Source organism: Cavia porcellus, unplaced genomic scaffold, assembly GCF_034190915.1.
Source record: "Cavia porcellus strain 051 isolate PalLab524CR breed Dunkin Hartley unplaced genomic scaffold, mCavPor4.1 scaffold_7, whole genome shotgun sequence".
Lineage (NCBI taxonomy): Eukaryota > Metazoa > Chordata > Mammalia > Rodentia > Caviidae > Cavia > Cavia porcellus.
Window position 1 is genome coordinate 30,033,401 of NW_026947490.1, and position 72,089 is coordinate 30,105,489.

Here is a 72,089-nt window from a genome sequence, read left to right on the forward strand (position 1 = left end):
AAAGGCATCTTTATTACCTTATATGCTACTCTGTCAAGTGACTACCTTTTTATAATGGCCCTGTCTTCACATTTGTAATAACCTGGATACGCCTAAGGCAATTGATCGTCAGTTAGTTTCAAGAAATTAACTCTGAGACAGTTTTAACATTATTTGTTTGCAGTGCTGGGGATTGAACCCAGGGCCTCCATCATTCGAGGCAAATGCTCTTCTACTGAGCAATACTCCCGGCTGGTATTTATACATTTTTAAATAACTGCAGTGGTATCAACATAGGTTGGTAAACCACGGTATGGTGTCTCAAATCAAATATGTTCAAACTAATGTGGGTAGCATTAACATAAAATATTCAGAATTATTCAGTTATAGTTTCAGTAACAGATTTTCCCACTCGTTTAAAAGATTTATTGTGAGTTGTTTTATTTGGGAGGATATAGGATGTTCCAGACATTTTTGCATCCATTTATTCCTAGATAAGCTTTTTCCTTGACACATTTTTTTGCAGTTATGTAATTATAGGGGTGCACCTTACATATACTAAGTATATGCTCTAGTGTTGAGCTACATTCCCATGCCCATATGATATACCTCTTTCTTTCACTACTGTAGAAAAAGTAAAGGATTTTTAGTTTTACTGTGATTCAATAAAGTAACATTTAGCAAGTATAAATACACATTTTAGTGATTTTTAACTGTTTCTAGAGTTGTGCAGTCATTACCACAGTTTCAATTTTAAAACATGTCCATTGCCCCCCACAAATTTCCCTGGGCCTCTATGCACTCATTCTTCTTATGACAAACCACACAGAAACCACTGATCTTTCACATTAAATTGGTGATTTTTGGACATTTAATATAAACAAAGTTATAAAATATGTAGTCTTTTGTGGTTATCTTTTTCATTTAGCGTAATATTTTTGATGTATATCCACTTTATAATTATCACTAAGTTTTTCTTTTTTTCTGATGGAGGCATTGACATAGAGTAAATATATTTAAAGCACACAGATTGGTAAGTTTGATGTGGATTTCTGTCTTAGATCTGTAGCTTTCCTTATTCTGTTGATTTTGAGCATTATCCTATCCCTTGTATTATTTTAGACAAAGTGCCACTAAATTGCCCAGACTGGGCTTGTATTTGGAATCCTGCATCGGGCTCCCAAGTGACTGGGATTACAGGTGTGTAGACATGTGTATTTTTTAAAGACTTAATGTCCTGATCCTTGGAAATTTCCATGTATTCTACATCCAGGAATCAATCTGCCTGAGAAATGTACCTGCTTCTGAGGGATTATGCTTTCCTGGTTGTGCTTTTTTAGCTCTTCTGCAAATGTTGTGCCAGTTTCCAATCCACAGAAGAAAGATATACCTATCAGACATTCTTGTTATATTGCTCTAGGATGTGAAATTCTCTGAGGTACAAAATAATGGAAAAGATAGAAATCCTGGGGTCTTTTATTTAATACACAGAAAAAGTGGAAACATCTGGATCCATTGAAATGGACACTTAAAAGCTAAGTAGCCCGTAGGTCCTGGCTCCCCAGAATTTAGAAAGATCAAGAGAAGGAATGAAGGAAAAAGAAGGAGGTTCCTAGACTTTATCATTCTGAGGGCATTCTAACTGGACACCTAGGTATCAAATTCTGTAAAATATACACTTCATGTTATAGTACAGGAGAAAATAGGCCTCTGGTGATTTTGGTGTCATGTTTTTTCTTTGGTTTCTGATGGACTTGTGTTTTGAAAAAAAATCAGTTCAACTAAAGTAGTTGAAAATTTGGCTAATTGCATCTTGGACAGAAATTAGAATCTAATTTCAAAATTAGAGCAAAGTAGGATCAGGAATATATTATTCATAGCAGTCCTACTAAATGACTAATATTTGAAAATACCATTTGACTGTGGTAGATATCCAATATCGAATGCCTAATATCTGTGACAGCCACCACAGCTGGAGAAACACAGAAGCTTACATGATATGCTTTGACTGACAAGAGAAAACAGTAGTTTCCAGTGACAGTTTATATTGCTTGGGTCTTGAAAAAATTCTTCAGTGGGGTTTCAGAAGTGATCAGGGGACAGTATGCTTACCCACACCCTTCTTTAATGCAAATCTTTCTCATCAACTTTGATGATCTTTTGTGCTTTAGACATATCTCTTATTCTTTTACATGTATTTAAGAAGCACTATCTTCTCTGGGAGGCTCATGTAGGACAATTATAAGTTCAAGTGCGGCCTGGGGACTTCCTGACAGACATTGCCTCAAAGAAAAACAAAATAGAAAGATCTGGGAACATAGTTCAGTGCAAAGGCCCTGAGTTCAATCACTATTACCACAAAAGCAAACATATCTCTAAACAAAAAGAAATATGAAAGTAGAATAATCTCTCCAGCTCTGAAAATGAGTTGCTGTGACCCATTTGGCTCTTTAGGTTCTTGGGGTGAAGGACCACAAAAGGATGAAAAAATAAAGAAGAGACAAAGCTGGGGTCAGGTGGAGCCCTCTCTCCTGATAAGAGGAAAGGAACTGCTCAACAAATGTAGCACATTTATTTATACAATCAGAAGGATGATGTCAATTTCAAGCCAGCTATCTAGCAGCTTGTTTGCCTGGCTGACCTGGGCCACTTGCCTTCTTGGAGCTGGAATAGATTATGTGGCTTGTTTTGAGCTCCCTGTGTTTTTAGATCTGGCCTTGCTTTAGCCCCACATATATGATCAATCTCCAGTTTTAATGACTCCCTACAATGAAGTTTTACCATGCACATGAGAAATTATTTTGTCCTTCAAATGTATTATTTTTCCATCTGACAACTGTACCTAAAATTGGTGGGTTTAAATTATCTATATTTGCTCATAAAAAAGGTATCAAGCTATCAGTTCCAGTGCATTCTCTAAGTTGAAGCAAAGAAAGGAACTGTGGATGACAGAAAATAAAATCCATAATAGAATTTTTCCAGGTGAATATCTCAGTTCCTTTTGTGCTGTTATAAAAGAATACCTGTGGCTGGGTAATTTATAAAGAAGAGAGATGTGCTTTTTATTCTTCTGGGGGCTGAAAAGACACAGATCGAAGGCACTGTACCTGCCATGGCATTTATACTGCGTTATCCCACGGCAGAAGGCAGAAGAGCAACAAAGCCTGCATGGCAGACAGTAAGAAACTGAAATGGTAGCATCAGGGCCTTTTGTACCAGCATTCATTCATTCATCAACCCAGTTCTTATGGCCTATTTATCTTTCAATGGTCCAGTTTCTTAATACTATTGCATTGGATATAATTTCACAATCAAAAACAAACTGCTTTTGTGGGAGCATGTTCAAATCAAAGCAGTTAATGAAAATCAGCAAGGGAACTGATTATAGATTTCATCTGCTGTTCATTAAGGGGTAGTAATCTGAGGATCTGCGCATCTGAGGATACCTAAGCAGCTTCTCCAGTTCAGGCTGGCCTTGAGCTCACTTTGTAGCCCAGGATGGTCTCAGACTTGCAACGATCCTCCTACCTCAGGCTCAGCATGTGCCACTTTTTTTTTTAGGTATTTATTTTTAAACATACTGTTGTCTCTCCTTGGACCTATTCCTAGTTTATTTCATGTTGTATTTTTATTACTTTATTTCATACTGGCATCATTCACTTTTTAAAAAGGGCCTGCACCTACCAAATCATCTTCTAAGCATTTTTATTCCATATCTTTCTCAGAGAACAACTTATTCTTTCCTTTTGTAGGAATCAAGAAAGTTGACAGTCATCTTCAAAAATACTCTCAAAAGCAAAAATTTCTCAAGAGCATGTTCCAATGCAACAAACAGACTGCATTTAGAAATATTGTTCATGTGAACAAAACACATTTTCTTATGATACAAAATCATGTGTTTGACTTGTGTAGAAAAGTCTTAAAATCAATATTGAATTTTGTTGACCACAAGAAAACTCATGAACTGAAAAACTATTGAGATTAATAGAGGTAATAAAACTCTCCCTTATGAAGAGCATATGTAAGCTGAAATGAATTTCTCTAAAAATGCAGAATGCAAAAATACTGAGTTCCAAATCTTGAAGCATCAAAAGACTACAAAAATTGAGAAATCCTAAGCATACACTGAAGGTGAAAAAACTTTCATCAGAAAGTGTCAGCTTGTTGACCAAGACTACCAGTCCAGGGAAGAAAACCATGGAAGTGGTCAATATGATACACTGATTAGAAGTATCATGTTCCATAAGCTTCAGAAAGCTGTATATACTCAGTGATTGTAAAAAAGGGCTGCACTCTATAGTATGTCCCAGTGTAAATCAGCAAACTCAAATGGGAGAAAATATACAGTGAGCATGGAAAGGGCTTTTCATGAAGCACTATTTAGTTGCTCATCAGCAAACTCATCTTTATGTATGCAGTGAGTGCAAAAAGCTTCACTGTGAAGAGCAACCTTATTCATGGGCAGACTCATACAGGGGAGTAATCTTATCTTTGTGAATGTGGAAAAAGCTTCATTGTGAAGTGCCATCTTGTACATCAGCAAACCCATACCAGAGAGAAACCATATGTTTGTAATAAATGTGGTTTTCTCACAACTGCTGCATCTATATGTGAAAAGCTTTACTGTCAAGAGCAATCTTCTTGTATATCAGAGATCTCATATAGGGGGAAAATCCTATATATGCAGTGAATGTGGAGAAAGCTTCAGTGTAAAGCACACTGTCATTGTATGCTAGTGAACTCATACAGGAGAGAAATCCCACATGTGCAATGAATGTGGAAAAGCTCTCACCACAAAGCATGCTCTTGTTATACATCAGTGAACTCATGTGGGAGAAAAATCCTGTGAATGTAGTGAATGTGGTAAAGCCTCTAGCCAGACCATATGCCTAATACAACATGAGAGGTGTCATAAATGAAAAACTCCCTTCCTAGGTACTGAGTGTGGAAAATCCTGTTCGCATAAATATGGTCTTGTTATGCATCAGAGAATTCACACAGAGATGTCTTATGAGTGTAGTGAATATGGAAAAGCCTTCACTACCAAGTCTGTACATCAAATAACTCATATAGGAGAGAGATCATATGCATGCAGCAGTTGTGAGAAAGCCTTTTTCCACTTGTCAAACCTTGTTAAATGTAAGAAAAAGCACACAAGAGAAATGGGTAGATTCAGTAAAGTTGAAAATTCCTTTAACAGAGAGTCACGGCTTATTATATAGAACTGAGTTCATGTAGAACAAAAACTCTTCATGCAGACTGGAAATGATTTCTTTGACAACTCTGACTATTAAACAGTGTGATTCTAGCAGATTGGAATGTGATTGTGGTACTACTTGACTGTCAAATGTGTGCCCTCAGGAAAGTAAAGAATTTGCCCAGGAGATACACCTAGTTTCACATTAACATCACTTCCTTCATTGCTGATGTTTTATTAAATATACTGGCAACAGTCTTTATTAATTTGTGGATTGGACTTTGATGGCAATCCTACAAGCATAAAATGATGTTTACACTTGGAGTTAAATTTTTTTGAGATAGGATCTCCTTACATTACAGAGGGTAGGCTCAAACTTCTGGATTCAAGATATCCACTCTGGCTTCTCAGGTAGCCAGTGGAAATACAGGTGCATACCACTGCACATGGTCACAAAAATCTAGAGTGACCCCTCTTGCAGAAGGGAATAAATTTTGCTACAGTTTAAAGGAAAAGGTGATGAACAGCAGAATATGTTCCAGAGATTTGGAAATAGCAATAATGTTCTTCTCACGACTGCAGTTGGAATCCTAAGGAATTTCTCTCTTCTCTACTACTATCTTGACAACAACAGATGCACCCTGAAGTGTTTGGAGCTGGAAATTTACCACCCCTGTGGGAGCCAGTCAGTCAAGTCAGAGAGCAAAGATTGCCCAGGGTGAATGGCAGAAGCAAGTGACTCAGGACCCCAAAATTTAGGCCCTTAGGTTGCCATACTTGCAGATTTCTAGGCAACAGGGTATCATATCAACTTAAGTGGTTAAATGTTATGTAAAGGGGCAGTTCTTTCCTCCCATCAGGAGAGAGAGGTCTCCAACTGGCCCCAGCTTTTATCTCTTCTTTATTTTCTCATCCTCTCACCATCCTTCCCCCAGGAACATCTACATCTATGGAGGTGAAGTCCACACATCTGAATCTCAAGCACTTGATTGTAGCCAACTCCATGATCGTTCTGTTTAAGTCATTTCCTCAGACAACGACAGCTTTTGGCCTGAAACATTTCCTCAAGGATTTTGGCTGTAAAATTCTTTTATGTATTCAGAGGGTGGGCAGAGGTGTGTCAGTTGGTACCATCTGCCTCTTGAGTGTTTTCCAGACCATCATGATTAGCCGCATGAGCTCCTGTTGGATGGATTTTAAAGTAAAAGCCCCAGTACACACTGGTGTCTCCACTGCCTTCTGCTGGTTGTAAATTCATTTTTCCCAAGTATGTGTTTGCCAAACAGAATAGCCAAAACATGACAAAGAAAAGAAATTTGAGATACTATTCTATTGTAGGTGGTGACAAAGTCATGGAATCATTGTATGTAGTATTATTTATATTCCCTGAAGTTTTATTTTCTGTGCTCATAATCGAAGGTAGCAGTTCTATGATTTTCATTCTCTGAGGGATAAACAATGAGTTCAGTATAGTCACAGCAATGTTCCTCCTAGGTCCTCCCCTGAGCCCAGAGCCACTCAAAACATCTTAGTTCTAGTATGTAACTGAATTTTTATACCCTCTCTTGCATATTAAATATTTGTGTTGCTTTCTTATATAATCCCAGTTGGTGCTTGGTGAATATCACTGTCCTTTCTATGTTTGCCCAGTGACAGCCCCTTTATTATGAGCCCAGGACCCCTCTGTACCCAGGTTCTGCTTTGTTTGAGTAAGGAATACAAAAATCCCATAATGTTATCATGAGTATATAAATTTTATATTTTCCAAAATGTGGAGTTATTTAATTGCTTGTCACCCTGAAAACATCAGCACTGAGACTTATAGAAGAGCCATTTGTGAGTTAAAACAATGTATGCTGGTATTTTTCTAACCAGTTTGAAAGTGGGCTCTACATGGGCACACTAAGGGTGAATAAAGAAAGATTTTCTTAGTCAGATATGTAGCATCTTGTTAATAGTAATCTTAATACACTTTAATTGAGACAAATTAAATAAATTGAATCCCATGCCTTCAAAGTCTGTTTTAATCAGAGTGACTGACAAAGTAGGGTATGTGGGGAAAGTTTACCAGAAGTAAATAGAATGAAGAAATGAATGGTGAGTATTGTTCAAAGAGTTCTCTGTCGGTTTCTCAAACACATTTATGTCAAATGGAAAGACTGTTCTTGACCATCTTTTTTGTGTATTTGAAATTAACAATAAAAGCTTTGGAAAATAGAGATAGTGTCAACTTCTGAAACAATGGAGAGAATTGGTTACTGAGTGGGGAATATAGATACCTCCCTCTTGGTTGAAGGGTATGGCAGCTTTGTTAGCAATTCTCTTTAAAATATTGATTTTGTTATGCTCAGAGATCCTCAGATAGGATGCAATCTCAGTGCACATACAGCATTCACTTTGGCCACAACACACCGTCCAGATTGGAACAGTTGTAGGAAAGGGAATCTGGTACAATCACAGTGTTCATTCTATCTGCTTTGCCATGAATTAAAAAGTCCTATTTTCTAATCTAGGCACTCTACATCTTTTGCCATGATCTATAGCAGGGCATCTGAATAACCTGACTTTCACAGATCCTGAAGATAACCTAAACTATATCTCAAAAGAAAACATGTAGATAGGTCCTTGTCTAACATATTAAAGAGATGAATTTAGAACTCTCCTAATCAGAATAAAGTTAAGTATTAAAACAAGGTTGTATTCTTAGGAGAACAAGTGGGTCTCCATGACAGTGGAGAAGAATGTAAGTTTCTAGGCAGGAGGGGACATGGGAAATATCAGAGCATGGCCAGCAGGTCAACACTGTAGAGGCAGAGGGGGTCAGATGAGAGCCCCATGGGCTCAGCATCTTAGAGAAACTTTGCAAAGAAAACTGTTAGGATATTAATTTGTTTGTCCCACACTGTCCTATTACCTGTCTCTTTCTGCCTCTTTTACAATGTCTTGTCTTATACAGTTAACAAATGTCACAGAGGGTTTACTGTGGACATGGATTCTTTTGGAAATATTTAAGGTAGTTTCAGTTTTATATCTTTGTTTATTTTAGCCAAAGCCTAATTTTATGCACAGTACTCAATTTTATGAATGAGTACAATGGAGATCTGAAATAATAAAGTTCTACTGGCCTGTGAAAGTGATAGGGGTAAGAGAAAGTTTTTCATGGTTAAAAACTAGACCCTACTACTAGTTATACTATGTGTGGAATAAATAGGCCTACCAAAGAATATCTTTCATGCAAAGAGTAGATGGAGATGAAATAAAGCAAGGTCCCAAAGGAGCAGAATGTTGGGGTTCATCCTATAGCATTGGAACCTGCCACACTGAGTAGTGCATGTGTGTTCATGCATGTGTGCGTGCGTGCATGTAATATGGTAACCCTTCCTCATCCATGGTCCCGTTTTAAGAACCCTAGCTGACGCCTGTAACTGTCCAGTACCAATCCCTAGATATACTATTTTATCTAAAAAATATGTACATACCTAAGATAGAGTTTAACTTATAAGTTAGGCACAAGAATATTACCAGAATTAATAGTAAAACACAACAATGTTAATGATATACCATAATAAAAGTGATAAAGGACTAGGAGTCAAATTTCCCATGGAGTCTACTGTTGACTACAGGTAACTAGGATAATGAAATTGTGGTTTGTGAGTATTCAGGCTACTGTACAATTTGGATTTTTGTTGGTTTGTTCTCTGTAGTTCTGAGGCCTAACTTGAAGCTGGTAATTTTCTCTTTTGAAGTGCCAATTAAATCCACACCGCCAGCCTTAAGAGCTTTGGGACACTGTATCCTGCTCTAATCCTGCTTCTAACTCCTCAGCTGTCTGGTAGCCATGAAAGCAACTACTGAAGCTTCACTATCAGTGAAATAAGCACTGTGGCAGCCTTGGAAGGGCTCAGTTAGCTATGGATCACCCCAAAGGCTTCATCACCTCCAGAGAACTGTTACACTTTAACCTGATGGTTTACTAAAAAGCTCAGTTCTCTTGGTTTTCTCATTTGGACATGCCTGAGAACGTGATCTGAGTCCTGATGGATACGGATTACAAGGTGCCACAGGAACAAAGGGAGTGACGGCAATGCATGGTAACAGGCAGAAGCAGGTGAAGGGTCAGTGGCAGGTAGGAGATTAAAAAGCATGGCATGGAAAAGGGATACAAATGATGCAGGCTAACGTCGGATGATGATGGATCTCAACAGATACAGAATACAGGTGAAGGAGACAGAGCCTGGAAGGAGACAGACAAGGGCAGGAAGAAAAGAATGAATAGAGGAAAATGTAAAGAGATGAGGATATTAAAAGTAAAGGACTACCCAGAGATACAGCTCAGAGGCACAGCACGTCTGGCAAGGGCAAGGTTCTGAGTTCGATTACCAATACCGGGAAAAAAAAAATAGAAAAATGGGTTAAAGAGCCAGCAAGGACACTACAGTGCTATGATTGTAACTGAGAAAAGTTCAACTTCTCCTGCTGCTTGGTAAGGCCAATGGCTGGAGACCAGAGTGACGGTGGAAGAAAATTATTCTGTAGCTGAGGAATGGAGGAGCAGAATCTTTGCTCAAAAACAAGTTCCTAACTCTGGAGATTTGTGGAGTTATAAATATTATGCAGGAAAAATGAGGGGTTAGATGAATAGAGAGGAAGAATATTCATGTCTTTTCTGGGAATAGAAGGAAACCAGGCAGCAACTCAGGTTCCAGATCTTTTACCTCTTTTTATGGTCTGATGTTTCCCCTCAAGACTGTTGGTCAGCATCTTTAGCCCCAAAACTAAGGCTGCAAAACAGATGCACTGTGAATACAGAGATGCCATATTTTTCCTTGTTCCAGCCATCCTATCGGACAATTTCAAGCCAGAGAGAAGAGTTGGTGTTTTCAGCAAAAGTGGATCTCAAGTGCCTGAAAAGTAACCTGGGCAATCAACATCATTATAACATAGCAGAAGTATTATTTTCAGCAATACCAGAGGGAGGATGGCAATGCATTGCCATGATGTGTGACCCCAAGTAAGTGATTTTCAAGTCCAATGAAGCTAGAGGGTTTATTTACCCCTTAGTAACTCATGGGAAAATGTGTGGGGCATACATTTGGTTCATGAAGAACTTGAGCATGCCTATAGTTTCAGCATTGTAGTGTTTAAGTGTTGGGGACCATGGGATACAGGATAATATTTTACTGTAACAAGGGACCTAACTGAGCACACCAGACATCACCTTTGGAAAGCAGCATGAGCATCCCTGCCCATTATCTGACTCCCTATCCCATCTCCATATAGGTACAGAAGCAGTAGCAGGTGATGAGTGATAGTACTCTTTTCCATATGCTAGGCTCTTGCTGGACATAGCCTTTCTGGTACAATGGTCCTGCTCTGCTCACTCTATCTCTTTGTCTTGAAAATGTAAATAGCTCCCTCTGCCTTCTCCATCATCTAATTCAGGGTGCAGCTACAGACAGCTGCCAATGTACACTACCACAATGGGAAGCTTTTTTGTAGCAGTCACTGTGGCCTGGACTTTGGTAACTTTGAAGATCAGTAGCAGTGCGATGGCCCAGGCACAGATTTGCAAATTGTAGCAATGTGCTTTTGCTTGGAGAAGGGGAAGGGAAGGAGGAGCACAGAGGTGATGGTAGTTGCAAGTGCCCATTATCAGGTTTAGAAAATCGCAATTTATAGTTGAAAGTCGTTTTTTTCTTGCATGAATAAAGGTTGAATGTTATCAAATATGTTCATTTATTGACACAATAGTGTGATTTTCTTTATTTTATGTGGTCATATTGTGAATTACAGTGAAGTAACCAAGAGAGTCCCTCTGGCCTTTTATCTGTTTATACCCTTGAAGTCACTGACTGCCCAGCTGCCCATAACTAAAGCCACAATTGTCCAACGACCGAACCCAAAGAAACTCCCAAACATCTCTCATAAAGGACCTTCACCCAGATCTGTGCTCAGAATCAGGCTCATCACATTATGAGCTTCTGGAGACCCTATCAGCTACCACTTCCACTTCCAAAATGGTGTCACTTCCAGTACTCCACGTGGGGGGCTCTCTTCCTGTGGCTATAATCACTGAGCATAAGGGCAGGACTCATTCCTGTTTCTGTTATTTGCAGGCAGGTCCTAGGCACTAACCCTTCAGGGTGTGACCGAATCAAGCAGCCTTAAAGCCTGCTATAAGGCTCTGCACAAGGAGAGCCTTCCTGTACAAGAGAAGGCTCTGTCCTTCCCTTGTACTGCTTTAAAGTCATGAACTTATCCAGGGTCAACATGAAATGGCAAACTTTCTATTCAGTCTAAAGGGCCATGTGGTCCTACCCTCCAGTCCCAGAGGTTTGGGCCTTGGAGGCTGGAGTGTGACTCAGGAATCTACATCCTTTGAAATATTGCATCTTTGAGGTAGAAGCCCAGTCAACCTTTAGAAACCCTACTGAGGTGTTCTATGCTTATGAATATTGATAGCTGCTTAGCACAGCTGGGTGTTACAGTCGGATGACTGCATCTATCTAGAAAACCTCTAGGGGAACAAGGGCACCATCCCTACCTACACACCAGTACCTATTTAGATATACTTCCTGGTATTATACAACCTATTTTACTGTGTCTCAGTCTCACTAAACAGTAAGGTTCATGAGAGATGTTCCTTTGCCTGCTCTCATCTACATATCCCCAGTGTGTAAAATGACTGTTTTATAGTTTTGCTCTATCTGAAAGAGTAAATTATCCAATGACTCAGTGTTCACTGAACTGAGCCAGTCACAGAATAGCAAAGTTTCCATTTATTTCTCTGTAACCAGAATGCCCTGTAATTTGGAAAATACACCGTTATGATACCTAATTAAAAAAATCTGGATAAAGGAAGGCTCATGGCTCCACTCCTGGGACAATGAGAAGGAATGAGGAGAAATTACATCGTGACTCAATAGATCACAGAAGAGCTGGGATATCTGAAAGGGCACGTCTGAAAGATAAGAATGCATCTTCCCCTCTGTTATATGCTCCTCCATTCTTAACACTAACGATCTTATTCTCCTTTGTATTTTTATCCTATAAACCTTCACACTTGCCAGGCAGGTGCATATGCTGCTGAGCTAAATTGCCAGCCCTTGCTCTGCCTCTTTTACATTAAGTCTAATCACACACAAAATGTTTGGGTGAGTTCTATTCTTTAGAAGTATTTCCCCTTCAATAATGAAAAAAAAAAAAGAAACCCATTCTGATTAGCCCCTTCGTTCATACATTCACTTTCCCAATCAATAGCATTTGATCTTCTGTGTGTTTGGAAATATAAAATCTTGCAATCTAGCACTCTTCAAACCTCATGAATGGACATGACAAATGCCCTGTTAACTCAGTGTTGCTGTGTGTGCTGTCCACTTTGGTAACCACTGCTCACATATAGCTACTGTGCACCTGGGATGTGGCTAGTGCAACTTAATAATTGCATTTCTCACTTTTTAGATAAAACTTTAAAAAATTAAGCTGTGAGCATTAAAAAAAAATAGCAACTTTGTGCTGTGAGGTGCTTAAATGTAACTGTAAGCAAATCTTCCTCATCCCTCAAAAATAATATGCTCCTTGAACAATATAAGCCAACAAAAATATCCCTTTGAACTAGTTAATCACATTCATTTCGCCGAATACAGATGTTTACATCCTCAAGTCAGACTGGCTGGAGTGTAATGAACCACTTAAACATGATCCAGCTAACTCAATGCTCTCTCCAAGAGATCTGGACTTTTCATTTTGTTCACCACTATAACCTAAGCTCCTTGAACAGGATTAGGTACAAAGAAAGCACTTGTCAAGTACCTGTTAGACGAACAACTGACCCAATGGAAAGTTTTCATAGGTGCCTTTACATAATGTAAAGTTTAAGTTTACCACACGTTCTGAATCCTTACCCTGGACTGCCAAAACAAAATTGACAAAGCCACGTTCCACATGATACAAGGCCAATCATCTTTTGCCAACCATCTTTCATGTCGTTTTTCATTCACAGCAATATTCCAGATACCAATTTAACCTTGGAATACTTATTTCCTACATTTAAATGAACTCAGACTTCCTTCAGACTCAGAACTCAGACTCACTTAACATGATAGCAATTCCGGTGTATGTATTTGGGGGTGAACATCGCCTGTGTAACAATGCAACATTCAGACAGCATGCATTTATCAGGCTTTCCTGGCCTCTGGATGGATACAGTTTCTCTTAGCATATACTTTGCAGCCATAAAAAGAACTAGAGATTTCTGCTCAATGCTTTTCCACACAGAAAGTATCTCAGCATTTTACTATGGGTTTTCTGGGACATAAAATAAGACATAATTGATGACTGAAGGCACAACCACATTCACTGCATTCATGAAGTTTCTCTCCTGTGTAAATTCTCTGCTGTCGCCTGCAGGCACACATCTGGCTACTGGCGGTCCCACAAGGACAACATTCCTATCTGCTAGAAGCTCACTGATGTTTACTGTAGTCTGTGAGGCCACTGAAGGCACTTGGGTAATCACTGTGCCAACAGGATTTATCTCCTGTATGACACCACCAGTACTTAACGAGCTGTCACTCTCAGGGGGTTTTTTCATGGAATCGCTCTGCTTTTCCCTTGTGTGTATTTTCTTGTGCTTCACCAGGCAAGACATGTATGCAAAAGCTTTCCCGCAGTCATTGCAGCCATAGGGTTTCTCCCCTGTGTGCGTTCTTTGATGAACAATGAGTTTTTGCTTTGTGGTGAAGGCTTTCTCACAATCACTGCACTCAAAGGGTTTCTCTCCTGTGTGAATCCTTTGATGTTTAATGAGACCAGACCTCTGTGAACAGGATTTCCCACATTCACTGCACACAAAGGGAGTCTTCCCGGTATGAAATCTCTGATGTGCTATGAGGCAGGTCTTCTGGATAAAGCCTTTCCCACATTCACTGCATATGTAAGGTTTCTCTCCTGTATGAATTCGCTGATGTACAATGAGATTTCCTTTCTGGATGAAACCCTTCCCACACTCACTGCATATATATTGTTTCTCTCCTGTATGGGTTTTCTGATGTATGTTGAGCCGTGATTTCTTAAGAAAGGCTTTGCCACATTCTGTGCATTCATAAGGTTTTTCTCCTGTATGAGTTCTGTGGTGTTCAGTGAGCATGAACTTTCGGGAGAAGGCTTTTCCACACAGATTACATCGATGTGGCTTCTCTCCAGTATGGATGACCTGGTGGTCAGTGAGCCAAGACTTCTTGATGAAGGCTTTCCCACACTCACTGCATACATGACGTTTCTCTGCTTTTTGAATTTTCTTATGCTTGGGGCTACTGAACTGAGATTTAATGCTGATGAGTTTTTGACTTGTAGGAAATGGAATTTTGGTATGAAATTTCTCACAGTTAGCAGAGACAAAGGAGTTCTCATTTCTAGGGAACTCTGCAAGATTCTTCACTTCATAGCTTTTGCTCTGGTTAACCAAAGTTAAATGTGATTTCATACTTTTTCCATCTATGTTAAATATGTCACAATTTTGTCTCAATAGATGGGTTTTGCTCTGTTGAACATTTTCATATGTATTATGTTCGTGCCACTTCTCCAACCTTTTCACTTTGCTTTCATTTTGTAAATACCTTGGCAAGTCATCGTCAGTTTTCCCGATGTCTACAAAAGAAAACAATATTCTCCATTACCTTTATTTGTAAGTGAGGCATTTTTTAAAAATGCCTTGATGACAGGTATCTCTTTAGTGACAATTCAGTGAGGGGGATATAAATATAATTCTACATTTAATGTTTCTCCCATAGGGGTAGAAAACAATTATATAACCATGAGTTAAGATAGAAACAAGGTTGGATAATTAATAATGAATACATACAGATTAGGGATGCTTTCAAAATAAAGTTTTTCAAAAATATGTAAAGATAATTCACAGTGAGCAGCAGAGCAGAGTTTGGGGAGCCACCTCACCCAAAGGGTTCCACCAATCCTCAGACTCACTAATGTGAACCAGGCCTGGTGCTAGTGTTGTGGATGCAAAAATATATTCCTCAAGTTCATGGAGCCTGCACATAGTTTGGTAAAACCCTTTACAATAGCAGACACAGGGACCAGCTGCAGATTCTAAATGGTGCTTTGAAGGAACACTGGAGGGAGTAATGCAGGAAATGAGCTGAAGACAGCTCACGGAGGGAGTTGCTGTTACAGTTAGCAGGGGGAGCGTGAAGAAAATGAGGAATCAGGGAATATTCTAAGGATCTGGCTTGAGTTACCAGGCAGCAGTGCTATTAAAAATGAAAGCCTATCTTCCTAACGGTTCATCTAACTAAATTCTAATTGCTCAAGGCTCTTCTATTCCTTATCTCTTTCCTTCATTCTGTGCGGCTCTTATCAGTCCAAATTTCTGCCTTTAAACCTGGCCTCTCCCTAATCAACTCGGGCACATCAGAACACAGGATAAAGTTATGCTGGGATGCTAAAAAGCACATCTAACTTAAAGTCCCTCAAAACTTCCCAATCCAGACCTCCTCTACATGTCATCTCCAACACCACAAACAGCAGTTCTACTTTTCTTGTTATTGTTGCCCAACGGGCCAGCATTAGTTTCATCCTGTTTCTTTTTCTCATACTATATTACCTCTATGGTGACTTCCATGTGTGCTCTAAAAATGGATCAGCACCCACTTTTCCCTTCGAATTAACAACCAATTAACTTCTGCATTTTGTAGCTCAAAAGTACCTTATACAAGAGTTCAAATCTTTCCTGACAGAGCAGCCCTGGTCCTGGCACATTCTGCTCTATGATGCTACCTATCTTTCCTCCTCTTAGAACAAAAGCTTTGAAAGCTTGGGGGTCTACTGTTCTACCTCACTGTTGTTGTCTTTCAACATATAGTAGGCTACCAAAAACTAATTTAAAGGAACAAATAAAAAAGTAATCTCATATTTGGAAAATAGTGGGGAGAATTTAGGAAACATGGAAATCTGTGTAAACATGATAAACTATCAAAGAAATATGAAACAATTTCAGTCTCCTAGTATGGATTAACAGAAATCAACATGATTAATAAAGTCAGGACAGGATAGGGAAAGTGACAATGCTAACACAATAGGGTTATCTACAGTGCACTAGAAAAAAGTTCAGAATTAGCAAAAACACAAACGAATCACACTGAAGTAGGTATGAGTTTTGACCTCGTTTAGACTGCACCTGAGAATGATGGGTATCCAAATTATGTTTTCTAGCTAAAAATTCAATAAGAACAGCTCGGTAAAAGAGGTGTGGAGAACATCTGAGTAATACAGTGAGTCCCTGACCTAAGAGTGAGTTCCATTCTGGGATAATTGCTTGTAAGTCAGATTCACTGGATAGCTTACAAAGTGAGTCTCACACAGTATACCTTGGAAAGTTCACTATGCAAATGTCTGTGAGTTGGAGACTTACTGTATTTAGATGTCTAGCACTTGGGACATTCAGAAATACAGGAACATCTAAACTTACAGGGATTTTCTTGGAGAGATGATAATTTTAGCTCCTTACAGATATTACAGACTCTATGATATTGCCTTATTTTAGGTGTCCTCAACTTAGAACAAAGGTTTTGTTGTTTCACTCACTGCTGTTATCATGCAGCACACACTCAACTACTACAAAAGAGTGTTTAAAGGAACAAAGCAAGGAAGTAATCACGTGTGTGGCACATATGTTAGAACATTTTTAATATGTTCCATATTAAGACAGCAAGGCAGACTTGGCATCAAGATCTGTAAGTCACAGAAAATGAAAGTCTGTATTAGGTAACATGAGAGAGGTCTTAGTGTGGGATGCTGCACCAGGAAACAAAGGCTCAACTTATTAGGCTGAAGAAAAGTTTGAAAGGGCACATTTGGGGAACAATGGAGTGAGGAGAGGAGATGCTCAGGAAGCCAAGGTACGCTGAGAGACCGAGCCATCTGGTGTATCATCAGAGCTTGAACCAGTTATATGGTGGAGCATCAAGACATAGCAGTCAGGACATAGGGAAGACTCAAAATTAATGAAAAAGAATCAGATCCCAGAATATAGAAAGTGGTGTATTTTTCTCTGAACTCCTTTAAAGTAAGAGTCTCCCTTAGAGAGAATCAGGTGAAGGCATTGTTTCCACATCCCCAAACCCTTCTCAGCCACCAGGCTCTCTCATTCCCACCTTCCCCAGCCCGTTCTCCCACTCACTGGAAGGGGTTCGGCAGTGGAGCTCATCCTCCACCATCCACGGTTCTCCACACAGCAACCTGGAGAGGGCATCCGGCTTGCTGGCTTGATACCCTGTCCAAGGGAAATGACAGATGTCTCAGTTAGGCTCATCAATCTGGCTGTGATCTGTCAACGTGGGAGAATGTTCTCTTTTAGGAACTACAGAATCTGCAAACTACAAGGATTCTCTCAGAAGAGAGCACATTACACTCTTCCTGGAGGCTGAAGAACAACCACGAATCTACTACTGAAGACACCACAGGTCCTCTAGGGCTTCTAGAAGCTGGGAAAGGAAAGGCCACTGTTGGGCACCCTCTGAGTGACATGGGAGAACTGTCCTCACCCACTGACACCAGGCTGCTGTAGTTCTCCAGCATCACGTCCCGGTACAGGTCCTTCTGAGCAGGGCCCAGGAGCTGCCACTCCTCCCGGGTGAAACTCACGGCCACGTCCTCCAGTGTCAGCAACACCTGAAACAATAATCTTGCTAATGAACTGATTTACTTGTGAGGGTAGGAAAGAAATGATTTATTTTTCTGTCCTTTCTACTCTATAGGTTGCATCTATAAACTTAGTCGCTGTTGTTTCATACCTTGTAGTCATAAAATCCTAAGAAAACATTCTGTAATTGTTCAATTACATTAACTATATTCACACATAAAATCATGAGTCATATAAAGATAGGGAATCTATTCTAAAATATCATTAATTAAACAGTTTCATGTTTGGGCAAGCATAATAACGTGTACTTACACAAACTAAGACAACTACAACCTCACTAAGCAGTATACCCTTACGGGACCACAATGGTATATGCAGTCTGCTGTTGACTGAAACAATGTTTTGCGTGTGTGTAAAGTCTAAGCCTTCCAAATGTCTGACTTATCAGCTTTGTATGAGAGGGGCCCCCAACTCCTTCTTTGAGCTTGATCATTTATTAGAACAGCCCACAGAACTCAGCAATGCTTCCCTTCCCAATGCCAACTCCCTTTATTAGGAACAGTATCATAGAAGAGAAGCTTAGGGTAAAAACTGGGGAAGTGAGGTGAGGATTCCATGTCATTCTCACAGTTTTTTTTTTTGTTTTGTTTTTGTTTTTAACCACTACTAATCCAGATGTTCATTTAGTGCTTTTATGGAGGCTTCCTTCCTTAGGCATGATTCACAAACTCAATTGGCCTTTGGTGATTAAGTCAGTCTCTGGCTCCTCTGTCTTCCTGGGGGTGAGGGTGGGGGTGAAGGCTGTAACTTTTTACTCACAGGGCTGGTTCCCCACACAACTAGCTTCTCTGCCTTAACAGCTTTCCAACAGTTTTTTCACTAAGATGAATTCAAGTTATAAATACCAAAGACCCTTCCATTCTTATGCCTCTGAGCAGTTTCAGAGCCAAGGACAAAAACACAAATATTATAGATATTTCTATTGTTCTTATCACAAAGGAAATTACTATGGTTTTAGGAGCTCTGGTTAGGAGTCTTATGTTGATTCATGTGTCAAGTTGAGAAGTCTGGAAGCTTAACTAAGTAACTTGTATACAGAGATAAGTTATTGTATACAGAATAAGTATAAAGTCTAGGGTATTCAGGACATGCCTTTATCGCTCTTGGATGTTGTTCACTGTGTCAACTTGAGAAGTTTAGAAGTTTAACTAAGCACCTCAGCAGGGGCCAGGGTCTTTGCCTTGTAAATCTCCTGACACTGTGCACAGGAGGGCACTGAGGTATTGTGAGTGTTACACTCACCCAGGGTGCGTGGCGTGCTTACACTATAAGGGAGGAAAAGAGGCTCACTCTCCTCCTCTCCTTTTTGATCTTCCTGCTTTTGCTGTCTTCTCCACTTTGAACTGTTACCCCTGTGCCATGCCACCCTGCCTTGGAGCTAGCTGATTATGGACTGACACCTCCACAAACTGAGCTAACTAAGCCTTTCCTGTCGTAACTGTGGGTGCTGGGTATTTTGTCTCAGCAACGAGAGAAACAGGAGCCACAGTCAAAGACCAAACTATTTCTTGTATCACAATATGGTACACCTGGGTGTGGTAATGCATGGCTGTAATCCGAACACTTGGAAGGTTGAGGCAAGAGGATCTCTGTGATTTCAAGGCCAGCCTGAACTACACAGTGAGATCCTGTCTCAAACAAACAAATCCTGATATGATTCAGTGGCCCAGCACTAATACTTTTAAACATTATTCTTCACACCCATAAAATGGTAGAGTTAATTACTCTGGACAGCAGTCAGAAATGTCCATTAAATATAAAATTAGTGCATTGATCGAGTGACTTCTCTGGAGCTACCTTCAAAAACACTGATACACCTTTGCCAAAAGCCATTAGCAAGGACATGCTCTGCTGCCCAGCGTGTAATAAGAAAGTCACCTAAATGCTCAACAAAAGGACAACAGTAAAACTATGGCATCCACACCATTTAGACAGCAGTTCAGCAGTTCAGCAGTTCAAAACAGCTCAAGATCAAGCTCAGAGGTAAAAAGGTTCAATACCACTCAGATAGAATGGGTTCCACCTTAATCTAAAAACTAAAGGAGCTAGAGGAATCCAAAATATACAAAGCATCCTGAGAAACGGAAAGGGGAGGAGGAATTGCCTAAAAAAGGAAGGCAGAGGACATTGTTAATAGTGTATCAGGATTTAAAAGCCACATTAGTGTTATCGCTCTGTTTAGTTTGATTTTATTTTGTTCCGGTCTGTCTACTCATATGAGATTTGAGGGCACAGACAGCTATTCCAAAAATAGCAGGATATACTACAGTAACTATCCTTAATTTCCTATTAACTTAAACTGAAGCCCTGTATTACATACATTGTCTCACTATGACTGATTTTACTTGAAGCTGGTTTGTTAGACTGCTGTTTTGTCTTGACTGATTTTATTTGAATTTGGTACGCTTGATAGTATCAAGTCTAAGAGTAGAGGCAACAACTCAAGATGACAAGATACCCATTCCGGTTTGATTATTAACTGCTTTTAAAGTACTACAATGTCTCCAGTGTTGTGTTTTTATTAAAATTGCTATGTAATGCTATGTTCAATTATATTATGTCTGATGATGTAGACAATTCTATTGAAAATAACAAGAGAAAGCATAGTAACTACTGTCGATCACATAATATTGTGGTTTTATATGTCTTTTTCGTTCATGTTTTTCTAGGACTTTGTTTTGTTGTCTTGTTTTGATCTGTTTTTCTCTATAATACAGAAAGGATAGATATACATGTACAGATTCACACATGGAGAATTTCTAAACAGTTTACGGGAACAGATTATATAATACACAATGTAATGAACAAATACTCTGAAGAAGCTTACACAGTAAGTTCAAAGTCAGCCTGAATTACATAGCAAGACTCTGTCTCAAACAAAATAAAGCAAAGCAAAGCAAAACGAAATGAAACCAAAAAAGAAATTAGGTGGGCATGTAATAACACCTAACAAAAATTCAGGCTCTTTAAAGGGAAAAAAAGCACAAAGATGTTAGTACGCTGATTCCTTTGAAAATAACAACAAAACAGTAATAAGAAATTATAGTTCCACTGAAAACACTGTAAAGCGTACCTAGTTCTTTCAAGGGAAGGATCATATATGAGTATATGGGTGTTCCACTTCATCCATGATGGTTAAGTTTTCCTATTTTTTTTATGTTAACTCTATGTTTTTGTTTATATATGTACCTTTTTCTTTTACAGTTAATGACAGATTAGCATATACCATCATAAGAAATAATACAGAGGGTAAGGAGTGTAGTTCTGTGATAAAAGTGTTTTCCTATCATGCATGAGGCCCTGGGTTCAATCCCTAGCACTGAAGAAAAAAAATAAGAAAAAATAAAGAAAGAAAATAAATAATTCAGGGACAATATATATGCCTTTCACCCAGTTTCTCACAAAGGCAATATCTTGCCTAATTAAAGGACAATAACATAATCAGGAAACTAGCCTTGATACAATCCTTACTCAGGTTTTCTACATTACACACTCATTTATATGCATTTTTGTGCAGCTTTATCCTACATGAAGCTCCATGTGGCTGTGAGCATAATCAGTACACAAAACAGTTCCAGCACAAGGGCCTTCTTTCATTATATTTAAAGCCATAGCCATATACCTCCAATCCTCCCTACCAAAATCCCTGGCCACCACTAATATGTGTAACTTTCAACAGTTTAAAACTGGGCATGCAGTGAATACCAATAATCCCGGCTACTTAGGAGGCTGAGGTATGAGGACTATAAGTTCCAGGCTAGGCTGGGCAACTTACTGAGATCTTGTCTCCAAATGAAAAAAGGGTTTGCAATATATAGTTCAGTGGTAGAATGCGTGCCCAGCATGTGTGAGGCCCTGAGACTCATCTCCAAAAAAAAAGTTACAGGATGCATGATGCCATTTAGGTACCATTCCTGAGAGGACAGGATTATAGATGGAGACTATACAAAAGTTACTGTCATTTCTCCAGAAAAAAAGAATATAGATGTATGATCCTTTTCATTTTTCAGATAAAATACTCAGATCTCTCCAAACCTCTAGTGGTGAAAAACCTATTTTAGTTTTTCAGGTAACACTATGAACTGATAGACATTTACAATTAATGTTTCCTAATAAACTGCAGTCATTGACTTTTGGATGCTCAAAAATACCATCTAAGGCCAATGTAGAGTTCCTTCAAACAGGCTTCTATTTTATTTTAATGCCTTTTTGAGACAAGGTCTCACAATGCAATTCAGATTGGCCTTGAGCTCACTTTGTAGCCCAGCCTGGTCTTGAACTTGCAACGATCCTCCTGCCTCAGCCTCCTGAGTGCTTGGATTAGGCTTCCAGTTTACGTTTCTCTGTTCTATGGAATGTGATTTTATTCATGCAAAAAAAAAGCCATATTGGATTTATGTCCATATATATATATATATATAGAGAGAGAGAGAGAGAGAGAGACAGAGACAGAGAGAGAGAGAGATCTAAATGTAGATAATGACAAAAAGTAGGGGTTACCAACCATTTCCAGAAGTGGGATAGGAAGGAAGTGTATGAATAAGAAAATTTATTTCTGCCATGTGTATTTTGTTATTTTACTGGGGCATAATCACAGACAGCCTACGTGGTTTCTAAGGTCCAGCTCCTGGAAATCAGTTTCAAAACTTTAACCTCCACTTGAAGAGATCAGAGCCATGGTTTACAGTCCAATTCCCCACTACAGATCATGGTTTTAGACTGCCCAATAGCTGAAGCTTGCAGGCTAACAAAGACTTTTCAATCAGACAGGACACTGACGGCCTAGAGGTCTCTCTGTAGTATCTTGAGGTAAAGGCTCTATATACTCTTCTTTACATAAGGTCAGCTCTTCACGACCCAACATAATAGGATGTTGAATTCTCTATCACGAAATGAAGGTTTAAAGCAAATCCTATGAATTCCAACAACCCAATCCCTTATCAAATGACAGCACAGCACCTTCATCTCCCTACATCCAAGTCCATATTCAAACACCAGCTCAGTTATCTGCTCACAGACAATCATTTCGCAATCCTTCCACTTTCCTGGGATGTTTAGGGTTTTTTCCCTGCATAAATCCAGATTGTGACAGGCTGAAGTCTATGTGCTTTAGCCCCTATATTTACTTGGTCTGCTCCACAGAGATGAAGGAGGAATCCACAAAGAAACAGCCACAGGAAACCTCCTGTATTTATAGAATGCTGCTCTTCAGGACTCCACTCACATTACCTCTAGGAAGATCAAGACAAGAAAGTTCGCAAGACCAAAGTGCCATGAAATACTGGCATCTCCTGCAGGAAATGACCTACAGTATTTTCTCAGAACCAGTGCATAGCATGTAGATTACAATTCTTTGGAGGGGTTGGCTGTCAGAGAAATCACATGCAAGCTGACAGCTCATATTACCAGTCATCTATGTCCCATTATTTGTAATTTACTGTAAATCCTATGAACAACCGTTCCTTATTCTACCATACCGGAAGACTGACTTAAAGACAGAAGTGACAGCATATATTTTTAGTCCCACCTGCTCTGGAGGCTGGAGATGGAGGATCACTTGAGCCCAGGAGTCCAAGGGCAGCCTGGGGAACATGGCAGGATTCCAGTCTCAAAATGCAACACAAAGCAAAAGCTAAAGATACAGTTTCTTTCTTTCTTTCTAGACCCTGCCTTTTTGAAATGCAAACTTTTCAGAATAATGGGAACAAAGAAAAGGAAAGACTGTAAAACAAATCCAAAGTTAAGTTACCTTGGCCTGGATCATTGTCTTCTTTTTTCAGAAAGTTGCTGACCACTTGGATGCTGTCTTGGTGTCTTCTGCTCGAATGCAGATACCCAAATCTTGTAAATTCCTCTTCCTTTATATGATGCTTGTGCTCCTGAGAAGTCAGGACCTGCGAGTTGGGAACAAAATTTAGTTTGGTATGTGTTTTCTGGGCCACGTACTGTCACTGTTCCTAAGCAGCATTCATTTGAACACAATGTTCTCAATACCACTAACTAGTGCTGGTTACAGTGCCCTAACGAATTATGTATCTCTTGCCAGTTAAGCCACAGGGCCTTCAAGGAGCAGATGTATGCCTTTTGCTCTGTAAAGTGTAGCTGGGATGACTACAAGGGAACATGGGAAATGAGTCCCAGCATAGTATCATGCCTAAGGCACAGGATACTTCAGATATATGAGTTGGGTTGGGGAAGAAAGTGGAACCCCAGTTAATGACATACACGAAAATCATTTGGGGCGCAATGGTCAACCTCAATTGGATAGGAAAAACAGTAAAACTTTAAGGAAATAGTATAAAAGGCTCTCTCAATGTTATTGGAATACAAAAAACTATTTTAAGCACTCTACGTAAAGCAAATGATATTGTACTAGAGAAACTATAGTAGTTTGGCATCATCTATTTTGACTTGAAATTATATACACCTATGATATAGTAATTTCTCTCTGAGATCTATATGTTAAATATGCTCCCCCCAATAATGGTATATTTGTACCAAACTAGGACATTTACAAAAATGTTCATAGCTGCATTATGTATAAAAATTCAGGCTGTAAGCAACAGAGATGTAATTAACAGGAAAAACTGCTATGTATCAAATAATGGAATGAGACAGAAAAACTTGACTAATTATAAAGAAACATCTAGGAGTACTTGATACAGATAGAAGAACAGTATTGTTGGAAAAAGTGAAGAGAACACTACTTGAATGATGGCAGTGGTCTATTTCTTTATGTGACAGGATTGCTTATATATATATATATATATATATATATATATATAATGTTTTCTCATTATTAAACTGTACATGTTTTTAAAATGTAAATTCAAAAGAAGTGAGATTTCAACAATACCCAATACTTGTTATCTTTAAGGAATCATAAAATATATAGATTTAGAGACAGATCAAATGAGAAATGATGCAAAAAAAAAAAAGAACATAAGGAATAAGAGATATGAGTCAGCTATTGTTTTTGTTTCGAAAGAACACTACCAACGTTTTACGTCATTAACTTTGAAATCCTGGTTGAACTCATAATTTTATGATCCTATCTTCAGGAGAGATGTTAACTCCAAGCAGTAAAGCTAGTGAATTTTATGGATGGGTAACAAAACAAGGAAGTTCTCTACCATTTTATTTTTTGTTTCAGATTGTTGAGCAAATGCATTACAAGAATAACTATAAATATTACAAATGAGACAGAAAATTAAGGTTATTTTCAGATATCATTGTTGACATAGAAAAAAGATTCAAGGAACAACCTACTTAAGAGAAAGTGCTCCCCAGAAACTCCCAGGTAAATTTCACATATTATATTGTTGGCTACATTTGCACCGTATATGCACCTAAGCTCAATTCTGTGCAAACGCTATCGCTGCCAATGGGAACTGGAATTGCTATCACTGGCTAAGACCCATCAACATCCGATTTGGATCCCCTGGCTAGAAGGATACATAAGCAAACGCAGCAAAATCTGTTAGCAAAGCAGAACGTGTCTATGTGTGCAGGGCGCCGCAGGAAAGCAAAGTTAAGAGGTGAGCGCAGCGGTTGGTAAACGTTTGCTGTAAGGAGACAAATGTTACATATTTTCAACTTTCCAGGATTCGGGGTTTCTGTTTCAAAGAAACAGAACTATGCCTCTGCAGCTCGAAAGCAACCTTAGACAATAAACAATCGGATGAGTCGGCTGAACTGCTCTCTGATCTGCAGTAATCCGCTCCCGGATTTAAAACTGTAGATACCCGATTTACAGTTCATACCGGTGCTGCACGGCCTTCAGTTTGAATCACTGAAGCTGCAGGCTCAAGCCAGCGATCAGTCAAGAGTGTTTGGTGTACCAGGGGTTGGCCCTCACAAGGCTTTATGGCCAGTCCCTGGCCTCATACCTCTTTATTAATCTTAAATGTGGACCCGATCCTCCCGCGTGGTGACAATGTTCCAGACCCAGCAACGCTGAGCCTCAAACTGAAGCCAAAACATGAAACACACACCGTTGTGCACCCTAGGAATCACCTCCACTCCTTATGAAGCACATCCCTAGAGGTCCTGAGAGTCAGGGCACTGTCGCTGGTCTCTGCAAACCCTTACACCCCGCCCGGACCCCACAGGGATCCCAACCACAGACCTGCGAGTCACTTACAGTATGGTACCTGCCGAACGCCCCTGCCATCTCCATGGATCCACGCTGCTCCGTTTCCACGGACCGCCCTCATCCTGCACTGAGACAAAAGTAACTTGCAGAAATAAAGCCACACACTGACCTGATTTCTCCCTAGACCCATAAGGATCTAGACGTTGCACTTCCGCGAAAGGCAGGTGTATAATCAGATCCCCTTTCCAAAACTAGAGTCGGCGTACGGCGGCCTAGAAGGGCCTAAATTACTTGAAAGCAGTTTCACAAGACTTCCGGTTACCACCCTATTAGCTAATATGGCTGTGGCCACAAGGGGGCGGCCATGTTTGACTAGTGAGGTCAGGTGTAGATTTCTGAGAATGTAGCCAAGGATGGAGAGGCCAATGAAACTGTCTCATGTGCTGGCCCCTCAACACTTGCAAATACCCGTTAGATTTTCAGAGACTCGAGCTTGCCAAGGTAAATATGAGGTGGCTACATTGAGAACCGAGAGAAGTAGTATTTCCACATATATTTATTATATACTTTGTTTAAAAAAAAAGTTTACCAAGTAGGAGCTCAGACATCTGCAAAGCAGAGTATCACACCTGGAAAGGGAAAAAGTCATATTTGGCAGTGAAATGCTGTCCAAAAACCAATAACAACAGCGAAGACCAAAAACAAACAAACCCTGAAAACTTAACAACATCCAATGTTTAAACTCACTAAATGGTGCCTGTGCAATTTCCAGCCTTCTCACATTCCAATACAAACAAGTCTTGGTATCTCCCAAAAAACATTGACTTCGACCTTTGCAGGGAAACTCCCTAGTGGTTGATCCTCTTCTCCCTAAACCAGACCATTCCACTTTGTGCATGCCATCTAAATCACAAACTTGACCTAGAAACAGCATTCACTGATACTCTTCTTCCTTTTGGTTTTCAATCACCTAGTTGCACAAAGACTGAATATACAGACCCTAAACCTTGATCATGACCCCTCAGTCAATCTGTACAGGTTGTGCATTGTCCATAGACAACCAAAGGCCCTGCCCACTCTTTAGTGACTGGCTCTGACTAAAGCTACATACTGTTTGCATGAGATTTGTATAATTACCTACTGATGTATATTCATGTCAGTGTTTATTGTATTACAAACCTTAAATGTCTAATACAATAAACTTAATGGCTATAGATAATGTCTAATACAATAAACTTAATGGCCTTTACTAATTCTCTCAGTTGTACAAGATGGTGAATTTCTGGGTCTGAGCTTGATTGGCCTGGGCTGGATGGCTGGTGTTTGATCAAATGTCTAGCCCTCAACAGAATGGAAAAGGCCACACTGTGTGGGATATTCATATGTGAATTCCCCTCCATGGGTCAAGCCTGCCCCTTCTTCAAGATCCACTCCTGGAATCATACTTGAAGGATTCTACAGGCTTCTGGATTCCACCAGCCCAAGGGGAGCCCACATTGGAAGCCCATCTGGTTTCAGGCTCCATTATTGCAGCCCATCCCTAGACATTGCCTGGAATGCCAAGAAAGGTACAAGGGTACCTAACACAGTCCCAGAGTGAGGTTCTGAAGTTGCCTCCTGGCTGTGGATGCCTAGGGTAAGATGGCCAGTCACTTCCTACAGTCACTGTGGTGTTGCTGAAGGAAGCCAACATGACAGCAAGGCATTAGGCAGCATTATGAAATGGAAATATCTTTTTTTTTTGGTCTTTTTCCTTTTTATTGGTACTGGGGATCAAACTCACGATTGCCTGCTTGCAAGGCAGGCGCTTAGGCCGCTGAGCTAAATCCCCAGCCCCGAAATGCAAATATCTTGGGGATGCTCCATTGCCTTCTGTGCTTCCTTGAAACAGATGACCATCCACACTACTCAGAGGCCAAAGCAAGGAGAGACAGCCATGCCCAGAGGCCATTGTATGAGAGAACCACGGCAGCTCAGGGACCAGAATTCTGCTATCTGCTACAGAAACCACTCATGGAACTGGAAAGACTTAGGAAAACTGAATGGGTGAGATTTCTAGATTCTCTTGTGTGGATAAAGACACCAACAGCTCAGAATCTTAGGCAGGTATGAGGATGGGGAAAAATGGACAGATCTGCTCTGGGTAGGATATGTGGCCAGTTCTAGGAATGCCGTCCTGTGTTATTACAGCCAGGCTGATCTCTTAGAGGATTACAGATTGTAATGGGTTGTGTAGTAAGTTCAGGGCCAGCCTGATCTAGATAGCAAGACCTTGTATCAAAAGCAAAACCAAAACAAAACAAACAAGAAGTATGAACAGGTTAATTTTAGCAGGGAACCCCAGAATATGGGAGGACAGTACACCTTAGGAGTTAAAGACATACCAGATAACAAAGGGCTACATTCATTTATGGATGTTTCTTGTTCCACAATCAAGTTTTATTCCTACAACTGGGTTACTAAATGAATTGATTGCTAAATGAGGAATCATAAATGGCTTGTACATTACAATGTTTAGAACTAAGAAATTGTCAAAGAAACTCCAACTTGATGACTTTTATTTGTGTCTTACATGAAGTACTGTAGTGTATAACATCATAAAACTATAGTAGTGTACACACAGTAAAACCAGCAAAAATTACAGTGCTGTATAAGCAAGGTGTATGTTACACACACACACACACACACACACACACACACACACACGCATAAAGTCTTTGAACCAGGCACAATGGCACATGCCTGTAATTTCAGCACTTGGAAGGCTGAGGTAGGAGGATTGCCATGAGACTACACTATAAAATGAGACCCTGCCTCAAAAAATAAATAAATAAGAAAGACAGAAAAGAAAATGACATTGAGGCTCTATAAAAAAGATACATAGAACTATTCAAAAACGATGGTTTATAAGTCCAAGTGGCAGACTGTTGATTTGAACAGCCCGCTTCGGTCATAAGTCTGAACAGTCATTAAACAAGTAGGTCATTAACCAAGGAATATCTGTATTTGATAAATATCTTTTGAATGATAGTTATATATATCTGTGCTCATGTCTAAAATATACCGATATAGTCATTTATTCATAGACATTTAGTTTTAGTTGTGAAAAAAAAGAATTAATAGGGAAGAAAATAAATAAAGGATGTAATTAGAGTTTGTGAAGTATGGTTAGAGGAGCAATGGAGATTTAGAAGGCGGAGGAAATCAGGACACAGGTAAAGAAAGAACTGAAGTTCACCAGTAGTTTCCATGGGGAGTGTAGAAAGAGGGTAAATGAAAATGAAGATTCAAAGATTATTCCAAAAATTGCATAGCTTTAGTCACGGATGAGGAAGAGAAGGGAAGGCTTATTGATGAAATAAATATGACTTAAGTCTCGAGTGAAGAGAAAATGGAGTATAAAACATAAAATGTGAAATTTCAGATGATTACTATGCATCCAAGTAAAAACATGAAGAAATTGTCTGGATATAAACATGTTGAAAAACATCATAACTGGTATTAGCACTGTGGATTTCATCCACATACGCACTTATTCTAAGGTTATAAAGTCATATTTAACAACATAGAACAAATGAAGGCATAGGCACAGGACCTAGAATTTATTCTTTCAACACGTAGAGTATTACAATCTGTTAAGCCCACCAAAAGAAACAGAACCATGACTAGGTGTTACATTTGGAGACCTGTACATGGTCCAAACACCCAGAGTGATGAGTGAGGATGTGAGATCCACTTGAAAATTGTGAACACCAGAGGTTAAATATTTTCATCATCACCATCATCCAAAAAGCACCAATCTCAAGTTTTTGGTTGTTTAGAATGCTAGGCATCAAATCTGGAGCCTTAAACATGCATTATACTGATCTATTCCCTCCCTGTACCTCTAACCCCAAGTTAGAAGAAAGATTCTATACTCAAGACTAAAACCAGTGACCTAGCTAGATCACACTCTTCTATATTCCTAGAGAAAGAAGGAATAATGTTGTGCAGTGAAGTATTTTCAGCTTGGGTTATTCCATCCTTGCATATTCCAGAGAAGGGACTGGCCTTGACTAGTTCTTGGAGACAAGCCCTGAGTCCCCAGAATACAAATTTTTATAGCAACACAATTTGTAATAGACAAATCTTGGAGGAAGCACATATGTCCATCAACAGATGAGTGTGCAAAGAATCTTTCCAAGGAGTCACAGCTAAATCCTCATAGTAAATAATCTAAAGAACCCACTGTGGTGGCCTCCTGTGGGTTCCACGGAGAGGCAGAAGACAGGAGACTGGCAGGGGCAGTGTGCTGGGATTCGTTGAAGGAGGGGCATGTTGTCCTCGGCTTTGGGGCAAAAATATCAGTCACTGGAAACTGTGTGGGGAGAAGCTAAATCTGGAGATTGATCACATGTGCAGGAATAAAGCAAGGGTAGCCCTAAGAACATGGAGCATCGAGGTGTGCCACTTGAACAAGTTGTTCTAGCTCTGAATCTTCAAGGAAGCCTGAGGCGAGCCCAGCAAACAGGTTGCTAGGCACAGGGATTTCAATTGACAGTAGCCTCCTGAGTGTATAAATAAACTCACTTCAGCCACTGGGCATCTTTTTCTCTCCTACCAATAGCGGGGCCCCACCTCACATCAGCTTTTGTATCTTGACTCTCATTTTCCTTTGTCCTCCACCATCTTGCCTCCAGGGTTTTAGGAGCTGTACCCTGTGCAGCATTTCTGTGCAAAGATTAAAGGTTAATATCAAATATGAATGAAAACATTCTGAGCTGTGAAAAATAGATGCACAAATACAGATGCACAAATCACAATTTAACCCTAAAAATTTAGCCATATGCAAGCTGATTTCCTCAGTACCAGACTGACTCACTGCTTGGAAGCACAAAGTTTCACAAACTAACATTACAAGGAGTAAAACATAGAGCTTTAATGAAATTACTGAGAAATACTACTCTGCTATTTTGTTATGCACAAAGCACCAAAGGTAATAATATAGTCAGATGGAAGATAAATTACTACTGCTTTCTAGTAACTTACTCAACAATTGTTAATACATGAATTAGTTCAATGCATCAGCAAGTAGGATGATTGGTGAAATATATTAAAACACAAGAGACATAAGTATAATAAATCTAGAGAATCTAAAATCTTGATTACTTTAATGATCATTGAAATCATAGGGAAATGAACATCTACAACTCAGCAGGAGTAAATGATAAGCATGTAAATAATATTACAATTAAACGTGTACAAGGGTTGAGTAGATTATTTTTAATAATAAAAACACAACTATTTTATGTTTGTGGGCTATTTTGGAGAACATTCCATGTATAGGTAATAAGAATATGTGCTCTGATGTTTTCAGGTGAAACACTCTGTAGACATCTATCAAGTCCATTTGTTGAGAAACTGGGTTTAAGCCTAATATTTCTTTGTTGATTTTTTTGTCTAGCTGATCTATCTGTTTGTGAGAGTGGGGTATTAAGATCCTCCACTACAATTGTGTTAGGGATTACTTGGTTTTTCATGTCCATTAGTATTTATTTTATGTGGTTTGGTGAATAAATATTGGTGATTGCTATCTCTTCTTGAAGTTTTCCCTTAACAAATACAAAACATGTTGAAGAAAATATAGAGGAATTGAAATCACTCCATGCCTGCTATCTGACCATAGCAAAATTAAATGGGAAATCAATGACAAAGGAAATCACAAAAACTACATAACACTTGAAAATTAAGCAACATTCTTCAAAACAACCAATGGGTCACTGAGGAAACTAAAGATGAAACTTAACACTATACACAATTAAATGCTAATGCTGATACAACATACCAAAGTTTATGCAATGCAATGCAAACAGTCCTACAAGGGAAATGTATAGCGACGGACTCAGCACCAGAAAAACAGAACCAACTCAAATAAACAACTTAATATTGAACCTCAAACTTCTGGAAAAACAAGAACAAATAAATTCAAATTTTGTACAAGGGAGCAAATTATAAAGGTAAGAGCAGAAATGAATGCAATTGAGAGTAAGAAAACAATACAATGAATTGATATCATGATTCTTTGAAAGAACAAATAAAAATGAGAAATCATTACTATCATCTTGTTTTGAAATCCTATATCACTATTGGTTTTTTGTTGCCTTTTTGCTTTGTTGTTGTATTTTTGTTTGTTTGCTTCTTGATAGTTTCTCTTTAAAATAAAAAAAAAAAACAAAAAAGAAGAAAGAAACAACACAAGTTCAAGCAATTAGGAATGAAGGGAAATCACGATAAATCCCACAGAAACCCAGGAGATCCTTAATACCTACTGTAAGAATGTGTATATTCTGATCCCGGCTGCACTTGGAGAACTGTGGAGCTTCCAACAAGTAGGCGGGAGCATGCTATCCCTGGAGCCCAGCCTATTTGGGACTCCTGCACCTCACCATCGGTGTGCAGAGGAGGGGCTGGGTGGATCTGGGGCACCTACATCCGCCTCCCTGTGTGTCTGGAGGACTGTGGGTATCTCAGCAAGCAGGGGAGTATCGCAGGTTCCAGAGGCCCTGCGGCCTGTGGTAAGTCCTCAGTGCACTCTGCCCAAAGCCCAGACTGTTCAGGACCCTCCAGGCTTCTGGGTGCAGTGAAGTGGATAAGTGGGTTTGAGGCATCTACATCCGCCTCCCCATCCCGGCTGCTCTTGGAGAAGTGTGGAGCTTCCAACAAGCAGGTGGGCTCACAGTGTCCCTGAAGCCTGGCCTATCTGGAACTATGGCGTTCTAAACAGGCAGAAGAGGGCCATTGGTTCTACAGGCCCAGTGGCTTGGGGTAACGGGGTGCCAGAGTCTCAGGAACTGTGAACATAGAAGGGGATTTCCAACAGGCCTTGAGGAAGCTTTCAAATGACACTTGAAACACAGAAATATAGGAAAATGACAAAATGAAAGACCAAATTACAACCTCAAACCTCCAGCCCATCTCTAGAAACCCTAGGAGCGATGTATATAGAAGAAAATATATGCCATTCACCTCAAATATCGGACACAATAGCTACTGAAATTAACAAGCAAATCCAGGAAGCTTTAAAGAAATTTAAACTTGAAATAATCTCCCAGGTAAAAGAAGAAATGATAAAAGAAATGAAAGCAATTCTGAATATATCTAAAGAAAACACAGTTAAAAAATTGGAGGAACTAAACAAAAAGATAGAATCCCTAGATGAGCAATATAAGAAACAAACAGAATACATAATGCAGATACACAGAGACATACAGGAAATAAAAAAACTCCACTGAAAGTTGTAAAAACTGCCTCAATGAAAGTGAAGATAGAATTTCAGACCTTGAAGACAGGATTGCAGCTAGTGAACAGGAAAGGAAAGATCTTTTAAAAATAACAAGGAATCAGGAAACAACAATTCAACAACTGCAAGACGATGCAAAGAAAAATAACATAAGAATGATAGGATTAATGAAAAAGAAGGAGACAACAAAAAGGATGTCAAGAGGATATTTAGAGAAGTAATAGCTGAAAATTTCCCAAGCATGAGATTAGAAACCGACATCAGGATCAGTGAGGCATATAGAACTCCAAATAATCATAAGCAAAAAAACTGCACCCAGACATATAATAATCACCATCCCAGAAATCCAACACAAGAATAGATTATTAAAAGCTGTCAGAGAGAAAAGACAGATCACTTATAAAGGAAAACCTATCAGGATCACAGCAGACTTCTCAGCACAAACAATAAAGTCAAGAAGAGCATGGAGTGAAGTATTCCAGATTCTAAAGCAAGATGATTTCCAGCCTAGACTGATGTATCCGGCAAAACTATCATTCAAAATTGATGGTGAAATACGATACTTCCATGACAAAGAACAGCTGAAGAACTTCATGAACACCAAACCAACCCTGCAAAAAATATTGAAAGACAGTTTAGATACACAAAGGAAAAAACCACTAAGCAAAGCAGATAATTAAACAGAACAGAAAGATAAAGATGCAACAGCAGAGAGATAACATGTCAACAATAAACCAGCATTTAACAGTAATAAACATTAATGTAAATGGTCTCAATGCACCAATCAAAAGAAACAGAAGAGCAGAATGGATCAAGAAACAAAATCCAACCATATGCTGTTTACAGGAAACCCACCTAACCCAAAAGGATACTCATAGACTGAAAGTCAAAGGATGGAAAACAATACTTCATGCAACAGGAATCCAAAAAAAGCAGGAGTAGCCATTCTGTTTGCAGACAATGTGAACTTTAAACCAACAATGACCATAAAGGACAAAGAAGGTCACTACATACTCGTTAGGGGAAAACTCCATGAAGAAGAGATAACTATCTTAAATGTATATGCACCAAACTCCAGAGCACCCAGTTATATAAAACAACTATTAACAGAAATGAAAACTCAAATTATCAGTAACACAATTGTAACAGGAGACCTTAATACGCCATTGACACCAAGGGACAGAGCCACCAGAAAGAAAATGAGCAAAGAAATAACAGAACTGAATCACACCTGCGAACAAAGGGATATGATAGACATATACAGAGTGTTCCACGAAACAACATCAGAATACACATTCTTCTCAGCAGTACATGGATCATTCTCTAAAAGAGACCATGTATTAGCTCACAGAACATATTTAAACAAATGCAAAAGAGTTGAAATCATCCCTTGCATGTTATCGGATCATAGCGCTCTGAAATTAGAAATTAATGATAAAAGATACTGCAAAAATCCCGCAAACACATGGAAACTGAATAACACACTCTTGAGTAATCAGTGGGTCACAGAAGAAATTACACAATACCTAAAAGACAATGAAAATGCAGATACAACTTACCGGAATTTGTGAAATGCTATGAAAGCCATCATCGGAGGACAATTTATTGCACTGAGTTCCCACATCAGGAAATCAGGACGAATACAAATAAATAACTTGATGCTACACCTCAAACAGCTAGAAAAAGAAAAGCAAGTCAAGCCCAAAGCTAGAACAAGAGAGGAAATTATAAAAATCAGAGCAGAAATCAATGCAATAGAGACTAAGAAAACAATCCAAAGAATCAACGAATCAAAGAGTTGGTTCTTTGAAAGAATAAATAAAACCGATAAGCCCCTAGCCAACCTTATTAAAAAAAAGGGAAGAAAAAGCTCAAATTCATGCAATAAGAAATGAAAAGGGGGAAATCACTACAGACCCAAAAGAAATACAGAAGATCATCAACACCTAGTTCGAAAACCTCTAGTCTCAAAGGTTTGATAACACAGAGGAAATAGACAGATTCTTAGAAACATATTAAGTACGAAAGATAGATCAAGAGGATGTAAAACTGCTGAATAACCCAATATCTGTTAATGAAATTGAAAATGTAATTAAGTCCTTACCTACAAAGAAGAGCCCAGGCCCAGATGGATTCACTGCAGAATTCTACAAGAAATACAAAGAAGACCTAATGCCAACACTCCTCAAACTATTCAATGAAATTAAAAGGGAAGCAGTCCTTCCTAAGTCATTCCTGGAAGCAAATATTACTCTAGTACCAAAACCTGAGAAAGACCCAACTTAAAAAGAGAACTATAGACCGACCTCCCTAATGAATCCAGATGCAAAAAATCCTCAATAAAATATTGGCAAATAGGATGCAGCAAATCATCAAGAAGATTATACATCATGGCCAACTGGGATTCATCCCAGGAATGCAAGGATGCTTCAACATACGTAAATCAATAAACGTAATCTACCATATCAATAAAGCCAAAAGTAAGAATCACATGATCATTTCTATAGAAGCAGAAAAAGCCTTCGATAAGGTCCAACATTCATTCATGATAAGAACTTTACAGAAAATTGGAATAGATTGTCTTTACCTCAATATAATAAAGGCCATTTATGACAAACCAACAGCCAGCATCATACTAAATGGCCAAAAATTGAAAGCCTTTACTTTAAAATCAGGCGTAAGACAAGGATGTCCTTTATCACCACTCCTATTTAATATAGTACTGGAAGTACTAGCCAGAGCAATTAGACAAGAGAGAGAAATAAAAGGCGTAAAGATAGGAAAAGAAGAATTTAAATTATCATTGTTTGCAGATGACATGATACTCTACATAGAAGACCCCCTAAACTCCATTGAATGACTCTCAGATACAATAAATAAATTCAGTAATGTGGCTGGATACAAAATCCATACTCAGAAATTAATAGCATTCCTATACACGAACAACCAAATCACAGAGAGGGAAATAAGAGAAACCATACTCTTCACATTAGCAAGCAAAAAAAAAAAAAAAAAAGAAATATTTAGGAATTACTCTTATGAAAGAAGTGAAAGACCTATAGAGGGAAAATTATAATACACTGAAAAAAGAAATTGAAGATGATCTCAGAAAATGGAATAACATCCCATGCTCATGGATAGGAAGAACAAACATTATGAAAATGGCCATTCTCCCAAAACTGTTATACAGATTCAATGCAATCCCAATAAAAATATCATTAACATACCTTATAGATCTAGAGAAATCATTCCCAAAATTCATCTGGAAGCAGAAGAGACCTAGAATAGCAAAGGCAATTCTAAGCAGCAAAGGCAAGGCAGGAGGCATCACAATTCCTGACTTGAAGTTATACTACAAAGCAACAGTAGTAAAATCAACATGGTATTGGAATCAAAACAGAGCTGAAGATCAATGGAATAGATTAGAAGATACAACCACAACTACAAACACACTCAACCACCTTATCTTTGATAAAGGAGCCAAGCAGGTTCACTGGAAGAATGACAGTCTCTTTAATAAATGGTGCTGGAAAAACTGGCTCTCCATGTGCCGAAAACTAAAGCTAGACCCATGTCTATCACCATGTATTAAATTAAAATGTAAATGGGTCAAAGATCTGAATATTTAAACAGAAACACTAAATCTATTGGAAGACAAATTGGGTAGAAACCTTGACGACATAGGAGTAGGTAGAGAATTCACGAACAGGTTTCAAACCGCACGGGAAATACTTCCCAGAATCAATAACTTGGACCACTTCTTATTAAACAGTTCCTGAATATCAAAAGAAATCTGCAGCATAGTGAAAAGAAAACCCACAAATTGGAAAAGATTTTCATGACCTCTCTCTCAGACTAGGGACTCTTGTCTAAAACATATAAAGAATTAAAAAAACTCAGATCCCCCAAATTCAAAGATTCAATCCAAAAATGGGCATCTGAGCTGAATACGCACTTCTCAGATGAAGAAATACAAATGGCAAATAAATACATGAAAAAATGTTCATCATCATTGGTCATTAGAGAAATGCAAATTATAACCACACTGAGATACCATCTCACTCCTGAAAGAATGGCCAGGATCAAAAAAACCAACAACAACAAATGCTGGAGAGGCTGTGGGGAAAAAGGAACTCTCCTACACTATTGGTGGGAGTGTAGACTGGTACAACCTTTGTGGAGGTCAGTCTGGAGATTTCTCAAAAAGCTGGGATTGGAAGTCCCATTTATTCCAGCTATTCCACTTCTAGGCATATTCCCAGAAGAACTGAAAGCATCATACCACAGTGATATATGTGCACCTATGTTTATAGCAGCACAATTTGTAATCGCCAGATCTTAGAAACAACCCCAGTATGCATCAACTGAGGAATGGATAAAAAATATGGTATTTCTATACAATGGAGTATTACTCAGCTATAAAGAAGGATCACATTGAGATATTTATCAATAAATGGGCTCAACTTGAGACCATACTCATAAGTGAAATAAATCAATCTCACATGTGTGAATACCGAATAGTTTCCCTAATGTAAGTAATGATTCAAATATATAAAAATATGTGGTAATCATGATTCCCCATTATGTGGCCTTGAAGCCTTATAAAGTTTTCACTTATTAATTGGAAAGGCTTTATTCTGGTCTTTTTGTTATGGAAATATTTGAAGCTATATTATATGAAGTTTTATTCAAATATTTCAAGGAAAAAGACAGACACTATGGTAAATACTATTAAGTCGGGTTATTTGGTGGTGAAGCACTAGCTTGCTGAAGCAGTCATGCTTTGACCTGTATTGTTATATTGTTATGTCCTATTTTATCTCAATCTCTCCCTTATTCATTAAAAAATTATTTAGTTATTTTTTATGGTTTTTTAAATTAAGGGTAAAAATTTTAAAAATTAGCAGAATATATAATAGTAACTTTTTTTGATTTCCTATTAACTTGTTTTGAAGTCCTGTAATACTCCCATTATCTTGTTTTGACTGATTAGACTCTGTTGTATTCTGTGTGATAGTATCAAGTTTGAGGGCATAGGCACCTACTTTGAAGGCAATAAGATTCACTAAGATGCCCATTCTGGTTTGACTATTGTCTCCTTTGGAAGTCCTGTAATGTTTACAATGCTTACGTTTTATTGGTCTTGTTCTCTTCTGTTTTGTTCAACTTTATAATATCTAGTGAGATAGACAATTCTTTTCAAGGAAACAAGAGACATTTTTGATAACCATTGTTGTTAACCTTGTACTCTGTTTTACATCATGTGCTATGTCTATCCTTGGTTTTGACTGACAGCTTTGTTTTGCCATATTTGACTTTATTCTCTCCCCCCCAAAAAGTAATAAGAACTAAGGAGTAATAAAACCCAAAATGTGTAAATTTTGTTGTAAAAAAGAGAGGAAAAAAAGTGCTCTAAAGTATACAACTGCAAGTGTGTTTAGGGGTGTTAAATAGATGCCCATATTAATGTTTTTGGTTGGATCATTGAACACAACCGTTTGTGCTTGAATGTCCACTTTGTATGCTTTGATACTGTGACTTGAGCAACTATCTCTAAGATGATAATATGTAATCTATTAACTGGTGATTTCTTACTGTTTTTTTTTGTAGTTTTGTATTACTTGTACCCTTACACCACTTTGTTTTGTTTAGTTTTTTCTCTTTTTACTTTTAAATAAAATTAGAAAAAAAGAACCTGTATTCTAATAAGATGGAAAACCCAGATGAAATAGAAAAATTCCTAGGCACAATGGATTTTTAAAAACTAAATCAGAAAGATATAAAAATTCTAAATAATGATATTAGCTAATGAAATTGAAATTGTAATTAAAAATTTGCCGATGAAGAAAACTCAAGTACCTGACAGATTCACTGTTGAATTCTACAAGAAATTTAGAGAAAAAATAATGCCACTGTCGCTGAAACACTTTAAAGAAATTGAAAAGGAGGCAGTATCTCCAAAATAATTTCTAGAAGCAAGTATTGTGCTGATTTCAAAGCCAGAGATGAATGCCATGAAAAAGAAAACTACAGGAAATCTCCTGTAGTGAACATTGATGTAAAAATCCTTAATAAGATGCTGACAACAGAATGCAGCAAATCGTCAAGAAGATTATACATCATGACCAAGTAGGATTCATCCCAGGAGTGCAGGGATGGTTCAACATTTGCAAATCAATAAATGTAATATGTCCTTACCAGAACCAAAGACAAAAATCATATGATCATCTCAATCAATGAACAAAAAGCATTTTACAACGTCCAAACCCATTTATGATAAAAAAATCATGTGGAAAATTGGAATAGATGTCTTTACCTCAATCTTATAAAAGCCACATATGACAAACCAACAGATACCATCATATGAAATGGTCAAAAACTGAAAACTCTCTCTTTAACATCAGGAACAACACAAGGTTGTCCATTATCACTACTTCTATTCAACACTGTTCTGGAAAGATTAGCTGGAGCAACTTTACACAAGAAACAAAAGGAATAAAAATAGGAAAGAAGAAGTTAAATTATTATTATTTGCAGATGACATGATACTCTACATAGTGGACCCCCGAACTCCACCATAAATCTTGTAGATTTAATACTCAAATTCAGACAAAGTCAGCACTCAAAAATCGATAACATATCTGTATACAGTAACAAATTCATAGACAAATTAAAGGAACCATACCCGTCACAACAGCATTCAAACAAATGAAATACTTAGGAGTCAATCTAACAAAGGGCACGAAAGACCTGTGCAATGAAAATTACAATGCTGTAAAGAAGGAGATTGAAAAGGATATCAGAAAATTGAAGGTATCTTTTGCTCTTGGATAGGAAGAACCAACAGTGAGAAAATGACCATACTCTAAAAACTATTATACAAATTTAATGCAATTCCAATCAAGATACCATTAGCATACCTCACAGATCTAGAGAAAATATTTCTAAAATTATATGCCACTTAGAAGAGAATAGACAATTATGGGCAACAAAGGCAAGGCAGGGGCCATTACAATTCCAGAACTGAAACTATACTATAAAGCTTCTGTGATAAAAATACAGCATTGCCAAAAAGCAGCCTGAAGACTGGTGGAGTGGAATAAAATATGTAGATACAACTCCAAACACACTCAGCTATCTTATCTTTTTTCCATTTTTTTATTTTAAAGAGAATAAAACAAAACAGCACAAAGATCAGAACAAAACAATGCAAACGACACAGGGTTTCAAAATAAGACAACAGGAAATCAACAGTCACTATTATAATGTCCCTTGTTTCCTTTGAAATAGTTGTCCATATCTTCACACACAATAAATTCAAACAAAACACAAGGAGCGAAACATATTCATTGGAAGAAACAGGGTCTTTTTTCTAATGATGCTGGAAAAAAATGGCTTAAGACATCCCACTGTTGATGGGAGTATAAACTCATGAAACCACTGGGGAAATCAGTGTGGAGATTCCTTAATAAGCTAGGATTAGAAGTTTTGTTCATCTCAGCAATCCCCCTTCTGAGTATTTTCCAGAATAATTAAAACTATCATACTACAGTGACATATGCACAACCCATGTTTATAGCAGCACTATTTGTAACAGCTAAATTTTTGAAACAACCAAAACATCCATCATCTGAAGAATGGATAAAAAAGATGTGATTTAAAAAAATATAATGGACGGCTGGGGATTTAGCTCAGCGGCGTAAGTGCCTGCTTTGCAAGTGTGCAGTCATGAGTTTGATCCCTGGCACAAAAAAAAGCTGCAAAAAATATAATGGAGTATTACCTGCTAATATAGAAGGATAAACTGGAGACTTTAGATAAATAGATGCAACTCAGACCACACTCATAAGTGAAACAAGTCAGACCCATATGTGTACATAGGAACAAATAAATAAGACCCAAAATATACAGTGGATACTATGACTTGGAAGGAAACTCTCCAATAGAAAAGAAAAACTGATGATATAAAGGGGAAAGGTAGGAGAGGAAAAGGAAAAAATATATTTATAAGCAAGATAGTTAAGATAGTTATACTGCTAGGCTCTTTTAGCTCATTGAAAATAAAGTGTTGTGCTCACATTGCTTGGACAGGATATCATGACTATATCTTCCATTCTGAATACTATGAAGACAACAATATGCAATGTATTAATTATTGTAACTCTCCTTTTTATTTTTATTTTTTTCTCTTTAAAGTAAAAAACCACAAATGTCCTACAGATATATAAAGCTGTGCTTAGCATCATTAATGATGTGAGAAATACAAAGCAAAATCACAAAAAGTGATTTGTGTGCTATTAAATAAGTGGAATGTGTTCAGTGAGGATGTGATATGAACAATACTAATAATCTTAGTGTAGAAATAACAAACATGGTTGCAATATTATAGACAAAGTAGAACTTTGTGCAGCGTTGTGAGGGATAAAAATTACTCTAGAGTTGTTGGGAAAAAGAGTATGAAATTTTCATCAAGAGTCCTCCCTCCTGGTCCAGCAAACCCTCTTCTGGCTGTTTATACATATCAATTGAAATCAGTATCTCTGAACTTCCATGTCTACTGCAGCACAAGTCACAAGAGCTAAGATGAGGAAGCATCATATCTTCCCACTGAAGGATGAATGGATAAAGAAGATGTGGGGGATACACACGATATACTATTCAGCCTTTTAAAAAAGATAAGAAGAGAATTCTGCAATAGGTAATAGTATGCAATAGTATGAATTAGGTTTAATAATATTATGGTGAGTGAAATCAGGCAGTTAAAGAACAAACGGACATTTTATGAACTTACTTGTATGTGAAACCTAAATGGCACACAGAATGTCAAATGCTGGCCATCAGGGAGTGGTGGAGAGGACAACAGAGACTTGCTATATAAGAAACGTGAAGTCCTAGCTGAGTAAGATGAAAAGATCCTGGAGCTCTTTTCAGCAACATTTCATGTATAGTTAAAAAATTTATTCACCCTTAAAAATAGTTAGTGGGATAGATCTTATGAAACACTTTCTTATAATAAAATAACTGCAGATGATAGGGGTGTAGATCAGTGGTACAGTGCTTGCCTGTATATGGGAGTCTCTTGGAGTCTCACTGATGAAAAAAATCTATAATTTTATGGACTTTTTTCATTACTGGAGGTCAAAATCTGGGACTCATTTTGTTATAGGCAAATGCTCTACCACTAAGCCATATTCCTAACCTCTGCCCAAGATACAATATTTTTAAACCACAGAAAACAATGCAAAATATATTTGATCCTAACACCTATCTTCTATAACACACAATAATAAAATATTCTTTTCCATAAATTCTGCTTCCTAACTTCAGGTGAAAAGCAGTCTTGCCATAAACATAAGAGGACAAATGTCTTCAGTAGATGGCAGTTACTCTTTCTTTTAAGTGCATCACATACAATGGAGTTTGAGTTTTAAAATGACATTTTTATTTCAGAAATAATTTCAGCTACATGATTTCTGCACCAAAGCAGGAAAGACACATGATGCAATCCTACTCTTTCTCATAAGCATGAAGGCAAGCTATGCATGATAGCAATAATCCTGTGAATTTTCCTTTTCTCATGTAAGGTACTGTGGACAACGGATACGTTATCCCTAAGAATATAAAGCCTAGTTTTGTGATCTCTGAGATGGTTCACCTACAATTATCCTCAGCGACGAGTTCACTAAATTAAGTTAGGAGTCATCAGGAATTGTCATAGAGTCTGGGGCCATTATCTTTACAGACTCTGTCCATAACTAAGCAATATTCCTTTCTCTTCCAATGATTGTGTTTTTACCACAGAGTCTGTTTGCTGGGCATAAGCACTAGATGTCCATTCCTTCTTGACTGGTTCTCAGACTGTAAAATGAAATACTCACCTAGCTGCTTCAGCCTTCAGGAAAATGAGCCATATCTGAGTGTCATGACTACCAACACGGCAGGGGAAGGAGGCAGCTGGTCCCCGAGACAATGGTTTATGAGTCTGTGACCTCTCCTCCTCTGTGAGCTGTAATTATCTTTCCATCTGCATTGGCAAAGATGGTGGAGGCTTCGGGACACAGGGACATTTGTGAAGAACTTTTTGCTCAGTTGTTAATTACCAAAGAGAATTACAATTTTCTCATAAGCCTCCCCAAGAAACCACACAGATGTACTAAAGAGGTGGTGACATTTTCACAATCGCTGAAGCTGAGGAGAACAACAAACATGGAGGAGGCATCAGCTTGGGAACTGGCAGAGGCGTATGTGTGTAAATAGAATACCTGCCTCTGTGAGATACTCTCTGAAATCCAAGTTCTTCAGGTTCAAACCTCAACCTAAATTATTATTTAAATCATGGTTTATTTTGCAGTTGAGTTGCTTGACAAATCTTTGTTCATTGTCTCTTTAGGTATATAGTCAGAAAATACTTTCTACTACTCTATAGGCTGTCTCTTCATTATAATCACTGTTTTTTGCTATGCAGAAATTGTTGACTGTAATAAAATCACATTTTTGTATTTTTGCTTTTGATTGTTTGAGTTTGATGTCTTAGAAAAATAATCACTGAACATTCTAATGCCCCGAAGCAGTTTGCCTATTTTTCTACTAGCAATTGCATAATTGGACATCTTATATTTATTTACACATTTTGTCCATTTCACGTTGATTTATGTTTAGGGTGTCATGTAGAGTGTAGATTCAGTCTGCGGCATGAGGATATCCCTGTTTCCCCTTACCTTTATGGAACAGTGTCCTGCCTCCATTGTGTGTGCTTGGAACCTTGTAAGATCAGCTGTAGAGGTCTGGGTTTACCCCAGGCTCCCCATTCTGTACCACTGGTATGTGTCACTGGTATGACAATGCCATATAGCTTTTAAAAAACTTACTTTAGTTTTACAGTATATTTTGAAGTCATATGGTGTCATGTCTCTTGATTTTTTATTTTTGGTTGCAGATGGTTTTAATTATATGGATTTTTTGGATTCATGTGAATTTTAGATAAGTTTTCTCTAGTTGAGAATATCACTGGTATTGAATGCTGTCCTGACTCTATATTCAGATCAGTCTCTCTATTAAGCATCAACAAATTCTTATTCTGAAACTTTGAAGCCTGCAGCTTTGGAGCACATTGACCCAGATACACATATGTGATTCATTTGTTCTCTCTGTGGCACCCAGCACCCAGACACTGTCACATGTCTAACAAGCGCAGACTCCTCATTAGGAAGCAAAACATCAAAGGGAATGGTATCCCGTGAAAGGTCACTGTGGTGTGAAAAATTCATAAGAAGAATTATTTTAAAGAAATTAATTACACAAATCACAAAAAACCAGCATTAACAGTGGCGGGAGCATGGCATGATTACCTCAGTCCTTACATGTTGATCTTCTCAAACATTTGAAGGTTGTTTTACTCAAGTTTGGTAATTCTATTAATGTTGGATGAGGATCTGAAGATTTCTGAGGCATAGCATTTTCCACGGATCACAAAAACTCTTCTCTCACTGGGTACTGCTCTAACATTGCTGTGATCTTAATTCCCTACAGAGTGAGCAAACGTTTTCTGTGCTAAACTTTGACACTCTCTTCGATATCCAAATATCTTTATTACTGTAAACAATCATAAATATAAAGCACATGATAAAAAGAACATAAATCTGCCCATAACACACAGACAACGTGGAGAGAATTCTCACAGATGAGTGTTTACCACATATTTCCTCATCGTATTTACTCATGAAATGTTTCCTTCAGTGAGGAATTTAGCAAAAATATTTTGACTGTCAATAAAATTCCTAGGACAAAATTCATTTCATTTGTCTAAATCAGCACTCAATTCGAATGATGTGAATAGGACAGTCGAGGTGAATTGGACCAGTCTCATTTTCCCACTCCTCTAATCCCACACAAATCCTACATTCTGCGACCTAAAATAGTCATCAGTCTACCTCAGAGAGATATAAAGCTTCTCCTTACATCTCTATGTTGCCTCTTAGAGAGAAATAGAAAGGAACATAAAAAGTTGTACCCCAAAACACACAATTTATTCATTTCTTATAAGTGGGGAGGGCGTTCCTTATCCAAACAAAGCAGGGCCTGGATGTAAAAGAGTCCTGGCTCATTAGCAGAAAGGGGCTCATAGTTGGAAAACACAGAGAAATTATATCAGAAATGCTCATCAGCAACCAATATTCCTGAGGAAAAAGGGTGATAGAAATGTTAAAGAGGGAGGACAGGCTGTAAAAAGATACAAAAGTGCCCACCAGAAGGAGGATGCTTTTGGTGGCTCTGGACTCAGGGGTTCTGGACAAGACATTTGTCCTATGAATGTGTCGGACCCTCTGCTTGTGTTGGTACAGAGTAAAAATCGTGGAGCCACTTGCACAGATCATGAGCACAGAACAAGCAACTTCAGGGAATGCTACCAACGCTATATAGATTGAGCCTGGGATTGTCCCATGACCTACAAAGGAACAGAATCTCATTTTTATCTCCTTTGTGATGTTTTTGCTATACCATTTTCCAGACACAAACAATGTATAGAGAGGCAAAATGAAATTTACCACCACGTGCAGAAGCCAGCATAGGCAAATGGAAAAGCTGATATACTTTGAGGTTTTTATTTTAAGGTCTTTCCAGCAGGAGTTTATGGGGCTGATTGTGATCGTCTGGAAGATACTCAACAGACAGATGGTTCCAACAGACATGCCCCTGCCCACGCATTCAATATAAAAGATAAGTTTGCAGACAAAATCATTGACAGGACTTTTTAGTCCAAAGTCTACTATTATCTGAGGCAGTCCTTTAGAAAGAATAAGTAAGGAGTTGGCTATCAGTGTGTGCTTGAGAATCAAATCTATACATCTCAACTTGCTTTTAGTATGGTAAATGAAAAGATAATGATAAAGAAGAAAAAAATTTCCCATGACTCCAACCATAGTCTGTGAAAATAAGATCATTCTATTACCAAATAGATGGGTTCTATTTGTGTCATTTTCTCTAAAGTTTTCTTTAAATTTTCGTGACAGCTATTTTTCTGAGCTAGGTGTATTGTAGTAATTCAACACCAAAAAATAATTTTGAAGATGAGTTCTTATGGAATTGCAAAGGTTTCTTGAATTGAGGAGAATTCTCAGACTATTTCAGGATAAGTCATAGATGTGACAGTGTGAACCTGGTGGAGAAGTGATAAGTGAGAACATATACAAAGAAAATACAAAATTTTCCATAAAACCTGAAGTGTATCTTACTCATACTGTAAAACAATGCAACAATCATTATTGACCTCATACTATAAATCAATTCTTAATCAATTTCAACTGTAAGTATAATGAGAATCACATTCAGTAGCAATGGTTGTCTCTGTGGTCTAAGAACAAGAAATTATTGTTTATAAAGCATACCGGATTCATGGCAAAATAACAAATTATAATAAAACTAGGAACACATTTCATTAAAACTTGCATAGTTACATGGAAAGAGAAATAACAGAGGCAAAAAGAGAAAGACAGGCACAGATGGAAAAAAACACACAGAGAAAGACACACTCATCACAAAGTGATCTTAAGCATTACATCAGAGAATCAGAAATGTGAAATTTAGCAGGTGACATTTAGCAAAAAAGAAGCTATTTAACTGATAAAAAATGTAATGAACATACTATATGTTCTTATTAAACTGAAAAATTTGAATAAAACCAGTGACTTGTATCATCAAACACCATCCAGAAGACTAGGATGGTAATGACAGGAAATAACAAGTTTTGTGAAAACATGGGAAAACCAAGAACTTGTCCATTTTAAATGGAAGGGAGTGTTTTGGAAAACTTTTTGGGTAGAATCAATTTAAGCTATGAAATGTAAGTTTAATTTCCTCTTCAGTCTCTTTTTAAAGAATAAAATGCTTTGTATTCTAGAGGTCTTTCAAGTTCTTTGGTTACTTTAATTTCTAGGTTCAGTTTCTTTAGAAGCTCCCTTGACGGGACTTTTTTTCTAATTTCTTTCTCAGTAGGTTCATTGTGGAAATATATGAATGGTTTTAAATTTTTACGTTATTTTGTATCCTGTTGCTTTCCTGCAACTGTTTATCAGTTGTAAGAGTCTTCTGGTGGGGTTTTCAGAATCTGCTTTCTAACGGATCATGGCTTCTACAAATAAGGATGATTTGATTTCTTTCTTTCCTATTCATATCCCATTTATGTCTTTCTGTTGCCTGATTGCCCTGTCTAAATTTTGAGTCCTATATATAAAATAAGAGTGGTTAAAAATGCACACACTCTGCTTATTTCAGATTTTAGAGAAAATACTTTTTTCTCCATCTATTATATACTGGCAGTGATTGATGTAATTTTTTTGTCGGTTTGACAGAAGATTCTTTGATACGTAATTTTCATCAGGGTTTTTTATCATGAAGTGATATTGGATTGGGTCAAAGACTTTTTTCTGCACTTATTGAAATGAATATTTGATTCTTTAACCGTTACTTCTATTTACATGATATATTTCATTTATTAATTTATGTATATTGGTCCATCCTTTCATCTAAGGGATGAAGCCAACTTGCCATGATGTATGAACTTCTTAATGATTTTTTGAAATCCACTTACTCTTGCATCATTTTACATTTTTGCATCTGTGCTCTTTTTAAAATCTTCTTGTATCAGGTAACACTAGTTTCCAGAATGAGTCTACGGTGTTCTTTTCAATTTCATAGAACATTGTGAGTTGCATTCATGTTAGATTTTCCCTGAAATTCTGGTAGAATTCTATTGTGATGCCACTAATTTCAGAGTATTTTTTAGTTAATAGAGTTTTTATTGCTGTCTCTATTTTACTGTGTGTTTTTGGTATATTCAGTTTTCATACCTTCTTTGTTCAATTTTTTTATTCAAAGAACCAAATCAAGGATCAAGGATTCATTCATCATTTATAGTGTTTTTTAGTGTGAATTGGAATACTTTCCATTCTAACCTTTAAAATCTTCTTGTAGTTTTATATTTGGATTTTTATGTTTTAGGACCTTGAGATGTACCACTAAGTAACTTACTTGAGATCTGAATCTCATAATTTATGCATTCGGATCTATGTACTTGCTTCTTAGAATTGCTTTCATGACAGTCCATGTGTTTTGATATAATGTTTTCATTTTACTTTGATTGTAAGAACTTTATAGATTCTTCTGTGACTCCATTGGCTGTTGAATGATGTATTCTTAAATTCCATGTGCTTGCATAATTTCTGTGCTTTATTTTGGTGTTGATTTCTGGTTTCATTTTTTGTGCTCTCCTAGCATTCATCAAGTTATTTCAATTTTTTGTGTTTATATAAGTATTCTATATTACCTAAAATACAGACTATTTTGGAAAAAGTTTTGTGTGGGGTTGAGAAAAATGTATATTAGATGAAACACTGTATGGATAGATATCTGATAAATCCATTTGTTGAAAGATGCAGTTTGTCTCTCGTATTTCTTTGTTAAGTTTTTCCTTTGGTTGACCTGTTTGATTGTAATAATAGGATGTTGAAGTCCCTCACCATGACTGTATTCGGGTGAATCTGTCTTTTTGGGTCCAGTAGGTTTTTTTTTTTTTTGTGGTGTTGTACCAAAAGTTTTTATTGAGTTGTTTTCTTTACCTGTATGCAATGGCTATCTTTATTTCTTCTGATCAGATTTATTTTGAGTATAATGTGTCTATAAATAAGACACCTACTCTTCCTTGTTTTGAATATCTGGTTGCATTGTTTGTTTTCCATCTTTTATTGTTTAGTCTGTATACTTCTTTTGAATGACATTTGTCTGTTGTAGGTAATATATGGCTGTGATTTTGGGAACCAATATTTCATTATATATCTTTTAATTTGTGAGTTAAGGCCATGAACATTGAGAGTTATTATTGTGAGTGATTTGCTGAATGCAATAATTGCATTTTATTTTCTGCAGAACTGAGTTTTTGTTTGTTTGTTTGCTTATTTGCTATGATAGATGTATATTTTCTTTGTGCTTTGTGGGTTGGCAGCCTCTGTCACTGTGTATATATTTCTTTTAAATGTTTCTGTAATGCTGGTGTAGTGGTCATGTATTTCTATAGAATTTCTTTGTCATGAAAATCTTAACTTCTCTGTCATTTTGAAGGCTAGTTTTGCATTATATAGGAGTACATTTCTTTTTTATTGCTTGAGAAACTTTCTCTAAGCTCATGTAGCCTTTAAATTTCATTCTGAGAAATGTATATAATCCTGAGAAGTCAAATTTATAAGTTCATTTTTGTTTTTCTCTGTTTTTATTATTTTCTCTTTGTGTTCAATTTATAAAATTTCAATTACTATTTGTCATGGAAAGGTGCTTGTCCAGTTATGGTTATTTGGAGTTTTGAATGTCTCTTTTATTTCAATATTGAATTACTTCCTAAAGACTGGAAAATTTGTGTTATAATTTCAGTGAATAAATTTTTCACACATTTTGAGTCATTTTCCAAACTTTTGAAGTCTCTCTCTTTCTCTATGTCATTTTTTTTGTCACTGAGAAGCTACTGAATTCAACTTGTAGGTGTCATGTCATCTTTAGGGCAGTACTGAGTATGTAATCTACACCAATGTTATTTTCAAGAATAGAAAGAAATCCTGTGTTCCTGGAAAAGCAGTCAAAATGACCATACTACCACAGAAAATACCACTCACAGTCCCACCAACAGACTAAAAATTCAGATAATTAATATTCATGAAATAAAATGCAATAAAACTTTGCTATTTATGCCACTCATAATATTGCATAATAAAAATATCCCCAACACTCTCAAAATGCATATGAATGACAAATATGAAAGAATTTCCTAAGTTCATTTATACGACATCCCAAGAAGAAATTATGGATATAATATCTTAAATAATAACAGTGGATATAAGCCTATTTTCAAATGTTCCACTCCTAGTAATACATTCAAAAGAAAGGGAGCCTAAGGGATACAAAAGATAGAATAAATCCATAGATAAATGAAAACATTCCATTTCTCGATCAGTTGTATAAAGAGTTGAGTTCTCTTTATAACATTCTACTGAGCTCTGCCCTTGCAAGCTGTGATGCCTTTGTCATCTGCACACATACATGTCTCTGCAAGAAGTCAAAATATGCATTCTGGAGAAATATTGGCACTGAGAATGTGGGTGGCTTACCATTTGCATCTGTACAGGATTAAACTTACAGAGCAATAATGACATATGATGGTTCCCAACAAGAAATTTCCCAAAGCAGTGACAGTGCTGTGTAAGTAGAATGTTTAAGTTGTTCGCTGGATCCAGCACTGTATACCCTAGAGAATTTTTGATTTATGACATTTTTGCTGACTTTTTTCTAATCTTAAATATAAGAAAGATCATGCAAGCAATAGAGTTCAGTATTTGAAATGGGCAACCCACTGTATTTGGAGGAAATTACTTTAAATTCTACTCACCTGCAGTTCCTGGGGCTCTTCAAAATAGCTTGAGAGCCTCAACATGAAAGTGTTGCCAGTGCACACACTTGAACACTCTGTGAAGATGAGGAAAATTCGAATCCAAAATTTCATAATGAAGCCCTTGGGCCTAAGCTCTGCTAGTGTCATGGTGTTCATTACAGAGGTGCACTATGAAGACCCTAAACAGAATGGATGAGAAGTACTTATAATCAGGTTCTTGGGAATCAAATTGGCCCTCACACTGCACATCTATGTAAACGAAGGAGGAATGGTTAAAGGGAGGAAATTCCCCATATTTCAGCCACTGCCTTAGATCAGACCATTCCTATTGCAAAAGCCTGCATATGATTTGGCCCATTTCTGGAGGCTGACTTTCATCTTTAGTCCACAGTATTCCTCAAAACATGAGCTGTGTACTACATTGATTTGTCAAGTGAAATCCAACATTTCCAAGGAAAAAGTGAAATCCAAATGAAATATTTATGTAAATCGAGTTATTAGGAGAATTCCTATAGTTGAACGTGTAACCTTTAAGTAGCATTTACAGTACATGACTTACTACCATAATGCCACACACATGGTACTTTATCTGATATTCATAATTCTATGATATATTCACTGGCATCATAATCCTGAAAAGACAGAAAGAATTTAGATATAAAGAGGTGAGGAATTCCTCACCTACTTCTGAACAACTTCTAAAGAGTTAAAGTCATCACATTACAGTGATACATGCATGACCATGATTATAGTGACATAATTCAGAAGAAATAAATCATGGCAGCAGCCTGCATCCCACCAACAGATTAATGCACAACAGTCATGTAAATGGTTGAGCACTACTCAGTCATAAATAACAATAAATTTGAGTCATCTGTAGGCAAGCAGATGGATCATGAGCTGCTGAATGAAATAAATCAGGCACAAAGGCTTAATATCACATAGTTTCTTTTGTTGTGAGAGCTAAAATATAAATAATTTAGAGAATAAAATAGAAGAGATGGAAATAAGGAGACAGACTTGTTGGAGATGGAAAGGGGACCTGGAGAAATGGGAAGGAAAAGTCAGGGGAGCAAAGAGAAGTGAAAATGATCACGATGTATTATTTGCATTAACCAATTTCACAGGATTCATATAATTATCAAGCATCAGAAGTGTACACTGTTAATGAAAAACAAAAGATATATAAAAATCTATGTGCTATACAGAGGCAGATAGCAAACTTGAATGTGACGACTCATGGGAAAGCCTGAGTTTAACTTCTGGGCTACCGTGACAACACGTTATCTGTGTTTTCAAATTATTCAGACATGCTGTTGGTTTCAGTGCCATGTCATTTCATGTTACATCATTGGCATTTTAAAATAAATTTTATCCTAATAGAGTTCAATTTCAGTGTAGATATTGACTATATACTTGAATCTAATAAATCAATGCAGTAGTGAAAAGAAAACCCACAAACTCAGAAAAATCTTAGTGAACTGTCCCTCAGACAAAGGACTTCTGTCTAAAACATATAAAGAATTAAAAAAACCTCAAGGACCCAATCAAAAAATGGGCATCTGAGATGAATAAACAGTTCTCAGGTGAATAAATACAAATGACAAATAAATACATGAAAAAATGTTCATCATCATTAGTCATTAAAGAAATGCAAATTAAAAGCACACTGAGACTCCATCTCACTCCAGAAAGAATGGCCATGATCAAGAAAACTACCAACAACAAATGCTGGTAAGGCTGTGGGGAAAAAGGAACTATTCTGCACTGTTTGTGGGAGTGTAGACTGGTGCAACCACTGTGGAGGTCAGTCTGGAGAGTCTTCAAAAAGCTGGGAATGGAGATCCCATTCGACCCAGATATTCCACTCCTGGGCATATTCCCAGAAGAACTGAAAACATCATACCACTGTGATATATGTGCACCCATGTTTATAGCAGCACAAGTTGTAATAGCCAGATCTTGGAAACAACCTAAGTGTCTATCCATTGAGGAATGGATAAAAAAGCTGTGGTATTTTTATACAATGGAGTACTACTCAGCTATAAAGAATGATCACATTGAGATATTTACTAATAAACAGACCCAAATTGAGATCATACTCATAAGCAAAATAAATCAAATTCACATATATAAACACTGTATAATCTCCCTAGTGTGGGAAATAGTAAGCATACATAAGAGTTTATGGTAATCAAGATTTCCCATTACATTGTTTTGAAGTCTGATAATGATTGAATTTGTTAGTTGCAATGGGTTTGTTCTGTTTTTTTTTATTTTATTATCTGTGATGGTATGAACAGCTAATTTGAGGGAAACAAGTCATTATAATAGCCAGTACTGATATAATATCATCTTACTCTGAAGCCCTACCATGCTTACTTGGGACTTTACTCTTGTTAGTTAGGAATTCATAATGATATCTTTTGCCCATTTCCTGGTAACCATTATCCCAGTTCCTGGTTCTGTGCTTTAGATTATGTAGACAAATGAGATAATGCAGTATTTGTCCTTTTTTGATTGCCTCATTTCACTCAACATAGTACCACAAGCTGCCTAAATATTGTCACCTAATACAGACTTTCCTTCTTTTAAATAGCTGGTTGATATTCCACTGGTTACTTATATAAAATAACTGAAATCAGAATCTCAGAGTGACATTAGAACTCGCATGTTCATTGTAGGACTAGTCACAATAGCCAGCATGAGAATGCACCTAGCCTTCCCACTAAGACAAATGGATATAAATATGATATCACAAATTTAAGTCTGTGTAAACAACAGCTAAAACTCACTATGCCCATTCTTAAACTCAGAAAGCCTTATTTTATCATCACTGTGCTGATTTACCAGCAATCATCCTTGACGATGATTTCATTACATTTAGTTAGGAGCCATCAGGAATTGGCACTTGTTTTGAGCTCTCTCCTCCACTTGCTGAGCATACAGTTAGGGAACTATCCATCCCCTTTTCTTCCTTTGCACTGTCTTTCCCTACCCAACAAATTCTTCTCCAAACATAAGCACTTACTCAGATGGCTTTCCTTTTCTGAATATGTCTCTCAGATTGAAATACAAAATAATTTTCTTTAGTCTTTTTGAGACAAGGTTTCACTATATAATTTAGGCTGGCCTCAGTATCCTGAGTGATGGGTGGCACTCAACCACTACACCAGCCCTTGAAATACAAAGTACTTAACTTATTCCTTACTTTACATGATGCTGACCTCACTGTGAGGATCAGGACTTCCAATGTGCAGGAGAAGCAGGGAGCTGGACCTTAGATAAAGATTTGTGAGTCTGTGCCCACCCTCCCCCTCTGAACTGTAATTAACATTTCACATGTACTAGCAATGGCACTGCAGACTTGGGAATATAATGACATATCTGAAGCACTTTCTTGAAGTTGCTAATTTCCAAAGGCAGTTAAAACTTTGTTGTGATTATTTCCAAAGAGACCACTGAAAATTCTGGAAGGAGCTCTCACATTTTCATGATCCCTTGAAGGCTTCAAGTTGCAGGTAATGTGGTGGTCTCTTGTGTGAAGAACTGAAAGAGAGGCTCATGTGTCTACCTAGGCTCCCTGAATATCTCTGAGATATTCTTCTGAAAACCAAGTTCACTGTGTATGCTCAAACTCATAAACTTCATCATTATTTTAAGTACTCAGCAGTGAATGGAATGAGAGGAAGAATTACAAAAGCTTAATATTATAAAACTAAATGCACATCAATATACATCAATTAGAAAATGATGATTTGGAAGTTTTTAAATAAAACTTAGTTTACTAGGGCAATACTGCCACTATGAGTCTCTGTAGAAATATATCCTAAAGAGAGAGAGAAAAAACATATATATGCATATAATGATGGAGATGACTGAAGAAGAGAATGACACTTATGTACCAAAGTGGTCATCCTACCCACTTGATTGTTAAAAGTCTTCTTCTTCTGAGTGTACCTTTAATCAACATGTGTATTCATAAATACAGCAACAGAATCAGCCGGCTAAACAGATAGATTTTACTATTTTTTTTGTCTTTTTCATTTTTATCGGTACCAGGGATCGAACTCATGACTGCCTGCTTGCAAGGCAGGCGCTTATGATGTTGAGCTAAATCCCCAGCCCCAATTTTACTATTCTTTTAACTTCAAGATATACCAATTGACTTTCTCAGTTGCTCACCATCATGTAATACCAGTGTACTGTACATATATTTTGCTGGGTTTTCAGTAATAATCTTTCACTAGACATATAATTAATGAAAAAATTGAAGTTATTAGAGCCAAAGTCTACCTATGTTTTTATAAATATATCTATGTGCTAACCACACCCTCCTATCACCACTCTTGCTCATAGCATCTTGAAACATCATGCCCAGCATAGCCAAAATCATTTTTGGATTAAAAGAAAAAAATAAAGTGGACGCATCACAATTTCAGAGTTGAGATTATACTGCAAAGTGAATGTAATTAAAACAGCATGATATTGGCAAAAACACAGGCCAATGGACCAGAACAAAGCCCACGTACATGTAGCATTTTGTTCCTATAAAAGGGGCCAGAGGCACACACTGAAGGGAAGACAGATCCTTTAATGAATGGTGCTGGGAAATTGGATATCTACATGCATAAAATTGAGTCTAGACTCATACATCTCAACATGTGCTTAACTAAAGTCAAAGTAGTCAAATCTATACCTGGAATAAGTGTTTCTGCTAGTCAGGACAAAGTACTACCTTTTCCCTGAAGGAAGTGATCTAATGTAGTTAAACTGTCAGAAGTTTCAAGCTGCTCAACCCAAGAAATGGCACTATACTGGGGACTCTGTTGGGTCTTTATGTGTGCATATTGGACATTTAGCAGTTACAGTAGCCAGATCAGCCTGGCTGAATGAAAGCCCATATTGCTGAGCTCATGCATAGTTTGCATTCATCTCGCTGTGGCCACTTTGTTCTTCAGCCTATTGGGCAATGACAGGGGTGGCTGAAGAAAAACGTTCACTGCCATCCATCATCCTATTCACTTGATTGTTAAACTGTTTTGCAGAGGTTACCTTTAGTTAACATTTACATGTAACACAAACATCTGTACATCCTTATGTGGAAGTGGCCTATCCACATACCTATTTCCCAAAATATCTTTCTCACCAAGTTGTCAATCCTGTTCCTTGCACATCCCTGAACATTGATACAGATCACTGGATACAGCACACAAATCAGTATATAGTTACACAAGGGACAATTTTTTCTCCCATCAAAATGCATGACCAAGTGCAATGCTAAAAGTTCTGGTGACTGAAGACTTCTCTTCACAAATGTGCTTCAGGATGTCCTAGAAAGGGCATAGGCCAGAAACTTTGAGGTGATACCTGGGAAACATGCAGAAGCATCCAAAAACCAGTCTTATATTCCTCTTGAAGCTGATCATATGGTGCACTCCATGAAGTCATAGATGCATTCTGGGAGAGAGAAGGCATTCTACCAGCAGTGGGTGCCATGGGATTTGGGCAACTTCATTAAATTTTCTTGTGCCTTCCAGAGATGTCCATGCTCAAACTCATATCTACTATAATTCTTCCATTGAGTTATGGACTGTTGCTGTGCACATCCAACTGTATGACTTGGTGGATAGAAATAAACTCAGGCCATGATGGGTAGCTCAGTCAGCAAGGTACCCTGTTTTCTTATGTTCAAGCTTTCAATTTCCATTAAAGTGCAACAGCAGGCCAAGGTCTGCTTTTTAAGGGGAAAGTTGTTGTATACAGATTATGGTGGAACCTTGCTCCAAAATTCTAAAGATCTGGGGTGTGATTCACTTAAGGAGGCCTTCTACAGACTCCAAACATCACCCTTAGTGTTTCTGCCAACTGAAGAATCATTAAATCTACTTAACATGTCTAGGCACAGAAGCCTAGACATGTTGCAGAGACTTTTCTTGTTCTGGAACCCACTCAAAATTAACAGTTTATTTAATCACTCAGTAAAGTGGATGGAATAACAAACCTGTATGAGGAATGTGATGCTCCCAAACTCCATGAAGGTCCAGTACTAATTGTGCTTATTATGTGATTTTATGGAGAGTAAGATCCAACAATATATACTTCATCTTAGAAGGGATTTGCCCTGCATGTTCCACATCATTGAAATTTCACTGAAGTAGAAGGACTTTGAATTTAGTGGGATTTATTTTCTTTATAATAAGTCCAGAGCATTTACAACCTTTTGCTTGCTTGGTCCATTTAGAATAATATCATCAATATAATGAACTAGTGTGATAACTTGTGGAAGAGAGAGATGGTCAAGATTTCTGCAATCTAAATTTGAGACAGTGGCAGAGAGTTAATGTAACCTTGAATTAAAACACTGAAGTTGTATTTTCTCACCTTGAAAGTAGAAGAAAACTATTTCCTGGTGGATTTCACAGACAGTTCTGGAAAAGAAAGTTTTTTGCCAACTCAACAACTACATAGCAAATACTAGATTTGTTAAACTGCTAATGTGAGCAAGCCACGTATGGTACAACAGTATCAGTTGGAATCACTTGACTTATTTTGCAGTAATCTGCCATTATTTTCAAAGACCCACCTACAATGTATATAGAGCAAATAAGAGCACTAAATTCATATGAAGTGGTCATCAAAACCTATTCACTTTTCAAGTCCTTGACAATGGTATTAATATCTTCAATCCCTTCAGGACTGCATTGTTATCTTTGAATACTGTTTTCCCAAGTAAAGGCAATTCTAATAGCTTCCATTAGGCCTTTGTAACTATATAATAGCCTTCATCCTATAGTGTAGGGAGCCAGTGTGAAGATTCTATCCTAATTATGCATCCTGCAACTGGTACAAAACCTACAGGATGAATTTGTGGACTTGCCACACCCTGTGCCTGAGACCTCTGCTACAACTCCAAGGGGCGCCTGACTTCATTGGACCCCGCTCTTCTTGAAGGGCCAAAATGATATTTTTGGATCCCTTGGGATAAATGTTATTTCATAAGCAGTATTTGATAATTACCAAAATTTGATAATTTCTCTATACTCAAAGAACAATGAGTTACCCTGGTAAAAAGTTGAAAACCCTTTGGGGAAAGAATGGGAGAAATGCTGATGGTAGTAATTACTGACAAACCACACAGGTGCTTCCTTGTGGGAATCTGTTAACTCTTCATTCATGGAGGTCTCAGTGTGCAAACTGACACAAATCTGGAAACTGGTTGAGGGATTATTATTCTCCCTTTACTTTCATTTTAAGTAGTTTTCTATTCATTTGCCTTTAAAGTTTTTCAAGGATATGAATCTAGGGTAAATTTTGTAGACTTCCTGTCTATTTCACATTTGGGAGCAGTATGCTTGATTAAGCAACATCATACTTAGGTCTGCTGATGCCATACAGTTCCCATCTCTGCTATGCTTCTGCGGTGCATTATGGAATCACTTTAACTAGTTTTTGGGAGTTGAATTCTACCAATTGACCTCTGTCACTGTGTAATTCAATTAAACCCACTGCCTTTAAGTTTCCAAATTGAGTGATGGTGATCCCAATAATAAGGTGTGGCATACAGAGAACGGCAATGACAGGGCTCTTCAGGCAAGCTTGTGCATGCCTTATGAGTGTTTCTGAAAGTGCTAGCAGACTTCCGGTGTCATGGCTGCCCTGACCACAACGTAGTGCTGAGAATTTCTGTCCCGGCTAGACTGCTTACTGAGACTTCTACGGCCTACAGGCTTCATGGAAGGACTCTTACAGACCGGAAAGACACACAGTGATCTTTTAATATATTATGGAGGATGTCAAAGATGTAAGATCTAGCCAATTGCTCAGTACACACAATTAAGTTGCCATTTGACTCTTCCGGGAGAACATGGCGGACAGATAACAGCAACTACCGGCGGCTCTCTGAAAGACTCGGCTCAGAAGCCAGGAATGGTGCGGACTAAGGAGACATAAGCAGGTGGAGATATGCTCTGCTGACTCAGGAACGAACTGGGCTGAGAGAAGCCAACTTGGAATGCAGTCCTGGTGCTAAAACAGGAACAGAAAAGACTCGGTGTGGAGGCTGGAACCGCGCCATTGTAAGCCGCGATTTGGGTTTCCCGCCGCGCAGTGGCTGGCTGCCTCTACAGCGGCTCGGCAAGGGGAGAGACGTGCAGAAGCTCTGAGAATGGCAATCTGCGAACGGCAGGGAGGCGTGCACTGACTTATGGTGAGGTGAGTGAGAGAAACTGACACTCTACCACAGTTTGACTCCAGCAGAGGACTTTCTGGGCCCGAGCAGTCCTGCGGGAGCAGGGCGCGGTGGCGACTCCAGCCACACATCCCCCTCTCGGGCGGGATTGGTGAAAAGTGCCTGGCCTGCGTGACGCTGCCGGCGGACCTGGTAGACTGTCCCAACCCAGATCCCAGAGCCTGACGGTGGCCGGGAGGGGAGACGCGTAGGCTGCCTGGTCCGTAACTCCCTGGTGCGCAGCGGTGAGCGGGAACACCTAACTGGCGCAATTCGATCAGGCTGTGGCTGACTGGGAGAGAAGCTGGGCCTCTTATATAAGCTTGCATATATAAGGAACAGAGAAGAAGAGGCAGCATGGGAAGAGGCAGCAACAAGAAAGTCTCCTCGGCCCCCAATTCTGAGAAACAGGCAATAGCAGACACCGCACCAATACACATAAGGCACCATATAGAGAGCCTCATAGACCAATTCAGGAATGAAGTTATCAACGACCTGAAGCTAGAAGTATGCAGAATAGTTAGAGAAATGCTAAGCACCACCCAAGAAAAAACAGGTGATGGAATGGAAGAACAGAAAAAAAGGGGAGAATTGTTTGATGGAGAAAACAGAGAAAGCATAGAATACGTGAAGCAAGTTCAAAGGGACTACCAAGATACTAAGAAGTCTATCGAAGACTGGCATAACAGCTTGAAAGAAACTAAGGACAGACTATCTGAACTGGAGGGCAGACTTGTAATATGGGAGAATGAAATGAAAAACTTCTTAAAAATAACAAAGAAACAAACAGCAATAATACAAAGACAAGAAGATGATAAGAGGATCCATAACTTAAGGATTAAGAACATAAAAGAAGAAGTAGGGATGCAAACAAGTGAACTACAAAAGCTACTCACAGAAATAATCCAGGAGAATTTTCCTAATTTAGCAAAAGGTAAAGATACTCAGATGTATGAGGCATACAGGACCCCAGCTACCTACAACCCAAACAGAGCAACACCCAGGCATATAATAATAAAAATTCCAGAAATTCAATACAAGAACAGAATATTAAAAGCTTTAAGAGACAAGAAACAGACCACTTACAAGGGAACACCCATCAGAATTACAGCAGATTTCTCTGCACAAACCATCAAATCACGAAGAGCGTGGGGGGAAATAATTCAAGCATTGAAAGATAATAATCTCCAGCCAAGATTGAGATATCCTGCACAACTGTCCCTGGAAATTGATGGAAAAACAAGGTGCTTCCAGGATAAAGAGGAACTGGGGGAATTTGCAACCACCAATTCAACTCTACAGAAAGTATTGCAGGATATTCTAAAAAAAGAAAAATACAAAGAACCCAGAAATAGTGGCGGGGAGGCCACAACAAATGGAGCAGAGAACAAAATGAAGAAGACAAACTGACAGCTACTGACAGAAAAAGAGCTTAACAGAAATGAGGCAGAGAAGATTGGATGATAGGAACAGCTATTTTGGAGAAAATGACATCTTAATAGGTAATACTGATTTAGTATCATCTTGTTTTGAAGTCTCATCTAGCTTTTGTCCTTCTGTCTCCAATGGTCTAAATAGGCTGTATCTTATTGGATTTTATTATGTACGATAGTATAAGCAAAAACCTTTTAAAGACAAGGAGATTATACAGAAACCATTGTTCATTTTCTGTTAGTCGATTCTAAATACTCTGTAATGCTGTCATTCTCTTGAATGGTTTTACATTGTTTTGATATACTTAATGCTACAGTATACGAAGTTGTACTCAAGGATTTCAAAGAAAGAAACAATATGGTAACTACTTTTAGGTTAGGATTATCTGGTGGTGAAACACTATTCTGCTTAAATGGTTATGTTTTGATCTGCGCTGTTTCGTTGTTATGCCCTCTTTTATCTCAATCTCCACTCCATTATTTACTTTTTTATCTTTATCCTTTTAATTAAAGGAAAAAAATAGCAGGATATATTATAGCAACCCATTTTGACTTTTCATTACCTTGATTTAAAGCCCTGTATTACTCTCACCATCTGGTTTTTAACTGATGTTCCCCTATTCTGTTTTGCTGGATAGTATCAGGTTCGGAAGTTTAGGCATCAGCTGTGAAGATAATGAGATTCATTATGACGCCCATTCTTGTTGACTTTTAGCTACTTTTGAAGACCTACAATGTCTCCAATATTTTGGTTTTGTCGGTTTTATTCTTTACTGTTTTGTTCAATTGTATTATAACTAATGATATAGGCAATTCTATTAGAGATAGCGGGAGACATTATGGTAACCATTGTTGATCACCTGTATTATGTTTTTACATTATCTATTATGTCCACCCTTTTGACTTGACCGATTCTGTTCTGTTATGTCACATTTGGTTTTACTCTCTTCAAAAAAAGTAATAAGAACCGTGGGAGCAATGAAACCCAAAATGTGTAATAGTCATGGTACAAAAGAGAGGAAAAGAAAGTACTCTAAACTATATAACTGCATGTATATTTAAGTGTATAAGATAGAAAATGATATCACAGAGTTTTATTGGATCAATGAACAGAACTGTTTGCAGTATCATTGATGGAATGTCCACTTTACAAGCTTTAATTTTGTGACTTGAACAATTATTTCTAAGATGACAATATGTAATCCATTAACTAGTGATTTCCTACTGTTCATTTTTTTTCTGTAAATCTGTATAACTTGTACCCTTTCCCTGCTTTTTTTTTCTTTTCTCCTTAAATAAAATTAAAAAAAAAAAAAAAAAAGAAAGTGCTAGCAAAGGGACACATTATCCAGATCGTCCTAGTGTGAGGTGTTAGATTTAACACGGTTCCAGAATTCCCTTTCCCTGGTGTTTGAATCCATTCAATAGTAAACTAGGCATCTTTAACTGCTCAGTAATCTTTTGATGCATACTTCTGCCAACAAGGCAAATAAACCATTAACATTTGTTTTTAAATTCCACAAGCTGCAGTATTTAATTCAGAGCCTCTACTTACTAGGCCCATATTGATAAACTCAGCTTGACCCAGGCATATGTTTCTGTTGCCATTATCCCACACCCTCAAATCCATCCCCATGCTTGTTCCTCAGACTTGTGCTTATAAAAGTTAGAAAACACAAGAACTTCTTGAAAGTATAGTGAATCTCCTCATGGGATCACATAGTGCACCTCGCCTTTAGGAGTTTTCTGAGATGTGAGCCTAATTGTAGAACTCAAGCAATGATGGAGAAACTTTTAAAGATTTCAATGATAGAAATAGCATGCTGCTTCAGCCCTGCCATAGGTTCTCCAGCACTGGATCAGAGGCAAAAGTGGGTGGTGAGGGCAGGTCCTGAAGAGCTTCAGCACTGTGGCACTTGGTGACTCCCACTGGCAACACAGGAATAGCTTCTTCTGACATAGAAGAGGTAAACACTACAGCAATTGAATGTGGGAAGGTTTGCCACTGACGGTGGGGAAATCTTTTTCTTTGGCACAACAATCTCATCAGTATTTAGGAGCTTGATGTATCCAGCCTCATCAGGATGCTCTCAAATATTTTCATCCTATCTATGGGATCTTAGTCTTTTCCAATCACGGCTGTCATTTCTACTTCCGATAGCCCTCAAGACTGGGCACTAAGCTTCTGCTACAGTATGGCCAATCAAAGTAGCAGGGACTATGTTTGAGTTTGTGTGTTTTCAACCCCTAATTAAAAGAAAGATTATTTGTCAAGACACACTTTGATTATTAGATAATATTATGTATGTCTGGAGCAGGGAATTTGAGTTTTTGAGCTCCTTATTTTGCTTCACTTATTTGTCTTCACAATTAAAAAATTTAGGATGCTGTTGGCACATGTGTGGAATTCATATTTTCCTTTATAGTTTGTACAAAGATGCTAAAAACTGCAAACCAGTATCATTATATTTCCCATTTTGCCAAAAATCTTCAAAAGTTTTGTATATAGAATCACTAAATTCCTTGAAACTCATAAGTGAATTAGGATAATCAAATAGATCTACATTGTATATTAGTTCAAACAAGTCACACCAAGAACTGTTAGTACTATGCACTATCAGGAGGGAAAATGGCAATTGTAGGCACATTACAGAGCAAACTCTGGAAATCCATAAAAGAATCCATTAAAGAAATTTATTCTTATAATTCTGTTTCACTAGAGCCACTTCTAATAAAGGATTTAGAAGGTAAGCTTATAATGACTGGCTGCAGAGTTAGGGGTGGAAGAACAGAAGAGAAGCCTTGTGTCTAATATATATATATATATATATATATATATATATATATATATATAAATATGTGAATATAACATGTAATACTTATTGTGAAACAGCAAGTAGTTACTCAAAGGGAAAGGCAAATTTGTGGGGTTCTATGGAAGGGAAAAACATAAAAATGGTTAAAATGGAGACAAAACTTTGTATATAAGGAAGGGAAGAGGATTGAAGAGAGAGGAGGGAAATGGAAGAAAAATAGCAATAAAGATATATCGTGTTCAGAAATAAATTCCCTCTGATGAATGTGATCATTATGCATATCCAAACTATACCAATGATCTTAATTTTTAAAAGCTGAAGTACTGAAACTCACTGGAAAGTCCCCTGACTCACTGTATCATGAAGCTGAAGAATCTGCGTTAGAAGGCAGAAGGGTCTGTGCCAGAAATGTGGAGATGGATCTACAGGGTTAAGGGTAAAGACTAGAGTTTTTAAGGAAGAGCACAACCCACATTTACTTCTTTCTCTTTCTGTTTCATCCAGATGTTTGTTGGTGCTACCCACATCCAGAGTGGGTCTTCACTGTTCAGTAAGTTGATCATTCAAACTTATTCAGAATAGAGCTATACTAAGCCATTGGGCATTTCTTATTGAAGATGAAACCACAATTACCCCACACAGCTGATGAGTATGCATGGAAAAGTGATCCTTCTATACTGCTTCAGTGGTTGTATATGAAAGCATCCACAGTGGGAGTCATTATGGAGTTTCCTCAAAAATACACTTAGTATTTTATCAATCTGTAGAATTCCATAGTAAACCAGTATCAGTTAAAGTCAGCATAATGTAATGATACCTGCATAGCCATTTCTATTGTGGCTCAATGGCAACATGTGGAGGAATTCATAGCAGAGTGAGATTTTCAGAGTGTAGCCCAGTTGCAGGAAACATGTCACTGGATGATGGCATGACATTGAAAGTTATATCTAGCTTCTGATTCCTTCCACACTGGCTTTCTCAACCTCTGTTTCCTGGCTGTAATGAAGTGAATAGCTTGACCTAATTTAGAGCTTAATATCCCTTTGTCATATAGTGTGTCACATTATTGAAAAACTACCACTTAAGGGTTTATCCTCTTTGAAACAGATGTAGATTAGCATGCTCACATGATGTTAAAGCTTGGATGAGGTCTATCCTCCCATTATAGACAGGGATTTGCAAGGAAAATGAAACAACGCAGGACACATAATTTATATTTTTAATTTTTAATGGTCACACAAAGAGTCAAATATAAAGAAAGAGTTAAGGATATCTACACATGCATCAGGACCCAAAGAATCCTGCTGAGGGTCTAAATCCATTGGAAACATCCTATCTGAATCCATCAGAAGACCTGGAGCCAATGGCAATGTTCTCCCCAAGTGCAAAAGGAGGGTTGGAGCTCATGGCAATGTCTCATGCAAGTTTGTTTCAGAGATGTGTTCTGTGAAGGCCAGACCTCAGCAATGGAAGATAGGAAGTCTGTGATAGAGGGGTGAAGGATCTGTGCCAGTAGGCTGTATACTCTGCCCCGGAGCCAGGATGCTATGCCATGGAGCCAGAATGCAATGCTAAGGACCAGAATTCTCCCAAAAAGTACCACAGCCATCCTCAGTGACAAGGAGATCTCAAACTCCTCTGACAAAGAGAACAGCCTAGTTCATGCCAGGAAGCTTGTGCAGCAAGCTTCTCCAGGAGATTGAACAGTGCACATCTTCCCTGTAGCTAGGAAGTGGTGCTCAATGTAAGGCAGAGATCTTTCCCATAGTGAATAAGACAAGTTCCTGAATGCTTCTGAAGATGATAACTGCCAAATTCCTATCAGGAAAGAAGCTCTTACAGGAAAACTCCTTGAAACAGGAATTAATAACACCCAGTACCAACAATCTGCTTCTTCCTCTATAGTTCTCACTTTGATGGTGGCAATAATCCTCAAGTGGGCCATCTCCACTCAGCACCACACTGATTATAATTATCTGGGTGTTACTTTGACCACGAGCTGTCAACCCATCAGACCCCCAAATATGTTTCATTAGAAAATGTGGATGATGGGATCTTCCATGAGATTTTAGGTCATGGGAGTAATCTGACACTGAAACTTTTAAAAAGAGTTTTTATGGAACCCTGATTAATTCACATGAGAGATCTTTTAGGAGGTGGAAAGACTGGTTTCTTTATCCTCTCACTGCTTTTCTACTTGTAATGTCTTCCTCTTATACGATAACATGCTATGATACTATCAGCCATCACATGGTGAAGCAGGGGCCTCTCAAAAAGACTGTTCTGATCTCATTGAATTCCCTGAGCAATGAAAATCATGACATCAATAAAGTATTTTCCTCTGTAAATTACTAAGCATCAGCTGTTTTGTCACAGAAATCAAAACCAGTAAAATACCCAAACTTTTCTTCTCTGCTTCGGTCTGATGTAAAGTCTCCTCCTTCGGATGGGAAGTTAAAATTGCACATTTTCTCCTTGATGCTCTCCAGTGCTCAGTATCCTCAGATTATCTCTCATTTCAGTACAAAATAAATTCTTTCTCGGGATTTTTGAAGCCTTCAGCTTTGGGTGACAGTGACAGTGACATCAATACATCCAGGTACACTTTCTGTCCTCCACATAATCCCCAGGAACTAGAGAACATCTAATGGTCTCAAATAAGACACAAGATACAGAAGCAGAAGAAACAGGGGGTGAGGTGGAGGAGGAGGAGGAAAAAGAAGAAGAAGAAGAAGAAGAAGAAGAAGAAGAAGAAGAAGAAGAAGAAGAAGAAGAAGAAGAAGAAGAAGAAGAAGAAGAAGAAGAAGAAGAAGAAGAAGGAGAAGAAGGAGAAGAAGAAGAAGAAGAAGAAGAAGAAGAAGAAGAAGAAGAAGAAGAAGAAGAAGAAGAAGAAGAAGAAGAAGAAGGAGAGGAGGAGGAGGAGCAGGAGGAGGAGGAGGAAGAGGAGGAGAAGCACTTAATTTGCCTTAAAAAACATATACTTCAGACTGGTATGAACAAAACAGTGTTCATCACAATTGGGTCAACTTACTTTATTTACATCCATTATTCTAATGAACGTCCCATATTCAGCAAGCTGAAATGTTTATTAGTCTTCTGAAGAAAGATATGTGGGCTCCTTTTCCATTTCTGTATTGCCTCTCATAATGAAATGAGGAGTAAAGAACACAAAACAATGACAAAATATACAATTATATATTTCTTATAAGAAGAGGAGCTTTTGTGTTTCTTCTCCAGACAATCCAGATCATGGATATAGAGGAATTCTGGCTCATGAGAAGAAAGGGGCTGATCGTTGGAAAACACAAAGAAATTAGGTCACAAATACTCTTTAACCTCCAACTGATATCATAAAAAAGAGCAATAAAAATGGAAAAGATGGAGGAGATGATGTAAAATGATACAAAAGCGCTCACTAGGAAAAGAATGCTTTTGGTGGCTCTCGACTCATGAGATCTGGAGGAAACTTTAGTGCAATGAATATGCTTAACCTGCTGCTTATGTCTGCACAGAACAAGAATCATCGAGCCACAGGCCCATATTGTGAGCACAATAAACAAAACCTCTGGGGATACTACTAATGCAATATAGACTAAGTTCATGGCTGTCCCATAATCTACAACAGAGCAGAATCCCAGATATCTTTTTCTTGTGATGTTTCTGCCTCCTGAATTTTTAGACACATGCAGCATAAACAGAGGAAAAATGCAATTTACTGCCATGTGAAGAAGCCAGCAGAAAGCCATGGAGCAGTCAATGTACTTGGGAGCTTTGATTTTGAGATTCTTCCAACAGGAGTTCATTGGGCTGAGTGTGATATTCTGGAAGAAACTCAAGAAAAACATAGTAGAAATTGACATAGCCTTACCTACTCTGAGCACATACAAACTAAGTTTGCAACTAAATTCATTGAATAAATGTTTGAACCCAAATGCCACCACTGTCTGGGAAAGTCCAATGGTGAAAATAACCAAACAATTAGCCATAAGCAAATGCTTGAGAATCAAATATATAGGCCTTATTTTAATAACCATATTGTGAAGGAAAAAATAATGGTAGAGAAGAGAAAAATTTCCCAGAATTCCAATCACAGTTTGTGACAAAAATATTATTCCTCCTGCCAAATCCCTGGGAGGGATTTTGCCATTTCCTTCTAATATTTCCTGTAAAATGTGATGACAATCATTTCTTTGAACCAGACTCATTGTTGAAATTATCAACAGCTTGTGACTCTGCATCCCAGATCAGTGCTGCCCCATCCCTGACTTCTCAGTATCAGGTGTTGCCAGTCTTGTGCATGAAGTCGCCATTTTGCTGCTAGAGACACCTTCTGGAGACCTTCTGGAGACCAGGCCTTCAGTGGCCTAGGCTGTTGTGGGGCAGGGGCTGGAGTCTGGGCTAGCACAAGTAGATATTAATAAAGAAAATATGGAGTCTTAGAAGATGTCAGAACAGTAAGCAGAAGAGTAGAAAGCCTCTCTGAGAGAAACAGCTAGGATACTGGAATATGGCATTCTGGAGAAGAAGAGCAGGAAAGATGTAAGTCCCCTTGACACAGGAAGAAATTAAAGTGAGAATTGAAGAATTCAATTTTTAAAAAAGAAAAACTTGAACAGAGGAAGGCAGTAGCTGGCTGTGTTTTCAACAGACCCAGTCCCACTGAGCCAGAAGTACTGTTGGAACTCGGTGATGTGTGGGGAAAGTGAAGCTGGTGGCTGGCAAGCCTGAGGGCCTTGATTGGGACATGTGATGGCAGAAGAGAGCAGTGAACCAGAGAACTGCACTGGCCAATGTGCCAGAACTTGCACGTCTGCAACTCAACAGGCTGACCAGGTTCCCGGCACTTCGACTCCCCAGAACCTCTGAAGTGCAGGCACACTGAAGTCAGAGATTGGCGAGACTGGTGGAGAGCAGAGCTGGCAGGGGACCTGAATTGTTCTGTGGTGAATACTGTGAACAAAACCCTTCCACAGGAAAAGGGATGACATTTGGAATTGGGCAGGATTGGCAGAAACAAGGTACTGCAGAGACTTCAATCAGTTGTCCCCTTCCCAGAAGGGATTGGTGAGATGTGCTTGGTCTGGGTCATGCCCCTTGGCTAAGACCCAATAAGTTGTCCCAAACCAATTCCCTACATGCTGCGCACACTAATATAGTGAAGGCCTCAGCAGGTAGACTGACCTGGAGCAGAGGGGCCAGCATTTGCTGATCCTGTTTGCATCACAATAGCACACTGGAAGGTTTAGTATCACCTAGACAGCACACTTCAGAAGAAACATAGCCAACAAAGAAAGAGACTGGGGCCTTCTCCATATGCCTGTATGGAAGAAACAAAAATATGAGATGAGAAAAATAGAAAAGTACCAGTATTCCAGAAACAGTGGCAGAGAGGCCTCAATGAATGGAGCAGAAAGCAGAATGAAGAAGAGAAGCAGACAACTAATGGCAGAAAAAGGGCATAACAGAAATGAGGTAGAGAAGGTTGGTTATAATATCTAATGTAGATGGCCTTGATAGACTTAATTAAAAAAAAAGAGAGAATCACAGGTAGAGTAGATCAGGAGGTAGAGTCCACTGAGATGCTCTTTATAGGAAATATAATGAGCCTGAAAAAGGGTATATGGACTGAAAATCAAATAGGAGAAAATGATGCTCTATTTGACAGGGAATCAGAGAGTAATAGGGCCAACTAGACCAGTTATTTGTGGATAGCTTCGAAATACAGGCTTTTTTGGGTAAGGGAGTACAACTAGAGATCAAGTCCAGGAGAAGGTTCAGATCCACTTAGGTAAACATCAGGCTCCCCCTTGTTCCAATTTAAAACCAAGGGAGTTGGTGAGACCCAAAAATGCACAGTGTACCCTGGGGAAATAAAAGGGGATGGAGAGTTTTAAAAAAAGATGGCAGAAGATATTGTTAATAGTGTATCAGGATTTAAAACTCACATTACTTGCATCACTCTGCTTAGATTTTATTCTGTCCCAGTTTGTCTACTTGCATTAGATTTGAGGGCACAGACAGCTATCCTAAAAACATCAGGATATAGCACAGTAATTATCTTTAATTTCCTACTAACTTAATCTGGAGACCTATATGACTTATACTGTTTTATCATGACTGATCTTAGTTAAACCTGGTTTGTTTGATTGCTGTTTGTTATCGACATATCTTCTTCAAAACTGTTATGATTGATATTTATCAAGTCTGAGAGTATGGGCAACTACACGGAAGATGACAAGACTTACTATGATACCCATTCTGGTTTGATTACTACCTGTTTGTGACAGTATTTACAAAGTTGTGTTTTTATTAATACTATTATGTACTGCTATATTAAATTATACTGTCTGATGATATAGTCAATTCTATTGAAGATAACAACAGACAACACAGTAACCATGGTAGAACTTCTTTTGCAGCAGTTTTATATATCTTTTTCATTTAATGTGTTTATAGGAATATGTTTTGTTTTGTCTTACTTTGTTTGCTTCTCCATCTAATATAAAAAAGATAGAAATATATGTTGACTCATGCATGCGTAGCACCTATAAACAGTTTATGAGAACTGATCTTATGACACAGGATGAAATTAACAAATACTTTGAAGAAAAAGAGATACTACAGCACCCAGTGCTGATCCTGTAGTGTCATGATGTGAAATCCAGCAATACTATTATTCTTTGTTCAGAGTGATTTTAGCCTGCTTTGGTTTGTTAATCTCAACATAAATGAAGGTATGGATAACCGCATGTATGTTTAAGTGTATAGGATTGATAAACATATTACTAAGTTTTTGTTGAATAGTTGAACAGAATTGTTTGCAGCCTCGCTGTTTGAATTCTCACTTTGTATGTTCCACTTTGTATCTTGAATAACTATTTGTAAGAGAACAATATGAAAACATCAACTAGGGATTTCTTACTGTTTATTTTTTTGAAAGTATGTATTATTTCTACCCATTTTCTGTTTTGTTTAGTCTCTCTTTGATTAAAATTAAAAAAAGAAATTCATAACAAAAGTTACTTTAGTGATGTGTTTTTGTGGAATTTGTGGAATTTGCAAGACTTTCAGAAATAAGAGGAACTAGAGAGAATATTATACACATTTCATGGATTATTCTATCACTAAGCAGGAGTTGCTGTTAACTTATGGGCATAAATGATAACACAGACAGAATGATATTGCAACATTGTTACTAAAGACCTAAAATTTACATTATTCACATTAGAAAATTAGACCCCAACTATGATCAAAATCATATAGTATAGATTAATTTTGAATGAATTTCTAATATAATTATTTCAGATAAATGTAATACATCTTAGTAATAATTGTTTCTTTGATTGAAGGATATGTAATTGTTTCTAACAAAACACATTAACCATATGTATGCAATGATTAAGTAGATTATCTTAAATTTAAGAACTATATTCAATAAAATACAAACAAAGCTATGTTCAGTGGGGAAATGACAGAGACTGAAGTACAGGGAGGTAGAACAGAGAGAGAGACAGATAAAAATAGAGATAGAGACATATATATTCATCTTGCAGAATTCCTACAGATTTGTTGTGAGCTGTGGAAGCAAATTGACCTAGGGCATGAGCCAGACTTGCTTCTACCAGAAAACAAAGAGCACCCCGTCAGCCACATGAAGTTTCTATAGCCTAGGAAAACACCAAGCTCCTAGACAATCCAAGCATTGTGTAGCTAGGCAGAGGGGCTGAAATTGATATCATCCTTCCCAGTATATAAATGAACATTCTGCTTTGGTTGAGCAGTACCTTTCCATTGGGAGGATAAGGGCTCCCCCTCACCCCAGCCTTGTCTCTTCTTTATTTTTCTCATCCTCTCACAGTCCTTAATCCCAAGAACCTCAAGAGCTGAATGGGTCATGGCCCAGATTATACAACAGAATAAAAAATTGCAAATATATATATATTTCAGTTAAGTTTCAGAAAAATAAGTTATTTAGCTGATAGTATTTTAAAGTGTTTTGTGTCCTCATAAATTGGAAAAATTCAAGCAAGATCTCTATATGGTGCCACCACGTGCCATTCAGAATGCCAAGATTAAAATAACTGCGAATAAGAAAGTTTATAAGAATATGGATAATCCACCAACTTGTTTGTGGAAAATAGGCACAAGTAGATTGAAAATCTATTCAGGGGCTTCTGTTTAAGTTTATAAATTGTCACCTTATGTTTTAATAATTTTATTTCTATAAATAAACTCAACAAAAAATCATAAATGCATTCCTGAGACAAAACTTACACATTATATATAGAAGCACTAATCATGATTTGCTGTAGTCCCAAATTCAAAACCATTCATGTCCATTAATAGTATAATAACCCACTTCGTTGATATTCATGACATAGAATGTAGCCCAGAGATGCTAATGAATAACATGAATAACATTCAATATTTAAGAATTCTCCAAAACTGTCATGAATGTTATAAAAATGCAAAAAAAAGTCTTGATCTGAGAAGTTTATGTGGGTCCATTTGGCAATCAGAAGCATAAACAGTGATAGGCATAAAATGAGAGAAATGGAGTAAAAGGAAGGACCCAGGAAATATTGGTTAAGTAAAATTGATTCAAATGTGATATGTGTGTGTAATGATTCCCTGAGATGAAAGCAACTATTATGCATTATAAATGCACACTGACTGAAAAATACAAATAACAGAGTACAGGAGGTTAAAATGGGCAAACATTTGTAATTGGAAGAATTTATATTAAGTTCTATATTTCTGGAGTTCATTGGTTTCATCACAATAGCTACAGAAAGTCAAGACACAGTTTATGCCTGTGATAATCTGTGAGAACAGAAAAGGTTTGATCCCCACTTCCGGGAGAACATGGTGGATAAATAGCAGCAGCTATGGAGGCTCTCTGAGATATCCC

The 72,089-nt window shown here is 37.8% G+C and overlaps 2 protein-coding genes and 3 pseudogenes across 3 annotated transcripts; 2 read left to right on the forward strand and 3 right to left on the reverse strand.

Moving 5' to 3' along the window:
* Positions 1-3,999: 3,999 nt before the first annotated feature.
* Positions 4,000-7,760, forward strand: LOC111755538 (zinc finger protein 614-like; annotated as a pseudogene).
* Cavporv1r-ps703 (vomeronasal 1 receptor cavPorV1R-ps703 pseudogene) lies at positions 6,018-6,885 on the forward strand (annotated as a pseudogene).
* Positions 7,761-10,893: 3,133 nt separating the features above from the next.
* On the reverse strand, positions 10,894-26,294 carry LOC100714184 (zinc finger protein 350). Of its 2 annotated transcripts, none has more exons than XM_063253247.1 (5): positions 26,159-26,294; positions 23,644-23,788; positions 17,737-17,863; positions 17,373-17,465; positions 10,894-14,824 (listed from the first exon to the last, which is right to left on the reverse strand). In XM_063253247.1, exons 2-5 carry the CDS (start codon positions 23,656-23,658, stop codon positions 13,473-13,475), a joined length of 1,587 nt encoding a protein of 528 aa, XP_063109317.1. In that variant the 5' UTR covers positions 23,659-23,788; positions 26,159-26,294; the 3' UTR covers positions 10,894-13,472. The 2 variants fall into 2 exon arrangements, with proteins under 2 accessions (XP_063109317.1, XP_013003296.2); XM_013147842.3 differs by having other exon boundaries at positions 26,038-26,244.
* Positions 26,295-45,297: 19,003 nt separating this feature from the next.
* Positions 45,298-46,209, reverse strand: Cavporv1r640 (vomeronasal 1 receptor cavPorV1R640). The gene has a single exon (NM_001167424.1). The coding sequence runs from the start codon at positions 46,207-46,209 to the stop codon at positions 45,298-45,300; it is 912 nt and encodes a 303-aa protein (NP_001160896.1).
* Positions 46,210-66,484: 20,275 nt separating this feature from the next.
* On the reverse strand, positions 66,485-67,317 carry Cavporv1r-ps702 (vomeronasal 1 receptor cavPorV1R-ps702 pseudogene; annotated as a pseudogene).
* Between the last annotated feature and the right edge of the window lie 4,772 nt (positions 67,318-72,089).

Coding starts and splice junctions, on each gene's coding strand:
- LOC100714184 (XM_063253247.1), bottom strand. Junction 17,466..17,736: donor CAGCAGCCTGGTGTCAGTGG/GTGAGGACAGTT, acceptor TCCCTTGGACAG/GGTATCAAGCCAGCAAGCCG. Junction 14,825..17,372: donor CCACTGCCGAACCCCTTCCA/GTGAGTGGGAGA, acceptor TTTCTTTTGTAG/ACATCGGGAAAACTGACGAT.
- Cavporv1r640 (NM_001167424.1), bottom strand. CDS start 46,209: ATGATCTTATTTTCACAGACTATGGTTGGAGTCATGGGAAATTTTTTT.